The sequence below is a fragment of the Lutjanus erythropterus genome, chromosome 12 (genome assembly GCF_056507025.1).
Source record: "Lutjanus erythropterus isolate fLutEry1 chromosome 12, fLutEry1.hap2, whole genome shotgun sequence".
Taxonomy (NCBI): domain Eukaryota; kingdom Metazoa; phylum Chordata; class Actinopteri; order Lutjaniformes; family Lutjanidae; genus Lutjanus; species Lutjanus erythropterus.
In genome coordinates, this window is record NC_139328.1 from 6968540 (window position 1) to 7032578 (window position 64039).

A 64039-nucleotide genomic window follows, 5' to 3' on the forward strand; every position below is an offset into this window, starting at 1 on the left:
CTGTTGTTCTTCGGAGAAAGTAGGTTTGATTTTCATGTTTAGTCACAATGCAGTGATGCATAATGACATCTGAAATATAATGTTGATTACAGAGATGATAATGAAGGTAAACACAAAGAATCATAGCATTATCATAATCACATTCACAACTAGGCCGCTGCTGTTTGACACAACACACAGGAGGTCCTACCAGCATATTGTGTTTATTGCTAAAACATATGTATATTTATATATATATAAAAAAACAAAAACAGTGTAGAGTACAATGCTTTTTCCTGAGATGAAAAACATTTTTCTGCAAATTTACAGTGTAATTATGGTCCTTTTACAACCAATCAGCAGCAGGTGCGCCATTCATACACAGAAATCAGGGGAATTACACGTCACGTCAGAGGAAGAGCAGTTTTCTTTTTGTACAATGACAGAAGTGGTTTCATAATTCGGGAGAAAATTTGCATTTGGGAATTAAAAAAAAAAAAAAAAAAAACATTTCTCTGTGTGGCATTGTTTTAAAGTGCAACATAACAACCCAGAGAGAACTGCGTGTTTAGAAAACACAATTAAAATAAGAATAATAATATAAAATTCCCCCCAGTCATACAAAACTACGAGTCAATCAAGAATATATCCATGATAAGGATGATGATTGGGGGGTGATTTTTGTCGCGATTTTGCTGATTTAATGGTCTGAATGAATCAGAGCCGCTGCTCAGGACTCAAAATTAACTTTTTTTCCCCTCAATGTCCCACAACTCTCCTTTTTTACTGACGTTCTTCTGAAACTACTGCTCACGAAACCTTTCCTTAACAATTGCAGCAGGTTGTACACAACATGAGTGACCAAGGATGATTGAATGACCTAACAGCTCTTTACTTTCACTGCAGGAATGTTAGTCCTGTTTGTTTTGTTTTTTTCCAGGCGAAAGTGACCATTCAGAGTCAAATATGCAGTCGGTTTATCCAAATAATGTCTATTTGGAAATTTGCTTAAGCTTTTTTGTAAAGATTAGTTTCTCTGCTGTCCCAGACACTATATCCTTCTGTCCCAGCTACTACTTTTACAAAACTCCTTAATTTCGAGCACTGAACAGGTGAAAGAATATTTGCTTTCTTCACATATTGTGAGTTTATTCACTGGACACAGCGTAAGATGGCAAACTTTCTTTAGTAGCCGGTAGCCGGTTTGAATATTTTATTATATCGCACAACCCTAATAAGAAACCAAGGTGTCTTTAAAGGCTACACCTGTAGGGATGAAATCTGGAGCACACGGTTATAAATAAAGCATTTAATAAAGGTGCAGTAACCTTACACTGCTTATTAAAAGTTTTATTTATAGCCATATGCTCCAGATCTCATCTTCTTGACTTTTCTGTTTAAGACTGGATGTCCAGATGATATGCAAAATTGTTTGAGTTAAGAAAACTTTCTCAATCAAACATCCACCCAATGCAGCGGCGTGTTCTTACCCTGGACACGCTCATTTCACAAATTTTGCTTAATGAGGTCCACTTCCAGCTGTGGAGTCAGTTTCATATCAGAGTTAATTGTGGCTGTGAGGGGAGTGTAAGAGATCTGGGATTAAGAAACCCTCTACAGTACTAGAAGAATCTTTGAGGGCAGAAGATGAGAGGAGTGTCTGTCCTCTGTGGGTCTGATCAAACCGAGCACCTCAGTTTTAAAGTTTGTTTCAGGACGGAGAAAAAAATAACACCTAAGGCTATTTCTCTTCGTTTAACTCCTCTGGGCGGTCTGCTCTCTCCCTCTTCACCGAAACCGCCTCCTCCTTAACGCTCCCATCGTCTGTTATTGCTGTCGCTTCTCTTTTCCTCTCCTCCTTAACGAGCTCCGTCTTCACCTTCTTTTCCTTCGCACGTGGTCGTTTGACATCGTCGGTGGACTCGGAGGCGGCTGTCGAGCTCTCGCAGACGGTCGGACCCTCCCACTTCGGGATGTCCAATCCCAGCGAGTCCATCAGCTGTTTCATGACCTCATCCACGTAACCATGGATACGCAAGTGCGCATGCTTGTCCTGTGAGACAGCAATTTACAAATATTTTAACCACAAGTGCCCGAATTTATTCACAGTGTTCCGTGTGTTAGGCGGCGGCGTGTGAATGAGACTCACGTGTTTCGTGGGCTGCAGGTTGACAATGGCCACTTTGCCGCCTTTACGCTTGGTGAGGAGAGGAAGGTCTCCGCTGGGTTTGATCTGCATGGACGTGCCGAGCGTCAGTGCCAGGTCTGCTCGTCTGGGCGCAGACAGGACAGAAATATAACACAGATAACAGTCACAGTCATGTGCAGCTGCTGGTGACTGTCTGGTACAGACTGTTCTCTCACATCTGACTCACGGCACTCAGGGTCTGTTTCTTTGAAAAATGATTACTTGGTGATTATTGAAAAACCCAGAGGATCATTTAAGAACACTTACGGCTGTGCTGACGGCAGCCACAGACTCCACACAGACTCTTCTGATGAACAAAATATGCCTTTGTTACACTGCATAACTTTCAGAGTTGTCAGATTGCTGTACTGTTCACAACACGCAACTTTCTGCCTTGTACACAGGAATCTTGAGGTTTGCACACTACTGTGACTAATCAGTGACGGGGGGGGTCACACATCCCAAGATCTTTCACCTGAGACCATGATCTGTCTGCTCTTCAAACTCTATTTTGTCACAAAAATACACTAGAAGTGATTTAGATGATTAATTAAGAATGAGTGCAGCGGTTCAATATATATTCAGGCTTTTCTGGCTGCTGTTTCGGTGCTCTTCTGTCTCTATCTCTCTGTTATTCCTTCTCAACTCCTCTCCTCCCACAGCTGATGTCTCCTCTAATTGGCTGCAGCTCCGTCCCCAACACAATCAGATAATAAACCTCCTTGATAGCTTTCAGGTGTGTGAGAGGCATCGGTGAGCTCTGTACGGTTCACACAGAGCAATCATCACCAACGGGAGCGTGCACCTGTTTGCTTCTGATCTCGAGGCTTTTGACAACAATCTCCAAAACCTGACGGCCGAGAGCGAGGAGGGCTCAGACCCTGTCGTGTCAACTGAAAAAGTTCAAGATAATAAAATACTACATTAGAAGCCAGCCCAGTTTGAAATCTGAAAATCTTCTGTGGCCCACCAAAATCTTTAATTACAACTCTGATCAACACACAAGATTAATCGTACAAATGAGGAGATATAAGAATCTTTCCACTGTTAACGTGACTCGTCACCGAATACGATGTAACATCTGTCAAACAAGGTCACAAAAATTAAGAACAACATATAATTTAAATGCCATTGTTTTGTCTCTGTTCTGATTACTTTTTAAATAAAATAATCAGAAATATTTCATGGCAATTTCAAACTTAATTGAAACTTTAAATCATTTTATTTATTTCTGTTTTATGACCTCTAAAGGACCACACTTTGAGAATCACTGTTCTAAGCTGTATACAGAGGAAAAATAACAGAACACTTCTGTCTGTAGTGTCTGAAACACTACAGTTCAATCATCCACACTGTGTACATTTGCAGTATGGACTATTTTGTAGAAGAATGCTTTTAGCCCTGGGCTAAGTGCAGAGTGAAAAGCCCTTTATGTTGAGTTGAGAAAAGTGGTGCAACTTGGGGAAAAAGGTAAAAAAAAAAAATCTCTTCTTATTTTCAACAAACACAATTTATTTATCCAGATGGATGGAAAAGTCTTTGCGGATTCTGGACCTTCAGAAGAGCCACAAGTGTTATAAACGCCCTGCTGGGTTTTCCAAAGACTGAAGATTTTTATTATTTTTTTATTTTTTCCATGAAACGCACGTTTACTGCCGTCACTCAAATGTAATGTTTATACATGAGAAGCACAAACTGTCCTCAGCTGCTTTTCAGTAACATACATCAAACAAAGTCATCTCCACTTCAAACCATCCAATCGCTGCGTCCCGCCGTAATGAATGAACGAGCGGAAACACAGCGATTCTGCTGGAATAGCCTCCTGTTCGGTTACGAGACAAGGCGAAATTGAAGTTTTCTGAATGTAAAATTAGTCCTGCAACTCCCTGCACAGGCCACCATCTCTCCCTATCCATACAAATAGGGCAAATGAGTCGTCTTGTACATTTGTTTCAACATAAATATGTCTTTTAAGAGATCTAAATATCTACAAATTATAAAATAAACAAAGAAAATAATACACGCTGTAAAACTTCATTGTCATGTCAACTTAATTTGTCGATGTTTGGTGTTGGTTAGCCGGCACCAACCCAAGAGTCTTAATGTTCATGTTCACAATCTCAAATTTCTGTTTTGTTTTTCTTTTTAACGATTCGATTAATATTTGTTGACTATCGCAATTCAGATTTTTGCTGCAACAAATAAACCCTCTTGCCATCAAACTCAAACAAATAACTCAAGTGTTCAGTGGTCTGACCTTCAAATCTTTGTGACTGAAATTATGATTATGTATCATTTATGGTCACTGACAGAAGCCACCAAGGTGGAAACATCCCATTCATCCTGCTGCTCTGTAAAATACACAATAAAATCTTTTTGTGGCTGAACGGAAACGCCGACACACATGAGCCGAATGGAAACATTAGAGCAGACTGTGGTGCCCTCAAAACCCTAAAAAGCTTTTCAAATGGAGGCTTATTTACATAACAGGACGCTGATCTAACATAATTTCAGTTTCCAGTTCACAGGACTCATTTGATCACCCACAGATATTATCTTTTTGCATTTTTCATTAGTTTTTCATTTCTGTTTTCAATTTGGTTTCCAGAGTGGGTGTGCTCATTTTAGTTTAGTTTGTTTTAAAAGTTTCACTTTTGTTGAATTTTTAGTTGTTTTAGTTTTTAGTTTAGCTTCAGTTAAGAATAATAACCTTGGTTTTGAGCTAGTGTGTGCCATTTTGTACTATTTTTGCCAGAGACGAAATAAGTACGTTAATTCTAAATAGACAGATGTGTGTACTGTGTGTGCTGAATCAAAAACTGAATAGCCAATAGTTTAGCCAATAGAAAAACGAAACAATGGAGCACAAACTGCTGCAGTTTTGTCTCACTTACCTGCTGGCATCGTCTGCTTTGTTCAGGTCCCGGTCAGGGAGAGCGTCCTCCCAGTCCAGTATCGTGCTGATCAGCTTCCCTCTGTTTGAGTAAAGAATCCACAGTCACACTCAAGAACGAATCGTGACAGTTTACTTCAAATTGTGGTGAGAGCGTGTCTTCACCTGCAGGCTCTGAGTCCTCTGGATCGAACCACCTCGCAGTAACGTCCTGTCGGCTTCAGCCCCATCACGCCGATCACTTTGTCTCTCACGTACTGCCTGGAAAAACAAAGACTCCTTGGTCTCCGTCCAAATACATCAGCTTTTGTTTAATTAAAGAGCTGCTTACAAGCTAATAAGTTCCTTTTATACACATGAATTAATGCACAAAACGTGATAACACAGACTCTGTGGCCACTTCTTTAGATAAACTTGACAACTTTTACCTCCAGACAGCCAATTTTTCCAAGACATGGACTCTACAAGATAGTGGAAAATCCTCTTTAAAGATATCAGGGACCCATGTAGCTGCTGCACACTTGCTTAAACATATATTTATGCCTTTGGTCGACTTCATCCCAAAGGTAATCTGCTTGGATGAGATCCGGAGACTGTGCAGGTGTCTGGAGTTAAATGAAGTTAGTGACATGCTGGTGGAACATTTTGAGATAATGAGCGCTTCGTGAAAGAGTACATTATCCTGCAGGAATAAAGAAAGAGGACCCACAGTTTGCATTTAAGTGCATACTCGACCTTTGACACAAGGCAGGATGCATCAGGGATTCACACTGTTTTCTTTGGTCCAAATTCTGCCTCAGATGATTGTGGAAAAACTTGTTTCAAATGTACAGATCACATCTGTTGTACCTTCATCCTCTTGTCCTTATGGGATGGAAGACAGCATGTTTCTTTCCTGCTGCAGCCAGTCGTTTATGTCAATACGTGTACGAGTTTTCTGTGGGTTTTTTTTTTCTGGATGTCTGAGCCATTACTTGCAGACTTCTGGCTTTACTGTGAACTTGAGGTCTGGTAAAATGGGTCAAGTCTGGCCTTTTTCTTCTGACCTCTGCTACTGCTACCACTGACTGCCTATTTTTCACCGTCTGTAGAATCTGCAGCTTGAAATTAACAATTTTCCTCAGTGTGCTGCAACAGTCCTGGATTCTGCTTTCATCTGTTTCTGACTTTACAAACTTTGTCCCAAATCAAAGTTCTTTTTTTCTCCATTCATTGCTGCTTATTGAACCTTAATAGGTTTCACATAATTACATGTATCTTAACAATGCAATTAATATTTACACACTTAACACATTAGATGACATGTAAGTGAACACATGTACTGACAGTGACCAATATGGTGCAGCACATGTAACTTTTCTGGCACTGATATAAGTATAAAACAACCTTGAATAACCCTGCATATTAACATTTTTACCGTGTTCAGTGTTTGTGGCCATTTACACATTGAGCCAAATGTTACACACCTCACTCTGCTTAACCGAGGGTGCAACGTGTGCGGAAAATACTAATCTCTATAAACAGATATCTGCATATGAATGTAGAATCTGTCAACATATGGGGATGCATATGAATGCTAAATTGTCGTGAGAAAAAAGCCGACAGGAAAACACAGACTCAGATCCTGTCAGGTCTACTGCTGCTAGGTTGATGGATGTACCTCTGAGCTAAAAAAAAAAAAACCCCACAGAGGTGTAAAGAAATGCATCACTGAACATTTTTCAATAACTTAATACTAATGCAGACATGTACACATGCAGCCTGAGCAACTAACATTACATTTATTCACCATATGATGTTAACTTACATGTTACACAGATGTTTTGCGAGACGAGCGCTCTGAATTTTATGAAAAAAAGAAATCAGTAGGTGGTAGAGCTTTCTCTTACCAAGCCCCTTGTCTTTGAAACAGCGTTCCTTTTCAAATCAGAGACTCCAGCAGTCAACTCATTCAAAAGCAAACTCAAAACACATCTTTTCCATCAACTTTCAACCTCTTCCAGTCTGCCTTAAACACTGAACTACGGTTAGTCTTGCTACATTTTCGTGTGTTTATTGGTGTTTGTAATATGTACAGCCATATGAAGCATGTTTTATGATATCATTTTATAATAAACTTTGATATGAGTCATATGTTCAGCTATACAGTTTCCCACCACCGCATCAGAACAATACCTCTACATGAGCGACTGACAATGAATGACTGAATGAGCAGGCGGTCATCTGCACTCGCTGTACGACTGTTAATATGTCCCTTTATTAAGTTTTTAACCTCTAACACCATTTGCATTATATTTGATACAGGAGTTTTTGAGACCTTTACATCATCAACATGATCAATACTATGAAATCTGAGACGTGTCGACCAAGCTGTTTTTGCTTACCAAAAAGCAAAACAAAAATGTTCCTGTTTGAAAAAATTGTGATCAAGGAAATTTCATAAATGCCTGATGTATCAAATAGAATTCAAACAACACATCCTATATGTAAATGATATATATTTTTTTTATTTTGATAAAAGGTACAAAATGCTTTTCAATTAAAAAAAAAAGAAGAATTTTCTGGCAATTATTTCAGGCGTGAGGCTTTACAGGGTTAATATTTTTTCAGGTGAGAAAGTATTTCCTAATATGTCGTCAATTTATCCAAATGACGCCTATTTAGAAATTTGCTCTGATATTTTTATAGTAAGTGCCTCTAATGCCCCAGAATTATCCCAGGCTTTGTGTCCTGGGTAGAGATGTCAAGATACCAGAGTTTTAAACTTTGATATTAGTATGAGACGATTTAAAATGATACTCATTCAGTACCACGGCAAAAAGAACGTCCTGGGAAATTATTCTCTGTTTCCCGCCCAGGGACTACAGATGAAAATTAGCTTAAAGTTAACTCTGGTGTGGCTAAGTAGCTGTGGACTGTCCCTGTTAAATAAATACATAAATACAAAGCAGGATTTTTTTTTCAGTGGCAACCTGCACACTCTGCTTTACATTTGATACTATTAAATATTAGAATTGTATTGTTTTTAAATGTGTGACATCGGAACAAAGGAACACTTTGAACACAAGTTGCAAAAGGACTAACGCACGATGCCTAACTTGCAATATAACATTTATTTGTGACGTTTCGGTACTGGATCTTCATCAGACAAACACGTGACATTGAAAAAGACTCGACACTTCCGATAGTTTTGACAACCTTCATCCCTGGTGCTCTTTTTATTGTCCCTGGGACAACCTAAAATTTTAAATGCCGTCTGCAGTGTGTGAAAATCCCAGGAGGGCGCCAGTTTCCGAGATGCTAGAAAGACAACAACAACAACATCTGGTGCACATCTGATACTGTGCATGCTAATGTTAGGTCGACAGTTTACCGAACCTCCTGTCATGGATGTTTTTTTTCATATCGTGTTGCCACATGATTCTCTGTCTGGTTTTACCAAACAGGTGCACCTCATAAAATGGCCTGACAGTGATTCGCTTTTAGAGATGAGAATTATTTTCTGAAAGCTTTTCAAGATGAAAATGTGTGTGTTTGGTGCTTGTGTGTGTGTGTGAACATACCTGCCACACTTCTCACATTCCTCCACAAACATGTTTCCATGCAGCTCTGATAGCAGATCCCTAATAGAGCAAGAGGGAGGAAAGTCAACGCAGGCACAAAGATCATAAAGATGATATTCACTTAGATCAACGTCTCTAAAGTTAATGTCAGGACTCTTTAACACAACTTTTTCCTCAGTCCTTCTTTGCAGCTCGCACCCTGATAAACACTCTGATAAATATTCTGAGGGCAGATTCACGTCTGAGCTCCAGCTGGCACCTGAGCAGATTAGTACCAACTGGTTTACTTTACCAGTTCGTCTGCTGTCCCACTGATTTCCTCAGAGAACCACCACTTCGCTATCTACCCTCGTCTGGAAAAAAAAAAAAGGACCTGACTGATGGAGAGTGGAGGGAGAGCTAAGACATGGCTTCCAGGGAGAGCAAGTCTTCCAATATGCGTAAAAGCTGGATGTACATACTGAATGAAAAATTGGATTCGTGGCCCTGGGTTAGTCCAATATGATTGGATAATCCAGAGTCAGACTAAACATTTTCCATTCCACTGAACATTATTTGAAGTTATTTGAGCCGTATTTAAAGAGTGGCTCATTTCTGGCGCCGTTACAGCTGTTATCACAAAGCGGCAGATTCATACTTTAAAACAATGAGTCACAACCCAACAAGTAACAAACTGGCGTGACACAATATGGTCTCAGAGCTTAAACTGCTGCAAGACTTGTGTTTGTAAAATATCAGAAATGATGAAAAATATATAAAACTATAAAGTGTGTTTGTTTTATCATAAGGAATTCACTGCGGTGCCTGAACAAGTTAACTTTTCCTCTAAGTAAGAGCCTCACGTCCACTTCTCACTTATTCATTCCCTCTCCTCACCTCGCTTTGCTTCGAGCAGAGCAACGTCCCTAAAATGTTCTCTGATTAGCATACGGAGAACATTTTCATCTACATTTGGATCATTTGGCGAAAACGAGGCTGTAATTGGTCAAACAGTATCTGATGATACATCTTTAAAGCTGCACTAATAAAACCTAGAGCTGCAACAAGTAATTGATTATTAAACTAATCGCCTACTATTTCGATAATAGAAAGGTCAAAATTCTTTTAATCAAGCTTCTTAAATGTGAATATATTCTGTTTTCTTTGCCTTGCTTGCTTGTAAAATGCATATTTTTGGGTTGTGGAGAATACAAGACATTTTAGGATGTCATGTTGGGCTTTGGGAAACACTCACTGTCATTTTTCACCATTTTCTGACATTTTATAGACAATATAAATAAAAATAAAATATTTTTAGATAAATAATAGGTGAACTGACTACATGCAATTCAAAGGTTGGGACTCACAGTGACGAACCCACAGAGAATTATCAACCGACTCTGCAGTTCACCCTCAACTCCATTAAGTGTTTTAGCATCTTTCAGCTTATCATTGTAGTTTTATGACAACTTTAATGTTTTGGTTCACTCTCAACACACTTATAAACTTTGTTTCCACCAACAGCAAGCAGCTGTTTTCAGAAAAAAAAATGAGACAATGAGCAACAACCCTAATTCCCAAAACTTTGGGATGCTGTGTACGGTGTAAATAAAAACAGAATGCAATAGTTTGCCACCCAACTGTGTTTACAGACAGTAGGTTTACAAAGTGTTCCTGAGCTCGTGTAGTAATATCCCCATCCTCGCTTGCGACGCCTTTAGAAGATGCCCTTAAAGACCCAATCATGATGCTGTCACCTCTTATCGTTTTCTTTTAACTTGTAATTTTTTTGAAGATTATTTAACATATGCAGAGACCAAAAAAGATAAGGTAAAAAGTTGGAGGATACATTACATAACAACTGGCTAGATCATAGGTACACAAGAATATATACACACACACACGATACCCACATACCTATTTGTGTGTTCGCACGCATGAGTGTTTGTGTCACCTCTCATCAGTTAACCTGTTTACCTTTTGAATGCTTCAAACAGCTGCTTTTGATCATTCTTCAACTTTCTCACTCATTTGTCGTCCCGTTGCAACTTGGTTGTTGGCATTAAATTCAAAATTAGCATAAAATTACAGTCTGTTTTATGTTTTCCACAATGTCTCAGCTTTTTTTTGGAATCAGGGTTGTACCTCGTCAGCACCGAATGGCACAAAGTTAGTGACTAGCTGGTGAACACAGTGGAGCATTTAGCAGCTAAAGAGCAAAACACTTCCCTGAGGAGTTGTTAAAGACCAAAAACAGAGCTAAAGGAGAATGAATATTGGATTTAAATTCATCAGGTGCACACAAACATGACTCAAACTGAATGCTAATGTTGCTCTTTGTCTGCTGGGTGTGTAAAGTGTTTAATATGCTCATCATAACAACTTCCTGGGTGATAATACGTCAGTGTTGTAGGTGATTAATCAAATAGTCAATCAAAATAGGCAACTATTTTGACAATGAATTAATCATTTAAGTTTTTTTTTTTTCAAATAAATGTGATAAAATTTGACTGTTGTGGGTTCTTTTCTTGTCTTAACATGACAGTAAAGTTTGTTTTGGACTGTTACAGAAAACAAGACGTGATGACAGCTTGCATAGGACACTGTGATGGGCAATTTCACTGCTTTCTGAAGTTTTATGAAAACAAAATTATTCATTGCTGAAAGGAAAAAATATTCAGCAGATTAATCGATAGTGCAAATAATTGTTGCAGCCCTTCAGTGTTGTATTTGCAGCCTGTTCCACTGCACCCATGCGGAACAAAAAACAAACAAAACAACTCAGATTTAAGTTAAGTTAGCCACTGAGTGCTTAAAATGCTTAAAAGGCAGGGCAGAGTTTACCTGGGGAAGCCTGATCGGACATGCAGGCCGTCCACATTCTGACTGATGAGATACTTGAGGTACCCGGCCCTCTGCAGTCCCAGGAGGGCCATGTGAGTCAAGCTGGGTTTGGCATCTTCAAATGTCGTGTCAAAGTGAGGTGACTCACCCTTTTCCTCTAACGTCCACACACCCTTTGGACCCCTGAAAGAGAAGATAATGATGAATGAACTGGTAGCAGTTGTAATCAGGTACGGACAGGTTGTGATACCATTTTATGCCATTACAGGACAGCTGAATATTCGACAGGAAAGCGGGAGACAGAGCTGGGGACTGACATGCAGCAAAGGGCCTTAGATGGGAGCTGAACTCATGGCTGCTGCTGCAGCGGACTCAAGGCCACAAGACATGGGGCTATCGTTCGACCAACTGATCTACAAAGGACTGTGAAAAATTATGCAGCCCTAAAAGAAACCAGAAAACATCCACATTTAGGAAGCTGGGAAGATTTCTGCAAAGGAGGTCTGCAAAGTTTGTGAACCAAATTTACAATACGTTGTCAAATGCTGCAAGTCTGAGCCCACAGAAAATAATAAAAGATTGTTCCACAACTGAAATCTACATATAAAAAAAATTATGAGCATTTCACAAAAACAAACTGTCCAATCTGGCAGAAATATTTCTGTACAGTCAGTGACTAAAATGCATAAAAATCTGTTGCCCAGTCTGGGCTCATTCTGTCTATGTCTCTTTGATTAGCCAGTCAGTTTTTGGGTGTCTGAATGAGGGATGAACACAGCTGTCTTGTCAGCACTGGCGCAGTCTAACATCCTCACAGTTGCCGAGTTACTTCAGGGACGTGCGACTTATCTTTATGCATTCAATGAGGGGCCACATCTTGTGAATCCTCAAACGCAGCCACAACAGTCTCATCTTTCTATTTGAACTTGAACAGCCGAATCTCTCACCATCAACATGATTCACAGCCTGCTCAGCCAAGACCAGTTCAAAGACGCAGCAGCATTAAAGGGGAGGTGTTTACGTCACTTATTAAATGCTTACAGCACCCTGAGAAAGATGCTGCAGGACATGAAAGCCACACAGGATTTGTAAAGCTGGTGTGTTCACATGTGTCGGTGACGTCAATAACACACAATCAATCTGAGCGGCTGAGTTTGTTGCTCTGAGCTGCAGCGTTTCGTGAGTGTGTGTGTGTGTGTGCGGGGCATCACTGAGAATATAAACTATGTTAGTGGGCCTGATGTGTAGCCTATATACAAGCCACGGTTTTAATGATATTTCCGTCCAAGGTCGACTCTACATGACTGACAGGCAGGGCAATCAAATATTAACTGACCAGGTTTCCAGAGCTAAAGCCTCCAGACATGTATATATGAATCACACAGGCAAACATCTGTCATTCAAACCAGAATGAACTCTCCCTGAGAAAAAAAACATAGGCTAAATTCTTTATCTCATGTGCCACCGCTCAGCTATTAGGGCCAAATATATCTCTGTATGTCTCAGTATCAAATGAAAACAAAAGGAACCGGGATTGATTTCAGTGTGGGTTATTGATTTACAAAGGGCTCGATCTGACAGATAATGAGCGAGTAGTGCCCTCCTCTGCTCATACAGTGATACTACAAGAGAAAGCAGGAGGCTAAGCCAAGAAGCCGTCATTATGTCGACCAGAAATATATATTAAAAAAAGTTTTTTTTAAAGCAAAATGGTAATTCATGGTCTGCATTCACTGATTATGCAGCTTATCTACTAACAGTATTAGCATTTTGTACAGTGGCATAAAGTTACTGTCCACAAATGTAATCCCTCACAATGCTATAAAGTCCATTTGCCAGCTAATCCATTCAGAAAAAAAATTCATTTTAATTTAAAAAAAAGATGTTGTTAAAGAGTTAGGACTCATCAGTTGACTCACTACAATCTGTTCAGTAACTTTTCTGAGTGAAGCAATTCAAGAACTCCCACAATCAACACTTCCCTTATTATTATAATATACTCTGATTTGTTCAAGCCTGTTTACAAACTGTACAAATGGTTTTTATCCTGATTCAATGTAAAGTTAAAGGCAGGATTTTACCAAATGGCAACGCATAGATCAGTGGTTCTCAAACTGTGGGGCACAGAGTGACTGCAGGTGAATGACCAGGGGAAGAAATGGCGTGAAACTAAGTTTAACGAATATGATTTAGGTAGGAAAAATTCTTCTTCTTCTGACGCTATCATGCTAACCTTCATTTCAGTAAAATTCAAATCGTATCTTTTTTGGGGCTCTGATGTGGGGCATGCCAGAAAAAGTCTGACAACTACTGGCATAGACTTGTTCAGAAATAATCACCCTCAACCCACCAGAAATGTGTTGCGGTGCCCGCTGAGATTGTGCCCTCTTATTTTCTCATTATTTTGCTGTGGTTGGGACACTTTATCAACACAAAACATCAGTATCTGCCGTCCCGGGGAGACTGGAGACTCAGCAATCAGATATCTTACAAACAACAATGGACAATTCTACTTATTCTAATTTTACCTTCTTTGGGACCTGTAAAGATATGAGCTCTCAGGAGAAGCAACATCTTGTGACAAATGGATAGTTCAACAAGTGAAAATAGTATATCCACTCTAACACAATTTATCATATGATCGTTACATAAACTGTTAAAGTGACATGTAAGGCTTTGAACTGTAGTACTGAAGTTTTTGATGAAACATCCAAACATCAAATCCTTTTTTTCAGTTGGTTCCTGAAATACTGGTAATGACTGCTAATAATTGTGTATTTGCTTCAGAAGGGGGGCAAGGAAAAAAGGGGTGCAAGGAAAGGCAGGTTTGAAGAGTAACTTTTCAGATTTTTTTTTCTTCCCAAATTTCTGATTAGTCTTCAGCCTCAGCTTTTACAGCGACAGGACTATTTCCAGAATTGCTGCAATAATCTTCAACTGTCTGCCCTGCAGACTGTCAATTTCATCAGTTTACCCTGCTGACTCACCACCACTGTGCCAATCAAACAACTCTGAGATTTCAGATTTGCACAAACAATTAACATTGAATTATGTGGAACACAAACAATAAAATTCATGCTTGGAATACTACATTAAGTTCATTTGAAATCAATCAAAACAGGTGACAATATATACACACATAATATAATATACACAAAAACAAATCACTTCTGGTTTCCCAAGACAGTGTTGTAAAAGTTACCGAGGAGTATTTTTGAAAATAGAATATATTAGTTATGGATTAAATACAAATCAATCTGCCTCCTGGAGGTTTTTAATAGTGTGTAACGGTCAGACTGTATATGTTTGGGGTGCCAGTTAGATCAGCGCCTAGCAATACCTCGTCAGGGTGTGAGTCAGTATTACTATTTTTTTTTAGTTGTCAACCGCACATAAGGTCAAGAAAATAAGAGCAGAAACTCTTTTTCTGGTGGTAGCACTAGCTGATCGCTACAAGTGAAGACTCACAGGTCTGGTGAGAGCACTGTCTATTTGGCTCACCTTTAAACAGACTTTAATTTCAAAGCTTAGGTCACTGTAGGAAAAGGACATGATAATTCAGTTTCCTGTGCACCGTTTAAACTTTAACATCTTGTAAATGGGCAACAATCAGGAGATGCTGAAACAAGCTAAGCTGTGTTTTTGACGAGTGTACTTGAAATCTTAATTGTAATTTGCCCAACAATGTCTTAAGTTTTAGTTCCATAGCAAATTTTGTTTTTTAATTAGTTAAGATATATTGCTTCTTTCCCCATCATTATATTGCTCTTGATATCATTCTCTTTATCTTCACATGGGGCAGAAATTTGAGAAGTCAGTGTTGTCTCGCTAATCATGTTCATGACCATTAATGGTGGGGAGAGAGAGAAAAGCAGCTTATGTTGAAAGAGAAAAGTTATAGTTGTACTTGTGTTTTACCTGAAGTCTGGGATGCCGGCTGAGGTGCTGATTCCTGCTCCGGAGTGAACGACCAAGTACTGAGACTCTTTTATCAACTGAGCGAGAGTCTCCACCTTCGCCTTTAGCTCCTCAGGACCATCAAACTTCTGCAAAAAAACCCCAGAAAATATCAGGTTTAAAAACAGCTGGCCAGTGCTGGTACAATCAAATATCAATTTTAAATTTTCAAATTTTAATGGTCTTTCTTGTGCACACCTCACACATTCTGCTTTTGTTTTTTTAATGTTGCATATTTATTACTATTGTAACAGAACAGAGCTTTTGCTGAACATATTACAGCTAGAATTGCAACGGTATGAGATTTTCATGGTATGATGACCATCTCAGAAAATATCACAGCTTCCCGGGATATGATATTACACAATTATTAGTATTCCTATCAATTAGAATAATTGGTTGAACAAACGCTTTGTCCTAATTTAACAAAATATTATGTCCTCACAGACATGAAATTTAATATGAACTTGAAACAATATATTTTTTTAAATAACACTAATATGGTAGGAGACTCTCACATAGCTGAGCAAATGTACATGTTATAACTGACAGTTTTCATACCAAAAAAAAAATCAAGTTGCAAGTTTGGGGGCAGAACTGTAAAGTCTCTAACAAAGCCTTGTCAGAGATGGTGACATTATAGTTATCATATCTCAACAGAGATGGAAAGTAAAGTATATTCACTCCATCAGTGTTGATGTACTGGTACTTTTCCATTTCATGCAACTTAATACTTGTGCCTTTTTTTTTTTTTACATTTAAAAGTAATACATGGTACTTGTTATCTCTTTATTTTTTCTCCTTTATTGGATTTCTGGAGTTACTGGTTTTAGCCCTGGTTTGTGCTTCTCATGTAGTCTAATTATCAATTTAAGTTCTACATGTAAAACCTGTAATTAAAACACAAACTGAAGACAGTGACAGACAGACAGATTAAATACAGATGTAAAATTAATGTACAACTCTGAATGGAGCCATTCTAAACAAAGACTTATAACGTTACTTCAGTACTTTCTGTTGTTAGCTAACATTTCAGCACTTTTTCTTCAATGCGTTTTAGAGAGCAGAATATTTACTTGTCATGGAGTATTTTTAAACTGAAGCATTTAGGCTCATTTTCCACCAAAACATCATTATGACCGAACATAATCCAGCCAACCTCGGCTAACATGCTAGCAACTGATGAGATGCTAACTACCTACAACCCACAGTAGCTTATCTTTTACCTCAGGAAGTCCACAAACACCTTTGTCTGCGTACGGAGAGAGACCGGCTGCATAATTTACAGACATGCCTGTTGTTGGTCTCGTATCTTTATTATTTCTGTTTAGAAAGCTGTTCGTGTTTGTTGTAAAGCAGAAAGATCTCCCAGGCGGGTTTTTAACTGTGTTGTTTGAATGACGTCATCTCTTGGAGACGAGTCGACGGATGCTGCATTCAGAGACGGGAGGAAATGGAATGCCCACAAATATTGTTTGTTTCGGTGACGAGTGTCTATGTTTTTACATACATTTAGACTTACAAATAAAAGGTTAATGTGCCCAGCAAATTGTAGGGTATCTTTTTTTCTGGAAAAACCTACACTTGTTAATTTCTAATCAAACATACCAAATGAATGTTATTTTGCAGGATTTTACAGACCTTATTAACTTCTAAACGTTTGATATTGTGTGACTAAAACGTAAATGAACTGATATTACCTTCTCAATTTATTAATAAGTGGTGTAGAGCTTCTACACGTTAACAAGGCCGCCCCACTCCTCATGCAATGCGTCACTCTTTCTGCTTTTGAACCCTCTTAGTGAACTCGATTAAAGTCTGTGAAGCGTCTGTACTTATGGTGGATATTTATATTAAGCAAAATAACCAAAATGTATTAAAGATTTTGGTCCTGACGTCTTCAGGACGTGAAAAATGGCTGTTCAGCTGTGATGATTCCCAAAATTCCTGCATTAAGTGAATGCAGCACAGTCTCAATTAATTAAATCTTTTCCTCTGCATTATCAGTGGTTTCCTACATTATAAATACAAATAACAACAAATGACAGGACAAATAGTTATATCTAAGATCAGACAGATATAGTAATACTAATACAGACAAAAGGGTCCATTATCATATATAGTCATGCACTGAAAATAATGACTTCCATATTAGAGAAGCAACATTGCTGTAAAACATGGACTTTGTAGGGTAAATAATTTTAAAGACAAAGGAACAGAACAGATCTATGTGCACAGTTGAATATATTTTAAGACTTTTTTAATATGCATCTTCTACCTGTAAATATTAAAAGTGCAGCCTTTTATACCATGTCATAGCTAAGAGGCAAATTAAGAGAAAGTGTGAAATAAATTAGTCCAGGCATTTTTTCCCCCAATAAATCTTTATTTTTAAGTTTTAAATAGCCGAAAATAAAAAATAACAACAGGTGAATAGAACAACACGGTGATCATCCATACAGCTACATGTGCATATCAGTTATGGTTCCTGTTAAAGCTGTAAACCAACGCTGAAGACCACCTAAAAGAGGAAAATAGTTGCTTGTCTTAATTGTTTTGTCATATGTAATTCATAATCCTGAGAATATCTGTATGAAGTGCCAATTTGAGTAACTGAAACAATCAATATTGCTGATGTCAAAAATACACAAAGAGGACACCCATGCACTCTAAAAATTATATCAAAACCCCTCCAAATGAAAATTAAACACGGCGGCCTTGTTCTCTTTCTTCTCCATAATCCTGGCTGATACTGCAACAACACCTTTTGACAGACACTTGTCCTACAGAAGCTTTTTTTCACCAATCAAACCTAATAATCTCATCACATAAGTCATTCTCAAGCAAATATTGCAGGCAGGTCTAACCAAATAAAGAGTCTAAAATAACAAAGCTCGCAAGGGAGCAAACAAAGACAAGAATACAACAAACAGTCATAAAATATTTTGGGCTTTCTTTTACACCATTTCAGGTCTTAGGCTCCGTTCGGCCTCTCAGAGAGAAAACCTGTGGAGAAACACAAATCTGACCTTTAATTAGTTCTGCCTCCTTCCGTCCCTCCCCGAAAAAACTTACACGAGTCTTTAAATCTGAGCTACTTCAAATATAACACAAGCCCCACGCTCGAAATGACAGAGAAACACATCCAACAGTAACCAGAAGAAACACAGCAAAGATCAATTTCATGTTAAAAATGTCCACATGAGGGTTTGACCCACTGACTCAGCTCGCCAGCCGAGACGGTCCTCCAGACGCAAAGTTCTCTAAGGTCTCCATCCACGCGAGTCTTTCTTATCAAACAGATCATGATGAAGGTAAACAGCCCACCAGTAAAAGAGACAAAAAGCTTCCGATGATGCTCTGGCATGCACAAAAACATCGTCCTGTGACATCCCATTCTATCAAAGCGAGACAGCAAACTTGGAAATGTCTGATGTATTTGCGGTAGACTGTTCGACACTAACAGGCTGCTTGAAGTCCTCAATCTTCTGTCAGTCACTGGTGAGCAACACCCAGGTACAATTAGGGAAATAAAGATACTGTATGCAAGAGAGATGCTGAGCAAAGTCTGGAAGTGTTTGCACCAGTGCAAATGTTGCTATTGTTAACAGTGGTATTAACCCCACAATACCTTATACTGTACAGGGAACTCAGTAGGATAAAGTAATAGTTGACATTATTCTCTCAAAGTAAGGTTTTATGTGATAATGAAGAATTAAATAACTGGTGACTTTTGTGCTGGTGCAAATCTTACCAGGTCTGACCTTTCTTTCCAAATCGGCGCATCGATTTTGCCTCTGAAAAAGAATTTCAGGAAAAACAGCTCATTTCATCGGTTTAGAAGTGTGAAGCTTCGAATCTTTCTTGGTTGTCGACCTTGAATTTCTGGCGACCCAGACGGAAAAAGAGGGGTAGCATGTGTCAGCTAGATAGGAGTTGAAAAGCACGTCACGACTCCTCGTTGCCTGAGTCGTCCTCGTCGTAGCAGCAGTCGCCGTCACCGTCCTCCACATCGTCGTCGTCATAGTAGTAGTCGTAGAAGAGGTCGGAGACTTCGTCGGGGGCTGGGGCGCGTGTGCGGACGCAGTACTCGGCCAGCGTGGTGGGCACCTTCACGCCGTCGCGCTCGGCTTCTGCCTTGGTGGCCAACACTTGCTTCCTGAAGGAGATATGACAAAATAATTTCTTACAACTTATAAACATTCAGCATTAATTTGAACTCTAATTAAAGTGAAACGTGCAAAAAGAAGTTATTCTGATAATAAAGCGTGCTTGCTTACCTGATGATTTCTACATATTCCCGGTCCTTGCCCTTGCTGTCCCTCCATTTGCGGTACATGACGGAGGCGTCCACATTGGCAGGAGAGAAGGTGTTGGGCTCATTCAGCAGCGAGATCACACTCAACAAAATGGTCCTGGAAGCAAACATGAAGGTGAGCGGCAAGTGTTGAACCTAACGTCACAAAAATATCCTCCAAAAATTAAATAAACGGGATATAAACACATAAACACTGATCAACAAATGTGCCATATTAAATCTACCCTCTCATGTCGATTTAGCTGCCAATTATTTGCCCAATTAATTTCATCAGTTGTTAGTCTGTAACAGTGATTACAAAAGTGTGGGCTGCAGCCTGCTGTGAAGGGCTGCAACAAAACAAAACAAATCCTTGATAATTTTGTTCATAAAATGCAAACTTATTCCACTGTTCCTCACACTATAGGCTGCTAGATATTATAATAGAATACATTTTTAAATTTAAATTCCCATTTCAACATTAGCTTATAAAGATTAGCTTTCTTTGTGACTGAGTATTAAGTAGCTTCAGTTAAGGTGAGGCTTTTATTTTTAGCACTAGAGGAGAACTTCCTAATGTAGTGGCCCTTAATAAATTATGGCTTAATAAATTATATATTTGGAAGAAAAAAAAATCAACAATAAAGCACTTACGTTTAAGATAAAACAGTTGAAATATTTTACTTTTTACAGTGAGTGGTATAGTCTTTACATTGTGTAGGTCTATAACCACAGCACTGGCCTATAAACAGATCGAGTTACACATCTGGTGCTGATGTTTCTGGGAACTTCTGAAGGGAGTCCGGTGAAGACAAACGTCATGTGATAAGGGTTCGAGTCAGGTCAGTTGCTGAAAGGGTTAAGAGGAGACAAAGAAAGGAGAGGTAATGATGGAGGGGGTACTGACCGGACGTTCTGGGTGGGATTCCATCTCTCTGAAGGCAGCTCTCCACTCTGCGGGTCGTCCACTGGTGGGTGCAAAATAGAAATACACACGTCTCCATTCTGAAAACAAGAGGAAATAAACTCATGTTACTACAGTATGGGATGCTTCATACAACAACCAAAACATGTCTAAATAAATATAATGATCAGACAGAAAAAGTTTAATATTATAAAATAGAGTGACAGTGTGATACTTCACCTCATAGATATTGGGGTGCCACATCTTGGTGAGGAACCTGAAGGCAGGTGGGGAGTATGGGTAGTCTATAGGGAACTTGATCCGAGCCTGGGGCAAGAAAAAAAAAAAAAAAAAACAGGTCATGTTTACATTTACGTTTGGCTGTGGACTATGTTCTCTTCAATATACTGTATGACATATTTTTACCCGTTTCTCACGTTATGTTTTTAAGAAACAGATGCAATGCTTCCATCTGTTCAAAAAGCTTAGTAGCTTTAAAGTAACCACACAAGTACAATCAGGTATGTACAATCATACGATATCACTGTATGGTGCAGGCCAGGGCAATATATCAAATTATAATGATATTATGTTATTGGATATTGTGATTTGATGTGTTATCACAGCTATAACGGTGCATATGGATATCGGTATATATGCTGTCAGATATGCATTGATATGAAAACTTTATTTTTACAGAACATAATGCAGATTGTTTTATTTTTTAGCTTTACAGGCAGCATTCTGTGTATATCTGATCCTTAAAGGAGTTTCTAACTGGTTATGAAACCTGCTAAAGCTTAATTCTGTTGCCTCCATATGACCTACACATAAGCAAACAAGACCACTGGCTTCAGGCAGCAGACTGGCTAGATCTATATAGGTGTTCTTTATGCCTGCCATCAGGTCAGATTCTCCTTCAAATCACTTGAGAAAAAGCCTGTTTTGCATTTTACCAGCCAATGTTTACAGTGAATAGTGCGTTAGCAAGTGAAACAGAAGAAAGAGGAGATTTTTATGTAGAGAAATTTATTTTTGGCATAATATTTTGTGGCTATGGAGGAGGAAAGACTAGCACTTTTGTCCTCGGGGCCTCAAAAATCAACACAATGTGAAGCTCCTTGTAGCAGTTTTATTTAGCCTATATTTTGTTTGATTTTTTTTTTTTTTGTTTTTTATAATTATTGTCATTTATAACAATTAAAAACTACCAGTGACAGTTTTCTGTTCAGTGCCCTGATATCATTTTTGGACAACAATAACAAGCATTTGCAAAAAAAAAAAAAAATCTGTGGTTGGGTATGTGTCCTACATTCTGTGTAATTAATACTGGCTGATATATTGACACTGGGAAATTTTTACTCCCTAATATCAGCATGGACCACAAAAATCAAGTTTTGGTCAGAAGAAAAGACAATTATCACCCGGATGGATCTACTTCTTACTAGGGCCCTGCCAATATATCATCTGGCCATTATTTTCAGTTCAGTTCAGTCCTATCACAGCTATATTGTCTATTGTTTTTTATCATTTTTATTTTTAAGGCAGTTATGCACTTTAATATATACATTTTTTTTTCTATTTGTGTGTGTTTTTTTATTTATAGTAATTTAGAATGATTTAAAATGTCAGTGTCATTTTCTTTATACAGTGAAATATCCTGTCTCCAGCATGTATATTTGGCACAAGTGTTTGACAAATACATTTGAGGGATAACTGATCGTCAATATTTTACTCCCCAATGTCGTTATCAGCATCATCCCCACAAGCAAACAGATTAGGTGCTAGTTTTGTCATAAAAATCACTGTTTAATGTATTGTATTTTATTATTTGAAGAATTCATAATGTCAGTGTTGTTATGATGTGGTGTGTGTGTGTGTGTGTGTTTGAATGATCTGCCGTGTGTGCTTAATACAATTTTCTACTTTGATGGTTCTATTCTATTCTTACCTTAAAATACCCTCCTTCATAGTGAGTGTTTGGGGGTCCGAAAATGGCCACTTCCCAGTTGTACATATCAGCCTCGTCCACCAGTGTTATTTTGAACCCCTCGACTGGCTGCTCCTGGAGGCTCTTCATCTCCAACATGAGTGCTTTCTGTGAACTGGCTACGTGAGAGTGGTCGTGCTGCGCCATACTGATACTGGACCAGGTAGCTTTAAGATTATCTGAGACCGACAGCTGAGCCTCACCAGCCAAACAACCTTACTGACAGTGAAAAACAACTTGTGTGTTTTCGATGTTCGGAGACAATGAAACAGGCCAAACCAGCCAGGCTGCGCACCAGTCAGACAAAGGTTGCGTTGAATTGTCCCCAAATTAGATGAATAATTCACCAATGTCAACACTCATAAACTGGTCAACTGACACAACCATAGTGGCTGAGCAGCGCCTCGGGCTTTAGTTGATCTACCTGCCAGGGCAGACACGGATATAACCCGTAATCTACTGATAGCTGCTGCTGGCTAAAGTAAGCTAGCTAACAAGCTCTACCTTACCGACCTGAAGCCGAGCTCACCGCGCCGCGAATAGTTTCTGTTTCCGTACAGGAGCCAGATTAGGCAAGAAATTAAAACTGTTGGTCTGAGAAACTGTCAAACGGACACTCTAACGATATTAGTCAGGAACGCAGCTGATATCGCCCTAACTGAAAACTGGGTAAAGAAGAATGTTGGTGAAAGGAGTCCCCTCTCCCCTCAACACAGGCAATGGCGACTTGTGGTGTCTGGGATTTGTAGTCCTATTTTCACCTGTAAACATTACGTTTAACCTTGAAAATAACAACGACGCCCCACAATAACACACAGAATTACTTTGCTATATAGAAGCGCAACACACAAAAGAAAATTTGTGGAGCGGTGTCGTTATTTAATAAAACTATTTATTTAAAAGTGAATTCAGCCAACTACATTTGCCGCTTGCCTGACGTCACGAAACCACGAATGTTGTTTGTGTTTCTCAGAAGCGACTCTGACCTATTTTCACTCTCAAATTATTTGAACACAATAACAAATCTCTACGATGTTAATTTGATTTAGGCTGTTCTGTGTACTATAAAAACGGGAGTTAAACAAAAGGTATTTATTTGTATTTTTCTCAATCATAATGTAGACGTAGGGAATATGCGCCATTTTATCTAGAAAGCCCCTTCAAGCTGACTTTCTGCTGCCTGAACAATTTCGAAACCAGACGTCTTTTGATAAGGGCAAACTTTTTATATATACTAGATATTATTTGTAAATCTTTATTTCAAAAAACAAACAATATCATTTATTTCAAACGCGTCTGAAGTCCAAGCAGCATAAAGAAAAGCACAAAAGGGAAATACAAATTCTAAACAACAACAATTGATCAATCGAACAATCAAATATGAAAATAATTAGATACAAAAATGAACAAATCATAAGGACGAAAAAGGACGACAAACAGCTTTCTTCGTTACGTCGTATTTACGCGACAGAGTGCACTTCGGACCCCGCAGTGACAGAGAGTTCGTCATGGGTTCGAAATCACGACGGCGGTCCCGTTCCAAGTCCAGAAGTCGGAGCCGGGACCGGCGGAATAGGTCCAGAGTGAGCAGGTCTCGGTCCCCGGAGGACAGGAGAGGCCGCAGTCGGTCTGCGGACAAGAAAAGAGCCGCCCGTGGACGGGGACGGTCGGGAAGCAGGGACTCCAGCGATGGGTCTCCTGGCCGCCGTCGGAATCAACACGGGGACCGCTCGGGCTCCAGGAGCGGCTCAGAGGACAGGAGGCGAGGACCACAGCGTCCCAGGAGCAAGTCGAGGGGTCGATCATCAAGGTAACTGTCTCTGCTGTCCTCTGCTAACTGGCTGGTGCGGGTGTTAAAATGTTGCACAAGTTTAACGGCTCGATTCGGCCTTGTATAATGTCATAAGTAAACCATGAGTTTGTATACAGAAAAGTATCCGGTGCATTTAATTGTCCACGTGGCAATTAAAATAAACCTGACCACATGTGTTTCACTGTTGTCTTGGAACAAACAGTTGCTGTCTCTGTATCTTTCGTATGCTCTCTGTCTGTGAGAGCTGCGGAAAGAGTTTTACAAACACATACAGGCAGAGCAGACTGAGGCTCTCACCCTGTCTCTGTTAGCTGAGGAGAGACCAACTTTGAATGGTGCGTTTACAAACATTACCGCATATTTTACCTTTAAGAAGACATTTTTTTGTCTGCAAGGATATCCAGGAGATGTGGCTCCCACTGCCACAGCTTTTCACAACACAGTAGTGTGAAGACTCAGGCTGTTCCACAGTAATCCACATGAGTAAGGAGAAAAGCATCATACACAGTCATCATTAGAGATGTTCAAATACCATTTTACAATTGCCAATACCAAAAACAAAACAATAAAAACAAAAAAAACAAAAACAAAAATAAAATAGGGATAAATGATGTGGATTTTTTTAACCAATACGAATAACGGCTCATCACTAGGGGTGTAAATCACAAGTCTCATCTTGATATGATATTATATTGATTATTTGAATTGTGATACGATATTTTCTGATATCACAAAGTCTGCCATGGTTGGATTTTGATTCGATTTAGTTCAGAGGCCTGCAATCAATATCAGATGACATCAAAAATCAGTTGAACACATTCAGTAACATTTAAGTTATAGTTTTAAAAAGCAACTAAGTTATACTTCAATCACTTTTATGATTGAACTCTTCTAGACATTTGTGACACAAACATGCAATGGGAATTTCAAAATAAAGGCGTATCTCAATGTAGAAGAGGCCTGATGACATATGGAGGCTGGGCGCTCCTCTGTTTAAAGGACTTGTGATTTGTGGCTGTGTTTGTTTGTTTGATATTTGTTAGGTGTATATTTTTACGTTGTTTGGGCAGGGTTTTCACAGATCCTGAAATGTCTTAAAAAGTCTAAAGTCAAATAATCAGGGCTTTAAGATTTTTAAAGGTCTTAAAAACAGTAAAGTTAAGTAATAGACGTGTATTTGATTTTGTTCATATCCACCAGCCCTACTTTATAAACTGTTGGGTTGTTTAATCCACAGCAGTTTGTTATATTCTATAAGATTATCACTGTTTGAGAATTTATGGTATGTTATTTTAGAGAAAATGTGTATATTGATATATATATTGTATTATCGTGGCATAGCATAAGTCACATTGCCGAGCCCTAACATGAAATAGGTTTCAAATTGCATTTATAATGGTCTAAAAAATTAAAGTCTTAAATTTAACTTGTTGAAACCTGTGGAAACCCCACTGTAAGTCCCAAAACCAAGACATTTTTCTATTACTATGTGACAGTACCTGCTTGTTGGTATTAACCCTATTAATAATTGAGGTTTTTCTGGTGTATCTGGATTTAGGTTTTAGAGGGTGGATGGATGTATGGAAAATCTTCCCCATTACAGTCTGTTGATGCTGAAGAGGAAAGAATAATATATATTTGGTGATGGTTGCCTATCCAGGAGCAAAAGTGTACTGAATCACCTTTTCTGTCTCAGTTCTGATTCAGATGATGGCAAAATGAGGAGGAGGAGAAAGGAGACGGAAAACCGGCAAGGAACATCCCGAGAGTGGAGAAGGGGACGGTCCCATCACAGCTCTGACTCCCGTGATGGAAGCAGTGACAGAGAGAGGAGAAGGCAGAGAAGTCCTGACAGAGGGAGTCCAGTCAGAGACAGACAGAGGAGGGAACGAGACAGGGACAGAGACAGGGACAGAGACAGAGACAGAGACAGGTGGAGGAGCAACAGCAGAGACAGGGAAAGAAAAAGGGACAAAAGCCGGGAACGACAGAAGAGGAGCGAAGACAGGGGCAGAGACAGAGGGAGGCAGCGCTCCAGCTCCGCAGAGTCGTCCGACAGCTCCGGGTCTGATCATGTGGTCCACGCAGCCAAAGAAAAGGAGGACAAGAAGAAACAGAAAGACATGATGAAAGCTCTGGAGACGCCAGAGGAGAAGAGGGCCAGGAGGCTGGCAAAGAAGGAAGCGAAGGAGAAGAAAAGGAGAGAGAAGATGGGCTGGAGTGACGAGTACATGGGATACACCAACGCAGACAATCCATTTGGTGACAACAACTTATTAGGCACATTCAAATGGCAGAAGGTGAGTTGGAAAGCAGTATTTGATGAGTTTTTATTAAAGACCATATTCACAATTTGTTTTTTGGAAAGTTGCCCGGCCTTAAATATCATAAATCATCCAAAATTCCTTTTGACTGTGTATTTTTTCAGGCATTGGATAAGAAAGGCATTGGCCATCTTGGAGAAAAGGAGCTCAAAGAACGGAACAAACGTATTCAGGAGGAGAACCGCAGAGAGCTGCAGAAGGTATGAGCTGTGGGATAGGTTTTCTTTGTCGCTGCACAATGTTTGTGTTAGCAGCGACAGCCTCTTCATTAATCATACTAACTTTGTGTATGAAGGTCAAACAGCTGCGTCTGGAGAGGGAGCGAGAGAAGGCGATGAGAGAGACGGAGCTGGAGATGCTGCAGAGGGAGAAAGAGGCGGAGCATTTCAAGACCTGGGCTGAACAGGAGGACAACTTCCATCTGCATCAGGCCAAACTAAGGCGAGTGAAAAGTGCTTTACGAACAGATTGGTTCTTAAGTGGTGTGTACGAGTGATTTAAGAGAACTTCTAGCATTCACCAGTTTTTTCGTATTTTAAGTTTTCTTTCAGATGCACATGACTGGTCCAGACCTGTCACAGAGTCGTGTAGTCAATCTGCTGTTATCCACACCGATTTTTTTCACTAATGACTGTATATTTCATTCATTTGAAAACATTATGAGTTTGAAAACTAAATTACACTTCATAATTATGTCACCATTATCCTGTTTGACTGTATTTGAAATTAAAACATAATTGTAAATTTATACATAAAGTCTATCATCATTCATTCAGTGATCTATTATTACCTGCTGTCAGGTGTATTGGCCTTATATCATGCAGGTTTGTGATGTCTCTGTCTAGGTGAACATCCTCACTTATTTTGTCATCTCCTGATGAAAACTTCCCCTAAACTCTCTCCTCCTGCTGCAGTCTTAGATCGTCCCTTAGTGTGGCGAGTCGTTTTTTTTTTCTCTTAAGTAATTTTCATATCGAGACATTTCTTCTTTATTTCAGTGACAGTCCAAACCTCCGGTAACAGCATTAACAGCATTCGCTTTTTCCGTTTCTTTGCTTTAGCAGGTCTTTTGATTCCACTGCTGACACTGTTAAAATGACATAACTTCTTTTATGGATTTCTTAAAGCAGAACGTCAAACTCCAAACTCGTAACATTCTTTTTTTTTTTGCTCTTTGATGCCATTTTCATGAATGAACACTTTCTGACATATGGAGCAGAAAGCGTTATTATCAGGGCGTTAATTATGTTGATTTACAAGTCTCATGCCCTTGCAGTCAAATATGCACAGGTGGATAATTTACACGGTTTTCTTAAAATATGAGCGTTTGTTGAATCTGACATGGCGTGTTTGTATGAACCCTTCATATGAAAAAGAGTTAGAGAAATTTGAGACAAGAATACGAAAATGTTCTTGCATGAGGCCCATTGTCTTTTTCAGAATAAGAGCAAAAATTTGTGTATGTTTTTTGCATGTAGTCAGTTACTGCACATGTCCATTAGCAGCTTCCCCTTTTCGTGTCACAGAGGATTTCTCTTGCTGTTTTATTTCATCTGTTTGTTTGCACATTTGCAGTTACGCTCGAGGCTCCTACATCTGCTCCTTAATATGTCTATGCCCTGTCTGACAATAATGTGTGTGCTGTGTGTGCAGATCTAAGATTAGAATACGTGATGGTCGTGCCAAGCCTATTGACCTGTTGGCCAAGTACATCAGTGCAGAAGATGACGATCTCGCTGTGGAGATGCATGAGCCGTATACGTTTCTCAACGGGCTAACGGTCACCGACATGGACGACCTGCTGGAGGACATTAAGGTGTGTGGCTCTGTTCCATTCAGATGTAAAATTAGAACAGCTCAAATCACACATGGCTATAAGAACTGCTATAAACACTGCAGCCTCTTTTAACTCTTGTAAAATATCCAGTAAATATGCTTCCACACTGTAAAAGCCGCACCACCAACATATGTATTTACTTAACGCCTATGTTGTTACCACAGCAACCCATGCAGATAGGTAGGTGACGTCGGGACACACAAATCAGATCTGATCATGTTCAATTAACAGTGGAGACAGTCTGTCTTAAAGACCTGACGTAGAGAAAAATCTGATTTCCCTCAAGTCTGAACAAAGCCTCTGTGTCTGAGTCACATCTGTCTGCCATTGTCTTTTTCTGTCACTGAGGGGCGCCAAATCTCAAAACTAAGATGTGTACAATATAACTTGGACATGAAACCTGTGAACAGTGATGCCTCAAGCCCAAAATGTAAACTGATTATAAATGTTTTATCTCCTGCAGATTGATCCTAAACATGAGTGAGGCCTTGTGTTAAAATGAACTCCATCTGTTTATGGTTTACTGTATGAGTGTTGTTGTGCTGGCAGGTGTACATGGAGCTGGAGCAAGGGAAGAACGTGGACTTCTGGAGAGACATGACGACCATCACCGAGGACGAGATCAGCAAACTGAGAAAACTGGAGGCCTCTGGGAAAGGACCAGGTACGGAATTTTCCTGTTAAACAGTTTGTGTTGACGTTTTTTTTTTGTTTTTTTTTTACATACGAGTCATGCAACAATTTGTCTCACACTTATCTCTGTACATGCAAACTTTTTAATTCTCAGGTGATCGCCGTGAGGGCATCAACACAGCCGTGAGCACTGATGTACAGACGGTGTTCAAAGGAAAGACATACAGCCAGTTGCAGGCGCTACACGTGAACATCGAGTCGAAGATTCGGGCCGGAGGGTCCAATCTGGACATCGGTTACTGGGAGAGTTTGTTGCAGCAAGTCAGAGTCTACATGGCCAGAGCAAGGTATTAAAGTGGGAACCCTTACTGTGTTTCTGCTGTTGTAATAATATAAAGGGATAGTTCCTACAGTAGATGGCTGTTGAAACAGTCCCAGTTTGGAGAAGAAGAGCATGGAAGCTGAGCAATAAACTGCTGTGGACAGGGTCAGCAACAAAATATATTTTAGCCACTTAAAATATTCCACCTAAAAAAAAAAAAACACAATTAATATCAGTATCAGTCAGTTATCAGCACTATATTTAGAATACTTTGACGGGAGACTGCTGTTATAAAAGCCAAATATCACTCTCTTCAAATCAACCAAACTCCATAGGCAGAATCGGTCATTTTACCTCGCAGAACACAGGAGCTGCCTGTCTGCTTCTGCCTTGATTGGTTTGTTTGTTTCTGTTATTGAGTGACTGTGATGTTGTAAAATGATAGTTTGGATTAACTGAAGTCACACAATAACACAAATGAAGTGATTGTGGACCAGAAACTCTGGTGTTCTGCGACGTAAAATTATTTATTTCGCCTATAGAGTTTGGTTGGTTGGAGGCTGATATTTTGCTTTGATAACCGCAGTTTTGCATCAGAAAAGGCTGTCTGACAGCAAAGTAAAGCAGTGAAAATATAAATGTAGCGTACACTTCCACTGATATTGTTTCTTAGGTGGCTAAAACACCTTTTGTTGCTGAACCTGTCCACAGCAGGACATTGCTTAGCTTCTGTGCTGAAGGCCATCTACTGTAGCTAATACTCTATGAATAAAATACCTCATACAATCACACATTAAATAATCCAAATTATCCCTTTAAATTCCATAAATATAAAGTTTGAAGTTACATGGATAGACACTAGAAATGTGTGTTAAACTACAATTTTCTGTTCCAGGCTGAGAGAGCGACACCAGGACGTGCTGCGTCAGAAGCTGTTTAAGCTGAAACAGGAACAAGGAGTCCCAAATGACCCCTTGTTCCCCATCATCAAAGAGGAGCAAACAAGTGACGAAGATGTGTAAGTTACCTAGAAACCACATACATCCTGAAAATGTGGGGAAATGGTGGCTCAGTCTGTTTACATCCATATTTTCAGTAGCAGTGACTTGGGGTTCAAATTTCACATCACACTATGTCAATTCTCACTTCTGTGTTTCTTTTGAGGATGTGTATTATAGTACAGTGGGTCAATATTTGCATCAGCTTGTCCCTCCAAGAAAATTTTAACCCAAATGTTTCTGCACCATCAGGGAGAGAGCAGAAGAGCAAACGAGGGCGACAGTAACCGAAGAGCCTGGTCCATCTTCATCCTTCTCCGCAAAACAGAAGAGCAGAGAAACAGAAGAGGACGAAGAGGAGGCCGGTCCGTCAACATCAGCAGCAGGAGACCAAGATGAGCATGGAGGAGAAGAGGGTGATAAGAAGGATGAGGAGGAGAAGGGCGAGGTGGTGGAAGCTGTGTTGACGGAGGAGGACTTGATCCAGCAGAGCCAGGCGGAGTACGACTCCGGTCGCTACAGCCCCACGTTGCTCACGTCCTCCGAGCTGCCGCTGGACTCGCACACGATCACGCCGGAGGAGGACCTGCACAGGCTGCAGTTAGCACGCAGACAGCTACAAGTCACCGGTAAGAGACCACACACAGACACGAGGAGCCTCTCGATCAGAATCACAAAATTATCAGGAAAAATAACCTGTAATAGTTACAGTTTGGTTACATTTAGCCAGCAAAATGACACAAAAATATTTTGGTAGGTTTGTTTAGTGTTTGGAACCAAGAAATACTGGAATAGGGTTAGGAGCAAGAAATACTTGGGTAGATTTAGGTTCAAATACATACATTAATCCATTAAGGTGGGTGTATCTTATACATTGAGGACAGATAGACCCTTCTCCACTTTTCCACGTACTTTAACTCTACATGTTGTTACAACCATACATAATGTAGCCTATACTACTAATTTCTGACACCTAGCTTACTTTACTCACTCCAAAACAGCTGACTGAAACATGTCTATTTTGCTTTTTTTGACATTTCAAAAATTTGCTTCAAACTCACCAATGAGATGAAAACATGGCGTATGATGTATGAAATATGTTGATTTATACATATGTGTATTTTTCCTCAAGACGCTCACTCTTGCTTCTTTGACATCTGTGTCAGGTGATGCCAACGAGAGCGCCGAGGATGCTTTCGTTCGTCGTGCCAGAGAGGGCATGGGCAACGACGAGGCCCAGTTCAGCGTGGAGTTTCCCGTCACGGGGAAGATGTACTTGTGGGCGGACAAATACCGTCCCAGGAAGCCCCGCTTCTTCAACAGGGTCCACACAGGATTCGAGTGGAACAAGTACAACCAGACGCATTACGACTTCGACAACCCTCCGCCCAAGATCGTCCAGGGTTACAAGTTCAACATCTTTTATCCAGACCTGATCGACAAGCGCTCCACCCCGCAGTACTTCCTCGAGCCCAGTCCCGACAACAAGGACTTTGGGATTTTAAGGTTCCACGCGGGCCCTCCGTACGAGGACATCGCCTTTAAGATTGTGAACAGGGAGTGGGAGTACTCGCACCGACACGGCTTCCGCTGTCAGTTCGCCAACGGAATCTTCCAGCTGTGGTTCCACTTCAAGAGGTACCGCTACAGGAGATAGAGGCCACATACCAGGATGGACCAAGAGCCCAGTCACTGGGTTTTAACCATATACAGCATATTAGACATGCGGTCAGTGTGCTTGTTGCATTATTTTTAGCTGCTCTCACAGCAAAAAACTGTTTCTTAAAGCTACAAATCACTCTGTACTGTTGTCTGAAAAAGTAAATTGTAATTTAGTTTGAAAATTACACATTAAAGGTTTTTGTCCCATTTTTACTATTTGCCTCTGGTTGATGTTTTTCTGTTGTCAACTCCTATTTAAAACATGTAATTTTAGAGTTTAAACACTGAAAATCTGAAACTTAGTCTGCAGAAAGAGACGATAAGACACAAGAGACAGTATCTTCAAAACCTGGGCTGTCAAATGCAAAGAACAAAGCTGATTCATAACGGCACCTGACTTCCACATTTGTTCTTCACATTCTTTGCAAGTCCAATCTTGCTGAAAAGTAGTAAACCCTGTTCGATGTATTTGGAAACCTCTGAAAATGAAGACAGGCACGAAGACCAAGATTATCTTTGTGGTGGTTTAATAGAGCTTTGCAAAGGATCAGTACACAGTAACACAGAAAGCATAAAAGGAGCTAATGATGAGTCAAGAATGTAACTCTGTCTTATAGGGTTAGGAGACGAAGGAGGTTGGGTCAGGATGGACCTGAAGTGCTTATTGGGAGAGTCAGGATTTGATTGTGTTATCAGAAGTTGTTGCTCCAAAGGGAGAACAGCTGTGTGTTCAAGGACAAGTAACCAGTTAGTGCCTGACAATACATGAGAAGTAACTGTGAGGAACAACAGTGACCAGTTCAGGATATAATTTTCCCACTACAGTCCCCCCTTTTGATCATACGTGATCACATAAAAAGGAAAGTAAAGGAAAATTATAAAAGACCATAAAAGATCACACCTTCACTACAAATAATAATCCTCACATTTGATAACATAATAGTAAAGTATAAGAGAGTGAAAAAAAGAACATCTGCAACGCTACGTCAATTCTGATTTTAAAACATTACTTCATAAAATACTACCCCTGGAAAAAGCAAGATGCTGTTGTTACAGGTGGGAGAATTCAGTATAACAAATGCAAGCAACTTAGGTAGGAAAGTTACATATATATTAACACATAAATGTCAAAATCCGGATTGTCAACAGGATCAGGAGTGTCTTCAACATTCCCTGGTGGGAGCCAATCAGTCTGATGGAAAACAGTTTTTTTTTTCTCTGTAGGGCATGAACTCGTGAAAAGAAAACACTGAACCTCACAGGCCACACCATCCAGGGTGTCTGAATGCATGTCATGGCTGCTGTTGGAGTTCCATCTCTGATCCCACGACGGTGACACCGAGGTTCACTCAGCACGCCACTTAGTTGGAGCCGTGAAAGTTCTCGTTGGGCAGTATGCCAATACTGTTACCTCTTCTCCTTCGTCCTCGCGATGTGATGACCTGTTCTGTCATAGGTGTCTCTGGTGGAGGTGGAACCTTTTTGCAGTGGCTGGCGTGGATTCAGGTGACCCTTTCGGCAAATTTTACTGCCGTCTGTGTGGTCAGCAGCACCTGGAATGGACGCGTCCGCTGCGTCGAGCGCCAGAGTTTGGTTGGTTTAGAAGGTGAAATTTTGCTTTGATAACTGCAGTTTTGCATCAGAAAAGGCTGTCTGACAGCAAAGTAAAGCAGTGAAAATATAAATGTAGCGTACACTTCCACTGATATTGTGTTGCTGAACCTGTCCACAGCAGGACATTGCTTAGCTTCTGTGCTGAAGGCCATCTACTGTAGCTAATACACTATGAATAAAACCCCTCATACAATCACACATTAAATAATCCAAATTATCCCTTTAAATTCCTGTTTTGAACACATGTACCCAACATAAATATAAAGTTTGAAGTTACATGGATAGACACTAGAAATGTGTGTTAAACTACAATTTTCTGTTCCAGGCTGAGAGAGCGACACCAGTACGTGCTGCGTCAGAAGCTGTTTAAGCTGAAACAGGAACAGGGAGGAGCAAACAAGTGACGATGATGTGTAAGTTACCTAGAAACCACATACATCCTGAAAATGTGGGGAAATGGTGGCTCAGTCTGTTTACATCCATCTTTTCAGTAGCAGTGACCTGGGGTTCGTCCTCAACGTACTGCTGACTATCAAAAAACCAAAAGGCTTAGAATGCATAAAAATACAAGGATCTAGATCAGAAAAGTAGAGTGTCTGATCAGAAAGACAGTCAAGTACAGTTATTTTGACTGATGTTTATAGATGTGGTCTGTGTGTGTACATGGTCGTGTTTGTAAATGAAAAAAAAAAGAAATAAAGTTGTTTTTTTTAAAGTTCAGTTCCATTCTAGAACGTTGTCGCGCTGGTGCTATGACGTCATAGTGACGTCAGAGCGGCAGGGCTTTGATTGCGTCACTCCGTCTCTCTATATAAGCCTTAAAGAGCTCTAAGTACATTTTTTCGTCAAATTGTGTAGGAAACAGTACAAATTCATTTGTGAAGTCACATTAAAAACAGCAACAGACATTTTTTAATTTTTAATTTAATTTAAACTTCCAATTCAGACACTAACAGCATCATGTTTGCGTTTGGTTTCATTCTCGGAGCTGTAGTAACAAAAGGTGTTAGAAAACTCGTGGAGACATACTTGTCTTCCGAAGAAACGGCCAAAGTTGCAGATGGAGAATCCACATCAGAGTCCAGAGAGGACCAGTGCGTTGAGACAAATGAGCAAATGCTGCCAGCGCAGTGCAGTGCTGACACAGCAGATAAAAAGAGAGCAGAATATTTCAACAGAATGTGTAAATCCATTTGCAGGTTTCCCAGCGGATATAACAACTGTTGGATGAACGCAACATTGCAGGCGACGATAAAACTGAAAGCTGTGCAGGACAAACTCGCGCACCAGCCCTCAGAGTCCCTGACACAGCTGTCTGCTACACCAAGGTTTGCTGAGCTGTTTCTAACAGCCCTCAAGAACCCAGGAAGGATTTTCACACTCGCAGAAATACACGCACCTTTAGTAGAATTAAGTGAGGTAATACCATCATTACCTCTGACGCAGTGTAATGACCCAGTGGATCTACTGAAGCCTTTATTGGACTGGTTTAATGCGTGTGGAGTGAAAACGACCATGGAGATAACACGAAACTACAGATGTGAAACATGTCATGTGACCATATCTAAAACTTCAATGCATGACCTTTACTTGTTATACCAATGTGAAGACTACTACGCCAACATAAATTTGCTTCTTTGGCACTCCATCACTGAGGACGACTGCGTCGTACACGCGAGATGCGGATCCAGACTCCGGGGGGTAGAAGTGTGGAACAGTCCGGACATGTTAATTTTTCACCTGGCTCGACCTGCCGTAGATGGTCGGCTGCCCGTACGTCCGTCTGAGTTTGTGGAAATTCCGGTGGCTGAGGACAGAATGCTGTTCTACAGACTGTCCTCTGCTATTTGTCACAGTCACGGTCCAGTCGGTGGACACATCTGGTCGTACCTGTTTTTGGATAATGGCACTATCATCAGAGTGGACGGCTTGTCAGCGTCAGTCATTGAACACGTTACAGAGGAGCTATTAGAAAATGGGATCATTTACTTCTATGAGAAGGTTCAGTGCGATGAGATCAACGGTGTTAAAGAACTCGTGGAGACACACTTGTCTTCCGAAGACACGGACAAAGTTGCAGATGGAGAATCCACAACAGAGCCCGGACAGGATCAGTACGATGAGACCAAAGGTGTTAAAGAACTCGTGGAGACACACTTGTCTTCTGAAGAAATGGACAAAGTTGCAGATGGAGAATCCACAACAGGGCCCGGACAGGATCAGTACGATGAGACCAAAGGTGTTAAAGAACTTGTGGAGACACACTTGTCTTCCGAAGCAACGGACAAAGTTGCAGATGAAGAATCCACATCAGAGCCCAGAGAGGATCAGTACGATGAGACCAAAGGTGTTAAAGAACTTGTGGAGACACACTTGTCTTCCGAAGCAACGGACAAAGTTGCAGATGAAGAATCCACATCAGAGCCCAGAGAGGATCAGTATGATGAGACCAAAGGTGTTAAAGAACTTGTGGAGACACACTTGTCTTCCGAAGAAATGGACAAAGTTGCAGATGAAGAATCCACATCAGAGCCCAGAGAGGATCAGTACGATGAGACCAAAGGTGTTAAAGAACTTGTGGAGACACACTTGTCTTCCGAAGCAACGGACAAAGTTGCAGATGGAGAATCCACAACAGAGTCTGGAGAGGATCAGTGCAATGAGAAAAAAGGTGTTAAACTCGTGGAGTCATGCTGTCCTCCCAAAGACACAGACGAATGCGAACTTTCAGAAAACACTCCAAAACCTGCACAGAACAAAAACGATTGTTTTTATCCAACAAAGAGAGTCAGATTATTGATCCCCCCACGCATGACAACAGGAATGAGCGAAGAAATCGAGCAAATGCTGCCAGCGCAGTGCAGTGCTGACACAACAGACAAAATAAGAACAGAATATTTCAACAGAATGTGTAAATCCATTTGCAGGTTTCCCAGCGGATATAACAACTGTTGGATGAACGCAACATTGCAGGCGACGATAAAACTGAAAGCTGTGCGAGACAAACTCACGCACCAGCCCTCAGAGTCCCTGACACAGCTGTCTGCTACACCAAGGTTTGCTGAGCTGTTTCTAACAGCCCTCAAGAACCCAGGAAGGATTTTCACACTCGCAGAAATACACACACCTTTAGTAGAATTAAGTGAGGTAATACCATCATTACTTCTGAAGCAGTGTAATGACCCAGTGGATCTACTGAAGCCTTTATTGGACTGGTTTAATGCGTGTGGAGTGAAAACGACCATGGAGATAACACGAAACTACACTTGTGAAATATGTTATGAGTCCATGTCTACCACTTCAGTGCATGACCTTTACTTGTTATACCAATGTGAAGACTACTACGACAGCATAAATTTGCTTGTTTGGCTCTCCATCACTGAGGACCACTGCGTCATACACGCGAGATGCGGATCCAGATTCCAGAGGACAGAAGTGTGGAACAGTCCAGACGTGTTAATTTTTCACCTGGCTCGACCTGCCGTAGATGGTCGGCTGCCCGTACGTCCGTCTGAGTTTGTGGAAATTCCGGTGGCTGAGGACAGAATGCTGTTCTACAGACTGTCCTCTGCTATTTGTCACAGTCACGGTCCAGTCGGTGGACACATCTGGTCGTACCTGTTTTTGGATAATGGCACTATCATCAGAGCGGACGGCTTGTCAGCGTCAGTCATTGAACACGTTACAGAGGAGCTATTAGAAAATGGGATCATTTACTTCTATGAGAAGGTTCAGTGCGATGAGACCAACGGTGTTAAAGAACTCGTGGAGACACACTTGTCTTCCGAAGACACGGACAAAGTTGCAGATGGAGAATCCACAACAGAGCCCGGACAGGATCAGTACGATGAGACCAAAGGTGTTAAACTCGTGGAGTCATGCTGTCCTCCCCAAGATACAGACGAACGCGAACTTTCAGAAAACACTCCAGAACCTGCACAGAACAAAAACGATTGTTTTATCCAACAAAGAGAATCAGATTATTGATCCCCCCACGCATGACAACAGGAATGAGTGAAGAAATCGAGCAAATGCTGCCAGCGCAGTGCAGTGCTGACACAACAGACTCCATATTTCCTCTGAGCCACAAACACCATTAATTTCATCCAGGTATTACAGCCCAAACATTCCCTGACATGCTGATTGTGCAGCTTTCACCTGCCTCTCTTGTTCAGCATGTCCTCCCCTTTTCTAAGTGGGTTTTCTCTGGGTGCTCCAGTTTTCCCCACCGCCCCAAAAAGACAACAATAATAATCATATTATAATGTACTTAATCTACATTATAGTATACTTTTAAATGAAAACATTGTATCAACTGAAAACTGATGAAAAGATGGGATCATTTACTTCTATGAGAAGATCATCCCCTCCTTACTTGACAATCTTTAAACCCAAAAGGCCAGAGGCAGCTCCAGTCCAGAGGATGCAGCATTTCACACTCCATATTTCCTCTGAGCCACAAACACCATTAATTTCATCCAGGTATTACAGCCCAAACATTCCCTGACATGCTGATTGTGCAGCTTTCACCTGCCTCTCTTGTTCAGCATGTCCTCCCCGTTTTTAAGTGGGTTTTCTCTGAACAAAAACGATTGTTTTTATCCAACAAAGAGAATCAAAAGATTATTGACCCCCCCACGCATGACAACAGGAATGAGCGAAGAAATCGAGCAAATGCTGCCAGCGCAGTGCAGTGCTGACACAACAGACAAAATAAGAACAGAATATTTCAACAGAATGTGTAAATCCATTTGCAGGTTTCCCAGCGGATATAACAACTGTTGGATGAACGCAACATTGCAGGCGACGATAAAACTGAAAGCTGTGCGAGACAAACTCGCGCACCAGCCCTCAGAGTCTCTGACACAGCTGTCTGCTACACCAAGGTTTGCTGAGCTGTTTCTAACAGCCCTCAAGAACCCAGGAAGGATTTTCACACTTGCAGAAATACACGCACCTTTAGTAGAATTAAGTGAGGTAATACCATCATTACTTCTGAAGCAGTGTAATGACCCAGTGGATCTACTGAAGCCTTTATTGGACTGGTTTAATGCGTGTGGAGTGAAAACGACCATGGAGATAACACGAAACTACAGATGTGAAACATGTCATGTGACCATATCTAAAACTTCAATGCATGACCTTTACTTGTTATACCAATGTGAAGACATCATCATTTACTTCTATGAGAAGATCATCCCCTCCTTACTTGACAATCAATAAACCCAAAAGGCCAGAGGCAGCTCCAGTCCAGAGGATGCAGCATTTCACACTCCATATTTCCTCTGAGCCACAAACACCATTAATTTCATCCAGGTATTACAGCCCAAACATTCCCTGACATGCTGATTGTGCAGCTTTCACCTGCCTCTCTTGTTCAGCATGTCCTCCCCTTTTCTAAGTGGGTTTTCTCTGGGTGCTCCAGTTTTCCCCACCACCCCAAAAAGACAATAACAACAATAATAATCATATTATAATGTACTTAATGTACATTATAGTATACTTTTAAATGAAAACATTGTATCAACTGAAAACTGATGAAAAGATGGGATCATTTACTTCTATGAGAAGATCATCCCCTCCTTACTTGACAATCTGTAAACCCAAAAGGCCAGAGGCAGCTCCGGTCCAGAGGATGCAGCATTTCACACTCCATATTTCCTCTGAGCCACAAACACCATTAATTTCATCCAGGTATTACAGCCCAAACATTCCCTGACATGCTGATTGTGCAGCTTTCACCTGCCTCTCTTGTTCAGCATGTCCTCCTCGTTTTTAAGTGGGTTTTCTCTGAACAAAAACGATTGTTTTTATCCAACAAAGAGAATCACAAGATTATTGACCCCCCCCCCCCCCCCCCCCCCACGCATGACAACAGGAATGAGCGAAGAAATCGAGCAAATGCTGCCAGCGCAGTGCAGTGCTGACACAACAGACAAAATAAGAACAGAATATTTCAACAGAATGTGTAAATCCATTTGCAGGTTTCCCAGCGGATATAACAACTGTTGGATGAACGCAACATTGCAGGCGACGATAAAACTGAAAGCTGTGCGAGACAAACTCGCGCACCAGCCCTCAGAGTCTCTGACACAGCTGTCTGCTACACCAAGGTTTGCTGAGCTGTTTCTAACAGCCCTCAAGAACCCAGGAAGGATTTTCACACTCGCAGAAATACACGCACCTTTAGTGAATTAAGTGAGGTAATACCATCATTACTTCTGAAGCAGTGTAATGACCCAGTGGATCTACTGAAGCCTTTATTGGACTGGTTTAATGCGTGTGGAGTGAAAACGACCATGGAGATAACACAAAACTACAGATGTGAAACATGTTATGTGTCCACATCTAAAACTTCAATGCATGACCTTTACTTGTTATACCAATGTGAAGACATCATCATTTACTTCTATGAGAAGATCATCCCCTCCTTACTTGACAATCAATAAACCCAAAAGGCCAGAGGCAGCTCCAGTCCAGAGGATGCAGCATTTCACACTCCATATTTCCTCTGAGCCACAAACACCATTAATTTCATCCAGGTATTACAGCCCAAACATTCCCTGACATGCTGATTGTGCAGCTTTCACCTGCCTCTCTTGTTCAGCATGTCCTCCCCTTTTCTAAGTGGGTTTTCTCTGGGTGCTCCAGTTTTCCCCACCGCCCCAAAAAGACAACAACAATAATAATCATATTATAATGTACATATTACAGCCCAAACATTCCCTGACATGCTGATTGTGCAGCTTTCACCTGCCTCTCTTGTTCAGCATGTTCTCCCCTTTTTTAAGTGGGTTTTCTCTGGGTGCTCCAGTTTTCCCCACCGCCCCCCAAAAAAGACAACAATAATAATCTTATTATAATGTACTTAATGTACATTATAGTATATTTGTAAATAAAAACATTGAATCAACTGAAAAAATAACATTAATTTGTGTGTGTGTGTTTTTTGACAGCTTTTCTGCTTTAACTGTAAGAAATTATACTGAATGATGTGAATAAACTTCACCAGTCAAAGGTGTCCTTATCATTTTGGCTGTGGTCAAACAAACAAAACATTTGCAATTTATGAAACAAAAAGTCACAATAAATTCTGACAAAGGTAGATAGAAAAGGTTAAGTCATTGTGCAGAACGGCACAATTCAGTGTAGTGAAATATTATTCATGTATGTAAACACAAGCATAACCCTGGTGGGGGGAAAGTGATCTGTGGTGCCGACCCCTTGTGGTTATTTAATTAAACCTAAAATTAACTAGACTATACACCATTTAAACTTTGGCACAGGTAGCCAAGATGGGCAGTAATGCCTAATCTTTGTTGAACCTGAGAGCCCTTTATCTCTCTCTTTCTCTCTCTTGTGTGATTTGGGGATGCACATCCTAAAGTCTTTTGCAATTTATCAAATTACAGCTGACCAGTGGATACGCCATAAATTTCAGGCCAGAGATCCAAATTAAGTTTTGTTTTTTTTTCCTGCACAATATTAGCATTTTAAGTAAAGTATTTTATTTAAATGTTCCCTTCTATTCAATTTTTATGGCACTGCAGCGGTAACTTCAGATGTGGCCTTTGTTTTGTGCATATAAAGATGATGCAATCATTCCTGAATACTGAAAATTAAAAAAAATATATTTATATATTTTATAGATTTAAAAATGCTTTTTTTTGCTTATCCGGAGGTTATGATCAGAACTGTGTTCATATCAACAGCCTGTTATTCATGACAGTGGTCTGCTATCCAGAAATAACAGACCTTAGAATGCTTTAATTGACCAATCAGAATTGAGTATTTAATAAAGTTGTGTAATAAACAGAAATGGTCTTCACAAGTAATATAAATTACTGATGATGAAAACCTGAAAATACTGAATGATGATGATATTAACTTTTACACAGTGGAATAGTTTTGCATTGCATAAAAAAAAATTATAACTCGGTTTTGTATTCTGAGCGCGAGTCATGCACCACGTGACTCATGCACCACGTGACCACCAATAAAGATGGCGGCGCCCTGCTCTGCTGGATTCGCTACAAGATCAGGTACAGTGCTAAGACACTGCTCGGTCTCCTGTAAGCAGGTATCCTTAGCGGCTGCTCCGACCACCGGTGCTCCTGCGTAACAAACGACTTATTTAGCAAATACATTAAAACATGGCAGCAGTCTTGATATTTTCTAAATAAAGGGTCGGTGTTTTTGCTAACACATGCTAGCTGCTAGCCTCCCGGCGTTCGTTTATGGACTGATCTCACATCTAGCAGTTGGTGGTGGACAGACTCAGGTGTGATTCACAACCGTAGCTCAGTCCACTTTGACAACACGTGTGACTTAAGTTTAGTCTATTCTGAGGTCATACTAAAAGTGGTGTTGAATCGGACTACGTTCTTTTGAGGTGTTTCTATTTTTATGTCCCCCTTATTTACTGGCATAAGGGAGTCAGAAACAGCCCTGAATATAATGCAGTCCAATATAACCCCACTTACAACGACCTCGCTGCTAAAACACAACATTTAATTAGCAGCATCAACAAAAACTAAACATTATATGCATTACAAAAGTAGACTTGATGGTAGAAAAGTTGTTTTAGGTTGTACAGATGTGCTTATTAAGGTGTATGTTGCACATGACTTCACCCAAACCTTGTGAACTGGTTATGCCTCCAGTTCCCAGCGCACACAACAGACTGTGCACTGGAGATTCATTATTTACCCAGACACCGACCAGCACGCCTGTGCTGGAATAAAAATACTTTCCCCAGGTTTTATAAAATGAATTAAAGTCTTAAAACTAGATTTTATCAAGGGTTCCTTATAATCACATCACAAACATTTGAATATGTTTTCCAGTTTAAATGAGAGTAATGATGTAAAAAGTATCATTCTGTCTAATATCACAAATCATAATCATTTAGCCCGAACTGCTAGTGACACACACTGAGTCCTCTTACCAAATGCAGCTCTTCTTGGTGAAGCTTGAGCTCATCTGTAGTCTTCAATGTGGCTCACACTATACATAGAATAAAATAAAATACACATTGTTGTGAGTCATTGTTGAACAATTGTCTAAAAAGAGAGCACTGGTTAGGGGTAACAGTAAGAAGCATTGCCTCTTTGCCACTTATTCTTAATAGAAAAGCGTGTCATAGAGAGCATTTTCTTCTTCATTGTGCTGCTTTCTTTTTCCCCAGGACTGGGTGCATTCCTGCAGAGACTGTGTTGTCCAGGAAGCCGTGGCCCCCCCACAGCGCTGCCGTGTCAGCAACATCGGCACTTCTTCTGGAGGAAGTGGAAAAGTTCTCACAATGTAGTTCGCCCGGCTACTGTTCGGCCTGCGTACGCAGTACCTGAGGTACAGTACCTCATGACCCCATAATGCCTCAGTCCTGAGCAGTATTCTGATTGGAAAGGGCAGAAGATAGACATTTTATTTAAGGATACTTGTAGCTGGAAGTTTTACTTGCTTAATTGAAATTACCACTATACAGGGAACCCTGATATAATAGAAAACTGCCTAAAATGACCCTCAAATTACTTGAAGCAACAAAGGTTTAAGGTATATAATTTAGTTTTTTAAGGCTAATTTAGATAAGAATTATTAGTACTTTACTGTAAGATGAAAATGTTTAAAATGGAAAATTGTGATGAGATTAGCTACCATAATTGGAAGTTAATCTTCTACCATTATAATTGTGTTTTGTTGAAGAAAATTCTTAAAGTAATAGTTTGAATTGTTTGAAGTGGTTTTGTATGATGTACTTATTGGTCATCATTATAGATAGTAGACACATCCCCAGTTTGGAGAAGCAGAGACGGCTACCAGAACAGAAGCTAAATAATGTACTGATGTTAATGAGGTGAGCAACAAAAAGCATATTAGCCACCTAAAAAAATAAACATCAGTGTGCGGTATATTTAGAATATTTTCACTGCTTTACCCTGCTGCCAGACCAGCTTTTCTGATGGGAAACTGCCGTTATATAGGCCAAATGTCGCTGTCTCTCCAAAGCCACCAGGCGGCTTTGGAAAAATGTTTGTGTTATTGTGTGATTGAGTGAATCTGAACTAATCTTTGTTTTTGGCAGTAGACTTTGGTTGGTTTGGTGAGAGCAATATCTTATATATAATGTTGGTCTCCTGTCAGAAAAGGCTGCCTGACAGCAAGGTAAAGTGGTGAAAATATTCTAAATATAGCGTACACTGATATTTTTAAGAGCCCCTTTTAAGTGGCTAAAGTACATTTTGTTGCTGATCCTGTCCACAGCAGTTTATTGTTTAGCTTTCTGCAGCAGCACCCCTGCTGCTTCCCTGAACTGGGGGCGTGGCAACTGCCATCTACTGTCGGTAAAACACTGATTATGGATAAGTCTGTCATAGAACCCCGCTTTAAAGCATTGCGACTGACTCAAGTCTTCCATTCTTTACTATCACACTCTATCACACAACTGAGAGATACGCACTTTAAAATTTCATAACCCATCTTTCCTCTCCTCCCTGACTGTAGCACATTGTGCGGCCTGATTATGTAAAGTCTAGACTGGTCCCAGAATGGCCAGACTACATAGAGATCAAAGACCAAGAGCAGATCGAAGGCCTGGCCAGAGCGTGTCAGCTAGCCAGACATGTACTGCTTCTAGCTGGACGCAGCCTGAAGGTGAACGCTTACTCACTACAAGTAATATCTCCATTTCTATGTCATGAAAAACAACAAAAACAACTTAACAATTTTGACCTATGGCTTCCAGGTGGGTATGACAACAGATGAGATCGACTTCATCGTGCACCAGGAGACAATCAAGCACAACGCCTACCCATCCCCTCTCAGATACGGGGGCTTCCCCAAGTCAGTGTGTACATCTGTGAACAATGTGGTCTGTCATGGTATACCTGACAGGTAAATGGGCAGGATATTCATTCACAACATGAATTAGAGAATATCACTCCTATGGGAAACAGTGATGCTGAGAAAGTCTGCCACAGAGAGAGCACTGAGGCGATCAGTACATGTAGTGACACCCAGTGTCCACAATCGAAACTGCATTTTATTATCCACAGCAGGCCAAATGCAATTTTTAAATATATTTTTGGCCATAGGACAGCTGAAGCTATGACAGGAAAGGGGGAGAGAGAGTTGGAGGGGCAGCAATGGGCTGTAGGCTGGAGCTGAACCCACGACTGCTGCAGGGGACTCGCAGTAAATGAGGCAGATGCTCCACCAACTGAGCTACCAGGCCACCAACCAAATACAATTTCAACTTTAAAATTACTCTCGAACCATATGAAATCAGGTGTCCAAATGACAGGCGCCCAGTGACACAAAAACTGCATTGTTGTGAAAATGTTCATGGTATTCAGAACTCATGATTGGACAGTTGGTTCTCTTTTAGACAAGTGTAATAAATACAAATTATAGATATACAGTAGATTTAGAAGATGATGCACTATGAAAACATCTGGTAGAATCATATTGTGATTATTCTAACATATTGCAATATGATTTATTCATTAATGGGAATGATCATTTTTGCATCACAGTTTTTATTTTCACTGAAAAATTTATCATGATGAGACATTTGTTGGAGTCTGTACCAAACAAAGATGTTTCCTTTCATCTGGAGAGCAAGATTTGTAGGTCTGGTCTTCTCTGCGGCACTATGGTACTTCATGATCGTGCTTTTTTGTCACTTCTTCAATTTGGATATTGCACTTGGCTATATTACGATTTTGATAATATTTGATTAATTGTGCAGCTCTAGTTGGACATCATAAAAAATGTTAAGAATTCCCTCTATGCCTGTTTGCACCATTCATTTTTTTTTTATATCCCCGTTTCCTGCAGTCGACAACTTCAGGGTGGAGATATCATCAACATTGACGTCACTGTGAGTTGATGCCTTAACAGACACGCACTCAAACTCAAACACCGTACTCATCACGCCAGAGCAACACTGATCCCATCGATGACCTATTCGTGACAGGTGTATTTGGATGGTTACCACGGTGACACCTCAGAAACCTTCCTGATTGGCGAGGTGGATGAGGTTGGGCGGCAACTGGTGGAAACCGCCAGGCGTTGCCGAGATGAGGCCATCGCTGCCTGCAAGCCGGGTGCACAGCTCTGCGTTATAGGAAACACTATCAGGTACACACACATACACACACAACATACACACACAGTGAATATATACATACTGTAGAGTCACATTTATTTTTTTCTAATATGCCAACTAATTCTTCTTTTTGCTTTGCCGGCAGTGAAATCGCCCACGCTAGTGGATTCCAAGTGTGTCCTTATTTCATTGGTCATGGAATAGGCTCGTACTTTCACTGCCATCCTGAGATCTGGCACCATGGTGAGTTCACCAGGATGTGTGTGTTTGTGTGTGTATGTATACTATGTGTTTGTTGAAAATGACGTCTGAAGGATTGGATGGTTTCTTATACAGTGATTAAGTCTTTTTTTAAGTTTGTTAGGTAAGGATTTTGAAAATTGTAAAGGGAAAACAAAAAGTAATATTGAAACTGATTTGTTCATCAGCTTTTATTTCCTATTGTGGTTAATGCTGATACTAGAACACCTCTGAAACACCTGAGATGGTGCATCTCAGGGGGTTTATCTTTTCCATTTTGAAAGGAAATAAATGAAAACCTTCCCATGTTGCCAGAAGGTCTTTGTAATTGATAAAGAATCTTCTTTTTCTCCTTATTTTCAGCTAATGACAATGACATGACAATGGATGAAGGGATGGCTTTCACGATAGGCAAGTTACCTTTTACAGTTTTTGCATGCACATTAAAGGGACAGTTCACCCCAGATTCAGAGAAAACACATTTTACATCCAGCCTGTAGTGCTATTTATCCATGTAGATGGTTTTGGTGTGAGTTGCCGAGCATTAGAGAAGAGATATCAGCTGTAGAGATGTCTGCCCTCTCTCGCTTAAAGTGCTAAAAATACATTTGAAAAACTCAACAGCAGTGTCTCTTTCCAGAAATCATGACCCAGTTTCTTAAGACAATCCACACAACTTGTTATGAGCAGTTTCATGTAGGAACTACTTTCTTTCTACCAAGCTACTGGGATGTACCGGGACATGAACATTAATGGTGTCCTCCTCGTTTCATTATATTAGAGAGAAGGCAGACATCTCCAAAACTCACACCAAAACACTCTATGTGGATAAACAGCGCTACAAGTAAGAGGAAAAAAATATTTATGATTGATATTGGGTTGTCCTGCTCCTTTAAGATGTGACCGTGTTTGAGTGAGCTGATATTGTCTGTTGATTTGTAGAGCCCATATTGATGGAGGGGTCTGTAGAGTTTAAAATACTGAAGGACAAGTGGACAGCAGTGTCTGCAGATGATAAAAGGTAGGTGATGGAAAACCAGAACTATCTTGGCTCTCTGTTTGTAGCTGTGATGTTAGAAAAACACTTTTCATAACTGGCATAATTAAAATCATGTTAAAATATATACATACAAGTGTTTTTAAAAAATACTGTTTGTGTAGATTTTAGCCAAATGCGATAAGTGTGTTAATTAGTGAGCTTTAGATGTGCTAAGAGTCCTGTTTTTAAACTTTAGAAAGACCTAAGCTAGCGGTTTCCCCCTGCTGCCAGTCTTTATGCTAAGCTAAGCTAATCACCTCCTAGCTCCAGCTCCATACTTACACCCAGACACGAGGGGAGCATCAATTTTCTCATCTCACTCTCAGAAAACTCTTTCAAAAAAGCACATTTCCCCAAATGTTAAACTATTCCTTTAGAATCACATGTGCATCGTGTGTGTGCGTGGGTGTTTTTAAATTGCCATTCCTGCAGGTCAGCTCAGTTTGAACACACGGTGGTCGTCACATCTGACGGAGTGGATATTCTCACCAAACTGCCAGAGGAGGGCAGTCTGTGACCTGGAGGAGGGATCAAACTGCTGACTGCACATCGACTGTTAGAGATCTTGTTACATCAGACAGATGTAAACTGTAAAATGACTAAACTACCTTTGTGATAATAAAACACTGCTAAAATAGATTTATTTTAAATGAGCGTTCCCTTTCTACCTGTAAGGTGTATAAAAATAAACAACGTCAACTTTTACTATTTTGCTTTTTATTATTAATCAAAGATTGCACACACAGTAGCTTTATTCTATTTGAGTAAGGTGTTCTTTTTAACCTTGACTGGACCATACACTATGCTGGCGCATCTCATTACTGAAGTTGAGATTTATATGTGTCTGAGTGTTTATCGTCAGTTCCCAGAGATCCCAGTCTTTTTCCAAATTTCGGTCTGATCTTTTGCCAGCCCATTAGCAGCTGAACAGTTAAGCCCTGTTTGATTTGTATGCCTCTGTTCTGGCTGCAGTCCTGGCATGATGACAGCACTACGTTTTCGGGTTGTCCATCCATCCTGCTCTCTAAGAAGGCGTTGTCTCAGGAATGCTTGGAGGGAACTTCTTCAAGTTTGGCAGAAACATTGACTAATTTAAGGACGAACCAATCAGAAGCTGGTAGTCAGAGGTCGCCGTGACCTGTGACTCAAGAATTCATATGCCAATTATGACAACATTACACACAAACCTATAATAGGATAAAATGATGACATTTTGCATCCCTAAGGTCAACTTCATTGTGACATCATAATGTTCAGATCTCTAAATAGTCTCCAAGTGAAGACAGCATGTTTGTCACTGGAATAAGACATGTACTTGTTATTAACACTCATTTTAAAGAAGCTACTCGTACTTTGAGGTCGAAAAAGCTGCCAAACTCAGTGTGCTTGAGTTTGGTTCACTTAAACAAACCAAGTTATGCTTTTTTCAGTGTTGAGATGTAACTAAGTACATTACTCTTGTACTTAAGTATCCCACAAATTAGAGGCACTTTACATAAGTGAGAATGAAAAATGCCTCTAAATCAAATTGTCTCAAACCATCCAGTTACTGAAAGTAAAAAACAGACTCATCTGGTCTCTGTAGAGCCTGTTAGTCTTCATTTAGATCAGGGCTGCTCAAACTGGGGCGCCCGGACCAAAATTGTCTCACTATAATGTTTGATTCGGCCCACCAGACGTTTCTAGCCTTAATTAAGAATGAATATATAAATTGTTATTTATGCTGTTTTATTTTTGTCTTTCGTCTCCTTTGTCTCCCTCACCTTTCCAGTCTTCCTTCATCTGTCTTGTTCAAGAGGCAAAAGTCCCCAAAATAATATAAAAAATTCAACAGGATCCTTTATTATTAATTATTTTTCATAATCAGAGCAGACGGACAGAGCGACTCTTTGCACAGGAAGTTAATGGAACTTGGGATCTTAGTATCATTTTGTATCTGTACAACACATCGGGTTTGTGCTTTTGGCTCATGGGCCAACAGTAAGTTTAAGTTTTGGCTCTTGAAGGGAAAAAGTTTGTCCACTCCTGATTTAGATTTTACAAACAGTCCATGTTCCCTCACAAACAGCAGTGAGCTCAAGTTAAAGCTGCCTGTTGGACGTCCTGGAGCAGCTTAAATCCTCCATCATAAAATAAAACTGTGCGAGTCATTTTGAATTAAAACAGTGTTTTAGTTTAGAACTAGTTATGGGCCTTTTAATGTTTATCTTGTGCAAAGCATTGTTTATTCATAGAAAATGTGTTTTTCCTTTTAACTCAAAGTGCTTCTGATTTCCTTCTTCAATAAAATAAAATAAAAGAAGCCAGTCATAACCCAAGCATGTGCTAAAAAACAAAAAGGCATGAATTATATTCGTGCAATTGCCAAACAAAACATATGCAGCAGCCTTTTTATGAAATAAAATAATTAACCATGTAATATCCCAGTAGATAATATTGCAGTTCAGTACAGTATTGAGACATTTTATTTTTGCGATATTTGATATATTGTTACATCCTTAATTAAATGGGAGCAACACAAGCAGGGCCTTTTGTACCACCACCAACCAAACACTGTAAATTTTTCTGATTATTAAATAAAATCACAAAACTTCACATTTTAATGTATCTATTTGCCTGTTTAGTGATATTTCCATTAATATTTACCTCACTTTGCCACTGGCTAAGTGTTATTTCAAAGCTTTCTCTACACTGCAAAGGAAAGCCTTTTTATTTTCATTATTTTTTGCTTTTATTTTATGTTTTTATTTTAATTTTAAAATGTTAGTCTAAAATAATATCAGCTTCAACCTTTAAAACCCAAGAACTAATATTAATGTAATTTAAGAATGTAATCTTCTTTGTGTCATTAACTCCCCACATTTTAAGAAATGTCACAGAGGACTCAGCTTGACCTCAGTGAGAGTTACAGTGATGTGATCAAGACATTTTGTGCACCTTTCTGAATCATCATCAAACATAAAACTGCATGTCAGATGTCACAGCCAGCAGGTGGCAGCACACACTGTAATAAATTGTACTTGCAGTACAGCACAGGCTTCTCATCCTCCTCCTGTTCACTCAAATAACCCTGAATTTGTTTGCGGCACATGACTAAAAAACCTCAGTATTTTTAAGCCTCTGACAATAAGATTAATCTAAATTAAGTGTCAATAATTAATTGTTGTTGAAAGTCTGTTCTCAGGGACTTGCATATGTTTAAAAGCTACACAACATGACGTGTTTTTTTAAGTATGACCACACTTAGTTTCTGAAGTCTGAATGATTGATTGAACATGTCAAAGAAAAAAATCTGGGCACAAAAGCTGCTTGGTGGTTTTTAAATTCCAGGCATAGCAACACCCCTTTGTGCTATTTTTCCAGTTCCCATCTACTATCTATATCTTTTTTTTTTATTTTTCCTACAGGTGGATTTAATAAAGTAAAGCTCAAGAAATCAAATATCTCACAAGGCCCTGTTCTCTCTTCATCCATTTAAGCTCTTTTTATGGGAACCCTGGCATGAAATCTCTCACACTTCTCACTGTGATTAGAGCACAAATTACAGGTTTGTTAATTTACACAGAAGCTGCAGTTTGCGAGTGATTAAAAGCTTCTCCTACAACCTCATCAAGTTCTCAAAGAGTCTGTCTGGATCATTCAAATTGGATGTTTTTGTAGTGACACTTAGATATGGCGAAGTGAAGATGCTTCAGACCAAAAAACATAGGAGAAGAAATTGGATTCTAGCCCACTGGGTGTGTTTTCACTTCCTGCCAATGTTCTCTGCAGTGTGTGTGTGTAACTGTGTGTGTGTGTGTGTGTTCATGTGCTCATGCCAGTGCCAGTTTGTGGGTGCGGCAGGAAGGATTAGACAAATAAGGTGGGTCAGCTAATCAGGAGTCTGGTCATGTCCAGCCAGGAAATGATTCACATATTATAATTTTATTTGATGCAAGACATATGATTATAAAGATTGCACGTGTATATTTATTTAGCTTTTGCTAAACTGTGGTGAGAAAATCAGAATCTCAAACCTGAAATATCCTCCTGAAACGCACTTTCTTTATTGCGTCTTTGGTTATTTGTTGAAGCAGACCTCTACTCATTAGAATTTTTTTTTTTTTAGGGCAGGGTGTGTTGCTTGTGAGTGTGAGCTTCCTGTGAATCGAATCAGGACAGGAGTCAACAATCCTCAATGGCCTCCCACCAGCACATGATTCATGAGGTTAAAGCATCTGATAAAAAAGAAATAAGAGCTGTGACAGCAAGAATGAGAGAAAGTGAAGGCAACAGAGCCAGAGGTTGAAATTAGGGGAGGAGGAGGGGGAGTGGAGGAGGTGGGTAAGAGGGTAGGATTTAGGGAGGAGCAGGGAGTGTCGGGGTGAGGTGTGGTCATGAATTCTGTCTCCTGTTTCTCATTCTTTTCCTGCATGTTGGGACTCATTCCTCTCCTCCCCGCTCGCTCTGCAGACCTCCTCGCCTGTTTGTGTGAAGGATCCTCCTTGGCGTTAAAATATTGCGTTGCTTACAAGTGAAACATTGCGAGTCATCATCACCTCTGCAGAGATTATGATTTCTTTCTTGTTCCTAATCTTAAAATCTATTCCAGTGAAGTTTGGTGCAAGTTAGGTCATGAGCTGAGGGAAAACATGGAAAAACAGTTTTATGGCACAGAAAGTGTCATAATGTGGCCACCTATTAAGTACTTTTCATATCCACACAGGGTTTTTTTTTTATGTTTTTAGGTATTTTTAAAATTTTTCTTACAATTTCAATATAATCGGAACTGGATTTGGTTTGGATGAGCCCAGAAAAGCTTCTTTTTTTATACCCTTTACTGTGTTTCCACGATTGGATGCCAAATTCTTGTGTGCATAATGTGATGTAGCCACAGTTTAAAGTTTGTGTGAAATAATTGAGTCTGACACAAAATAAATCTTCCTAAAGAGATTCAAGTCATTATCTACTCACTCTCCTACCAACTGGAGATCAGGTTTAGTTTTTCAGTCCACAAAACACTGCTGGAGTTTCACAGAAAAACAGTGTTGCAGAGTCTCACGAACAATTTAAGTGGACGGTGACCAGTTTTCAAACCTAAAAAAATATTATCTGGTTGCTTTTTTCCTTTTTTTTAAAGGTCATGGTCATGAGTCTCACACAGATTTAGTGAAGTTCATGACTGACAGACATGGATGTAAACTGCAACTGATTTAATAAAGTCAAGGTCAAGAATATTGTACAAAGTAAATATTTCCCAGCAGGACTTAGGCATCCTCTTAAACTTCATCATCAGCAGCCAATCAGCAGCGGTGTCTGTCACGACGTGTATTTTTAATGCTCATGCAGATTAAAGACTTCTGAACATTTTCTTTTATTCAAATTGTTCAACGAGTGGCGCAACATCCTCTGAAATGGCAAATATCTTGTTTTTCAAAAGTGGAATCCTGCATCAAACTCGATTTTCTTTTAAATTAAATTTAAATTTTTGACTTGATTTTCCGCTTTGATCTTGAGGGAGTGTTGGTTCCTCTCAGATCAGCCGTTTCTTCGGCCTGCATCTCCTCCAGATGTTGTTTCTGGTTTGTTACTGCTGACCAGTTGTGCAGCCTTGGTACAGGTGTTTGTTTCGTTAGTGCTAAGTACAGATATTACTGCATTCACAGTGGATGCCATTAATCATTATAAACACTTATGCAGAAGACACGGACACGTGAGAACACCTCTCTGTGTTAACGTAGTAACATCTTCTGTGCTAAGTTGTTCTGTACCTACTGCATGAGTACACTAATGTGTTATGTTTCTCCCCTCTTCTCACATTCCAGGTGTGCATGCCTACATCCCTGTATGTGAGTGAGACTCAGACTGTGATATATCACACTGACCTGGGATCTCGCCGAGGAGCACCGCAGGAATTCTTGGTTTCCTTGGCGACCTGTAAAACTGTGGCATTAACAAAGTGAGTTATCATTTTCAGACTTGTGGAAGCAGATCTCTCTGACACATGCACAGATGGCACATACTCAGTTTGACTAACCCTCTCGGTGGGGGGGGGGGTTTAGTCAGAGCACCTGAAGGCCGAGCGAAAAACAGCTGAGTCTGTTCGTTGGAATCGAATCTGCTCTGTGCCAGGACATGCAGCGACAGGGCGAGGCCGAGTGAGTTAACGCCTTTGGTGTGACGGGGTTTCTTAGCTCTGAGACTGTAGGACAGTTGGGGGGAAAAAAAGAAAAGAACAGTTTTACTCTACACACCATTTCTGATTTGGTTGAGACAGGAATCTGAACCCAGCTTGGAGGTGTTAAATTCACAGAGCCACACCTTCTCCTTGCTCACTGTGTCTTAAGTTATGCAATCAGGCTGTTATTTAACATCTTTGTTGTGGGCTTTTAGTCTCATCGCCTTTATTTGTTGTAACTTATGTCCCGTACCTTTTCCCCTTCATGTTGTGTGTTATTTCATCCTCCACCTCTTTTTGGATTTGTCAAACTGTGAGTGTCTGCAAACAGGCACATCTCCGAGGCTGTAGGAGCCAAGGTTATTACAGTTAACTGAGACTAAAACATTTTGCTTTATTGAAATTAAAATATAAATGGGACTTTATACAAAAAGAAAAGAAAACTAACTACGGATACTATGTATTTACAAAACAAAACTAAAATAAAGATATACAGAAAATGTCTTAAGTTTTATTCTTTGCCAATTTGGTCAAATTTCTTGAGACTGAGATGTCTACATGACTGTCAGTTAGACTCACAAAGCATTTTTGACAAATTCTGACAAATACCCCCCATATTCATGGTGCAATTATCCATCATAGACAAGTGTACAGTGTATATCTTATATTTTATATTATCTGTAAAATGAGTTGCTGTAACAAGTAACTTTCAGCAATGTGGCATCAGTAAAGTTTATCTTATGTTGGCATATTTAAGTGCAGGACCAGCCGACCATCTACCGGATGTTGCCATCTCTAGTAGAGCCACTCTGCTTTGCATGGCCACAAATAATCTGATCTCATGCAGTATGAGAATATGAGTCCCCTGAGAGACTGGATTCATTCTTTCAGATGGACAATGTGGTACCAAGAATGACCTGGAGCAGACGACACTGATGATGAGACTGTAATCAACCCACGAGTTTATGATCTGAGTCTAAGACGCCAAGCACGTTTATGTGAGGAGAGTTTTTGGAGTCAAATGAGGCAATGCAGAATATATGTGTGTCACAAGTTATAGTTAATCTGCAAGAATTGCATTTGTGTGTGTGTGTGTGTGTGTGTGTGTGTGTGTGTGTGTGTGTGTGTGTGTGACAGAGGAAGATGGTTGTAAACTCAAGTCACCGGACTGGCGCAGGGAGGGTCCTCTCTTGATTGACACTTACAAGGTGGAAAACTTTCTCTTTTGACCTCTTGACTCTTTCTCTTTTTTGTCTTTTACGCGCTGTGGAAATATTTTTGGAGGAGTGATCTGGATGCTCCCAGACCACAGATAAGAGTCCACACATCCCAGTGTGAATGGCCTTGATTCCTGGGTGTATCTGTTTGGCTTCTGTTTGTCTCTTTGTTCCTCTGACACCCTTCCTGTGTCTAAACAACCAAAGCAGACTGTCAAAATAAGAGTGTGAGTGCAGCTTGTGTGTGTGTGTGTGCGTGTGTTTGTGTAGATGGTATGCATGGCCTGAGGCAGCCCTGAAAGGTCTCTGATAAATGGTAACTGTCTGCCTCTGTTGTTTTCTGAGATTCACACTCACACACACACACACACACACACACACACACACACACACACACACACACACACACACACACACTCACACACACACACACACACACACACACACACACACACACACACACACATTCTCATAAACACACGCTGGAGCTCACTGCCCTGCACAATGGCCTCTCTTGATGTCTTTGGACCACAGGAAAACCGGTTTTGCAGCTCAGAGCAATACCCTTTTAGCTGTGTGTGTGTGTGTGTGTGTGTGTGTGTGTGTGTGTGTGTGTGTGTGTGTGCGCATGGGCCTCGCTGGGAGGTGTGGAGACATTTGGGTGGGATCAGATAAGCTTGAAAGGAGAACAAGTGTTTTATTTCTTTATTCCTCAGAAAAAGTCCCCTTTGTTTTCTTTGATCTGTTTCAAAGAATTTTCACCAAGACAAAGACCCACTGAGACACACGGTACCAATAATACTGATATCACTGGGCGAAATGTGTCAAAATACCATTTTGAATGAAGTATCGTCACGGTGCAGAGATGCTCTGGCCGACACTTTGTATTCTACAGACCTGAGAAAACGTCTTTGGTGGCAGAAAGCTGTCTGACTAAAGATTTCATCCTGAAGCCAAACTTCTTCCCCGTGTGATGAGCGACAGACAGTAAGACATTTAGATTTCCTGCTTTGACTGTGCTCCTTCCTACAGTCCATAGATATTTTCAACAATAGTAACTGAGCTGCGTGTGTTTGAACACAGAGCAGTGGACAAATACAGAAGGAAGGAAGTTCTCTCTGAGGTGCCAAAAGAAATAATGGAATGGTGGATTTTCCTAAACAATCCTCACAAGTTCGAAGGTCCTCACCAGAATCCTCAAACTGCCATTAAAACAGCTCAGAGCGGGTGTGTGTGTGTGTGTGTGTGTGTGTGTGTGTGTACATGGGTGTCTTGTGTGTGGTTCTGAATTAACAAGTTGTTCCACCCAATAATGTATAGCTCTCTCCCAGAGCGAGGCATTCATTATGGTGGAAACTCTTTTGTCGTGCTGTCAGCTTTGAGTTATGGGCAATTTGGATGCGCTGGTGTGTCAGAGTGTGTGTGTGTGTGTGTGTGTCAGTGTGTGTGCGTGTATGTGTGTGTGTGTCTATGGTTGAAGCGGTAGATTTACAGCAAGGAACATTTTTCCTTGTATCATAGACATAATGATATGATTTTTGGGTTTATTTTAATGATAATATTCTGCATATTTTATGTTTGATTCACTCTATTATTTTATGAAATAACTAGTGCTGCAAAATACAGTAAAAACAAACTCATATTGTCATTATTTTTGACAGATATTGTGATTGCGATGTGCGATGAAAACACAACCACTCTCAGGTGATTATACATTAATGAAAACATACTTATGAATATTAGATTTTCTGTTTGCCATATTCTGACAATCAAACCATGTGAATTTTGCGCACTGGACCTTTAAGTGGTGGACACAGCTATTATGAGATTATAAAATAAATAAAAACACTGAAACACTGAAATACTTCTTGTATTTGTTGGCATTCCGGTTGTTTCAGCTCCTCCTTGTTTTATTTTCCAGCTCTACACCCACACAGTACAGTCAATCTTTCACTGTTTACCACTGAGCCGCTTTACTGGAGCAATTTGGATTTAACTGTCTTTATGAAATGGGGTGTCTTTATGGGGAGGGTGATATTTACAACCCTAACCATATTTTCCCAGCCAGTCCAGGGATCATGCCCTCAACTTTTGTTTTTTATTGCCTGGCCAACGTTCGACCAGGCAATGAAAACATTTTTGAAACATCTGTCATCAAATATACTTTATAATCTTACTGTCAGAGAAAGATAACGAGGTCGTGTGAGGTGGAAGTTATGACTTTCTTTTGTTACAGAGTATGACAGATTAAGGGTTGAAGACACAAAAATCCAAAATGCACACAGCGCATCTGAGTCCACTGGAACTCTAAACATAATCTTATCAGCGGCAGACAGTGACTAGAATGATGATTCATAAGCTGAGACAGGCTCCCGCCGCCAACCTGAATCTGTCAGGAGAAAACTGAACTCTTCTCGCTCTGCACCTCCCTCGGGTGAGCTGACATCTTTTTGAAGCACACCTGCACGCACAGACACCGGGACCCCTTTGTACGACTCATATTACATCCTCTGGCCATGCAGGGCTGGGACACACACCCACACACACACACAAAGGAGGAGGGGTTGCAATTGTCCCGAGGGTGTTACAGCACTGCCAGACAACAAGAGACATCAATTACTCCTTATTGACTGTAATCAATACACTCATCAATGAGAATAAAGGATCTGTTACAGCCTGCACTGTGTGTCTTTATGTTTTAACCATGAGTTCTACTACGAAATAGGATCAATAACTGTGAATAAGAGATACCACATGGGGGAATGTAAATTAGACGTTTGTCCCCACAATGTCACTTAATGCTAACTGATAGCTTTGCTAGCTTCACTTACTGTATGTTCTCAGTGTCAGCAACCTCTGAGCTGGAGCCTCGTGTCTCATAAAGGACTGTTCTTCTCAAATAAAACCATTAAAATCACAATTTTTATATATACAGGTATTAGATTTTCTTGTGGTGTTAAAAATGCATTAAAATGCGTTAGATCAGGACAGTTCTTTGTTTGAATTATGATGTAATTGATATGCAGAACTTTCTATTTAATTGAGAAAAAATGCTCAAATATGAATGCTTTATAGTTGTTATAATTTAATTTATTTAGAAAATAACTCAATGGACAAAGAGATCATCTTTTTAGTCCAACTGTTTATGATTTTTTTGGCAAGTTTCATACACATAAAGTGAAATGGATCAACAGAAGACCAAATTTTATCTTACATCTAACTGGTACAACAAACAAAGACCCAAACAATATTTTAAACAAACAAAATTGTCAACCAATGTAACTCATGTATTAATCTGCTTTCTGTTATTTATTTTTTTTCTCCTAATATGTATTATTTTACTTTTACTGAATTTCAATCCCTTTACTGTTTTTTTATGTCATAAATGATTTCCCTCCTTTTATTCCTTAAAAATGTTTATATGTTACTGTTGGTAACAATAAAGTTGGAGGGGAAAAGATTCAGTTGCCTTGTCATGAGCACTTCGGCTTTAGTAATTAGAAAAGTACTTTCTGTCAGCTCTGAGTTCAGGTATGTAATGCTATATAATTTACTGGCCTGATAAAAAAAAATCCTCTGACCAGCACCTCTAAAGCTCAATAATTAACGCGTTTTGTTTCATTTGTTTGATCTGAACAAACCTTAATGTGAAACAACCTGGGGATTAAAAGATTAGGGAGCTGTAGAGTGTCTGGTAGGTGGATATTTTAAGCTTTGGACAGAACCAGGCCAGTTGTTTCCTCCTGTTTCCAGTCTTTGTGCTAAACTGAGCTAATTACTGTAGTGTACGGATGTGAGAGTGGTTTCAGTCTTTTCGTCTAAACTCCTTGCAAAAAAAGAAAACGTCAGTAGACGCGTGACGCGCCCTCAGTTTGGAGAAGCAGACAGGAGTACGGCTCTGGGACAGGATCAGCAGCAAAAACGTTTTTTTTACCCATCTGAAAAAAGATCTACCTAAAAAATCAACATCAGTTCATGTGTAAGCTATACTTAGAATATTTTCTCTTCTTAATGTTGCAGTCAGACTGCTGTTATATAAACCAAATACCACTCTTCCCAAAGAAACCAGACTCCTTAGCAGACTCTCCCTCTCCTGTCTGCTCTTCAGGTGTCACTGTCAAATAAGGGCGAAAAAGAACATGGTCGTTGTTGGTCTATCGCTGCCTCAGTGTAGTTTGTTTGTGTCTTTATGCAACTTCTAATAATCTGATCTTTTAAAATGCTAAAGCCACACAATAAGACAAACTGACCAACTGATCAAGGCAGCGGTAGATCAGCAACTTTGGTGGCTTTGGAGAGAGCGATGTTTGTCTTATATAACAGCTGCTTCCTGTCAGAACCTTTAACCTTCAGTCTGTCCCGTGTTTTTGTTAAAGGTATTCTGAGTTTACACCTGACAAAATGTTTCCTCCATGTCTCTGATCTCGAATCAGAACCAGCCATAAATCCACTGTGAGATAATCTGCTGTCAACATATTTACTGGCTCACATCATCGGTGCTGCTCAGAGAAAGTGCGTTAATGTGTTGCAGTTGTGAAAGACCTCGGGTTTGGAGTTCACTGTGATTGTGAAACTGTGTGTGTGTGTGTGTGCGTGTATCAGTATCCCAGGGCTACGTGTTTCTACAGTGTCATAAAGTCACACCCAGACCACTCAGCTCGCCGCGCCCCACCCTCAGGTGAGTGTGCGTTTGTTTTCCCTGAGTGTACCTGGAGCTGCAGCTTTAAGAACAAATACAGGGCTGCGGCTCGGGCGAGTCGAGGCGCTGCATTTTTACTGTGTGTGTATGTGTGTGTGTGTGTATGTGTGTGTGGGTGTGTGTGTGTATGTGTCAGAGAACATTGCTCTACTTTAGCACCCAAGGCAACGTTTCTTCCCCTCTGCTGTCGTAATACTGAACAAGCTGTACACAGAGCACACACACATGACTCAGGAGATAATTAAAATAATGTGTTTATCAGGATTTTTTTTTTTCCTGAATATTGAGTTAAATCAATAAATTAAACAGTATAGTTAACATTTATTTTAAAGAGTATTTATGCAACTAATGATTAATTGTGGTTAGGTGTCATTTGGCTCCTGACTCAGAGTTATTCAGAGATGATTGATTCAAAAATTAAGTGATCAGGAAGTCAACTCAGAGATATTAATCACTTGATACGGCTTCAGTCTGTTCTCAAGTATCTTATTAATATTTTAAACTTCTCTGTGTGTGGGAACTACTTATTTACTTTTTGTTATTCACCGTTAATTCATATGAAAGCCCATTTCTGCCAGTTCTGCCAATGCAAGTCATTATGAGAAACTTATTACTTACTTCATTGACTTTGAAAGTTTCTCAAAATAATGACAAGTCATTATTTTGAGAAACTTTCTCATTATTTTGAAAAACTTTGAGAACGTTTCTCATTATTTTGTATATTAACTAATTATTTTCAGATATTAAGTCATTATTTTGAAAATGTGTCTCATTATTTTTAGGTAATAAGTCATTATCTTGAAATAATAAGTCATTATTTTGAGAAACTTTCTCATTATTTGTATATTAACTCATTATTTTAAGGTAAAAAGTCATTATTTTGAGATCATAAGTCATTATTTTAAGAAAGTTTCTCATTATTTTGAGGTGATAGGCCATTAGTTTTAGAAAGGTTCTCATCATAATGACAGGATAATCTTTTCTTCTCACATTGACAGAAATGGGTTTCCATGAATTCCCGATCTGTGTCTTGGTAACTACTGAGGATTTTGTGTGGCTTTTCTTATTACGTGTCACCCTGAATGTCAATAGATCAATGCTCAGCTGTAGCCACAGTGGCCTTTCAGTCTGTTCATGTGTTGACAAGATGTGTGACCTTTATTTCCCCGGAGGAGAATAGAGGAGAAGAAGAACGGGGAGGAGGAGGGGGATAATGATGTTGACAGGCTGCGGTATGTTCAGGTTAGACAGTTACAGTGAAGAATATTTTTTCGCAGGAAAGGAGAACACCAGAGAAAGAATTGGTTTCCTTCTGTTGTCACTGACACACACACACACACACACACACACACACACACACACACACACGCACGCACGCACACACACGCACACACACACACACACACTTTGGACAGGGAGGTTTACTGTGAAAGGCCTCCATGAGCCAAGGTCGATCCAAGCGAACTCACCTCAGCTCACTTCACACGCTGCTCTTCTGTTCTTATCAGTGATAAGACTGATTCCTGTTTCTGACTTTCTGCAGACAGACCGTAAATCACTGCCGATCATCAACGCCGGACCAAACCGCACAGGAAAAACAACAACAGCGATGCAAAACACAGAGTCAACAGGCAGACGGTCACATGATTCATGGATTCCACTTCTTTCAAGAAGGGAGGTTTGTATAAAATAGAGTGATTATCAGGACAGAAAAAGAAAGTTTTGAAACTCTGATTCAAGGAGACTGTTTAAATAAAATTAACCCCCACTATAAAAATAAGTTTGTTTTGTGTCCAGGCTGCCTTAAAATTTTAAGTTGACTGAATTTTAAAAAGACATGTTGAGATAATTCAAAACAAATTTTTAGTAGCTTTTTTAGTACAATAAACTTCACATTAACTCAGCTGTACTTGAGAAAACGTTCAATACACTGAACATTGCAAACAAATTTGATTATGTCTGATTGTGAAAACAAACAACTATGAATTCTCCATCATATATGACAATGCATGATGGGACATCTCTTAATATGTTGATCTTGTTTCCTTAGAAACTTAATTTAATGAGTTCAAGTTGGAAGAACTCATGTTTATGTTTAAGTTCTGACATGTTTTGAAAATTCTTAAGTTTTATTAACTAAATAAATTAATAAATCAAACTTGTATATTAATGTTGAGTTAATGAGAAAAAGATTAGTTGATTCCACCAGATTCCTGTATGATTTTCTGCGGTGTTATTTTCCTTTCTGTTAAAAGTTAAACATCTATTGAAACCTGGAACAAACTTTTGTTTTTATCCAGATCCAAGTCTTGTTGAATCACAGAACTGATCCTCATGAACACTTCAGTAGATACCAGACCTGCACAGGGGCCACATTCCTCCTCTGCCCTTTTCCCCGTCCTCGCTCCCCTCTTCCACCATTATTTGTGCCTTTTATACTGTATGTGGGCAGTTTCTTTCTTTCTCCCTCTCCCTCTCTGTCTGCCCTCTTTCTCAACGTGCAGACAAAGCCCGCGTTGTCTGCCGAAATGCTGCGTTGCGAGGACAGGCTTTGGGTCAGCGTCTCGTGGAATGCCTTGAAAACCATCTAGTGAGGGAGTGCGTTAATGCGCCGGCTCGTGCCCAGTCTGGTCTCCGGCTCCTTCGGGCCCTGTGACTCATCTAATGAGTCATTACAGAAGACACGGGCCGCTGTGGTGATAACATGAAATGATCTGAGGGAGAGTGCAGAAAGGATTGTAGCTCTAAATTCTGACTAATTTCTGGCTTTGGATTTCTAGGCTGTGGTTTGTAGAGACCAGCTACTGTCCAAAGTCCAAGTTAAGATTTTATTTCAAATAAAATCACCCTTATCTCTTCCCCTTAAAGTTTCCTTAAATGTTTACTTGAAGCTACAACAAGGAACTTTGATATTGTGTTTACTTTGGAGGACAAATCTGCAGTTTTTCATCTGCAACCTCAGGTACCTCTGTCTCTACCTTAACTGCAACATGGCCGAGTTTAAATGACGTCTTTAATAGTCAAAATGAGAAGGCTAGTCATTAAGCCTGCATCATGTTAACTAGCTAGGCTGTAACATTACTTAAAGTTGCCGTCACTGTCCAGATTATAGCTATAACTGCAATACTATAATAATTAAGAAGATGTCCCAGGAAGTCTGGTTTGGTGTAGCCCTGTTGTCTGCGTGGAAACAAGACTTTTAAAGTTGCATGGCTTATATAGGCTGCACAGTGTCAGTCAGAAACTAATGAAAAGGACAAAAGGTGTGAAAATTTCTCCGAAACTGGGAGAAACACAGAAGAATTGTGATCCCAGGAGGAATGAAAAGCAGGAGTCTCCTGCAGGTTGGTAAACATGAGTCATGTACTGCTATGGACTGGATCAGCAGCAAAACATATTTTAGCCACCTGAGGAAGCGCCACCAAATAAAAATCAATATAAATGTAAGTGTACACTATATTTGGAATATTTAACTGCTTTATTATAAAGAACTTCTGCACAGAGATTTCTTTCACTGTCAGCTACCAAACAGGCCAGTAGTTACTCTGACCTCAACAGTTTCTTCAAGTATAATATGCCTTAACTTAAAGTTATTCTTACTAGTCTTGTTGGATTGCTTCTTTTTTGGCCACAGCAGACCAGGTATCGTAGTTCTTTAGGACCTCGTGGATGGAGGCAATAACAGGTTTTGACCCGTATTAAATCCTGCCCCTTTTAAACTCTGTGCTCCAAAAACATTTGAGCAAACTTGGTGCCTTCGTCAAACTTTTTCCTTTCCTGTAAAAGTGACATATGTTCACGTGATGCTTGCTAGTGAGCTAGCTAAAAATAGATGTGGTTTGGCTAGGTAGTTAGCGAGCGTTTTACTAACATTGGCTAACTTAAGATGTGAGCATATCACTTTTGCTGGTCCCCCAGAAAAGTCTACAAAGTTTGGTTTTCTTTTCAACATAGACAAGATAGCACATAGTATAACTACATACAGGAAACAGGAAAGGAGAAAGTTGACCGAGGTTTGGTCAACTGTCATTGGAGCACAGAGCGAAAAGGGGCGGGACTTAGGAAGGGTTAATTACAAGCACCATTGCAAGTAACAACAACAACAAAACAGTCTCCATGAAAACTCTAGAATTTTAAAACCACATGTAAAATCACTTTCACTGCAGTAAATGCCTTAAAGTTTCTCCTTAAGTGAGAAAACCTTTTAAGGGAATCTGTGCAACACCTGAAATAAAATTCTGAGCTAAGGAGCAGAAATTAAGCCTTAAGTTCCTTATTTACAGATAAAACCGGCCGGCTGCAGGTCTTTATCTCAGTCTATGTTTTTCCGTTTCCATCTGTCTCTCTCACCAAAAGCGAATATTGTTATTTTGTGCAATTTTTGTGCCATCATTCCTCTCTCCCTCTTCTCTCTCCCAGCCCATTGTCTCTGCTCCGCCTTGTTAACTGCAAGGATGTCAGTAAACACAATTTACTGTGTGTGTGCAGATTGCGCTCTCATGTCACTGGGTATTTTGCCAATATTTTCCCTCTTGTGGTGCTCAGGATATGTTTGTTTATGCCTGTTTCCAAGGGAGTTGAACTAAAGTCTTTATTATAGTGTTTGTGCTGAGAGATCTACTGTCAGGAGCTGCCAGTGTCGCCTGAAGCACCACTTTATTGCTGCTAATGTGTTTTAACAAGGCCTCCGGCGTCTCGACACTGAGCTGCTTAGATTACAGAATTGATCTGCTGCAAACTAGCAACAGACTAACAAGGTATTGATCTGTTATAATTAAAATCAA

General features: G+C 40.0%; 4 protein-coding genes across 5 annotated transcripts; 2 read left to right on the forward strand and 2 right to left on the reverse strand.

Moving 5' to 3' along the window:
• Positions 1 to 935: 935 nt before the first annotated feature.
• Positions 936 to 16800, reverse strand: sirt6 (sirtuin 6). The gene is made up of 8 exons (XM_084732893.1): positions 16630 to 16800; positions 15365 to 15492; positions 11447 to 11629; positions 8624 to 8683; positions 5226 to 5321; positions 5062 to 5142; positions 2129 to 2252; positions 936 to 2032 (listed from the first exon to the last, which is right to left on the reverse strand). The coding sequence occupies exons 1-8, from the start codon at positions 16693 to 16695 to the stop codon at positions 1721 to 1723; spliced, it is 1050 nt and encodes a 349-aa protein (XP_084589019.1). The 5' UTR covers positions 16696 to 16800; the 3' UTR covers positions 936 to 1720.
• A 968-nt stretch (positions 16801 to 17768) lies between these two features.
• On the reverse strand, positions 17769 to 23332 carry LOC146317501 (ubiquitin-conjugating enzyme E2 R1-like). The gene is made up of 5 exons (XM_084731331.1): positions 22556 to 23332; positions 20845 to 20931; positions 20608 to 20705; positions 19684 to 19818; positions 17769 to 19562 (listed from the first exon to the last, which is right to left on the reverse strand). The coding sequence occupies exons 1-5, from the start codon at positions 22739 to 22741 to the stop codon at positions 19352 to 19354; spliced, it is 717 nt and encodes a 238-aa protein (XP_084587457.1). The 5' UTR covers positions 22742 to 23332; the 3' UTR covers positions 17769 to 19351.
• A 734-nt stretch (positions 23333 to 24066) lies between these two features.
• cactin lies at positions 24067 to 32396 on the forward strand. 2 transcript variants are annotated; one of them, XM_084731330.1, is made up of 10 exons: positions 24067 to 24404; positions 26104 to 26707; positions 26836 to 26931; positions 27027 to 27172; positions 28385 to 28547; positions 29118 to 29232; positions 29356 to 29548; positions 30419 to 30541; positions 30774 to 31150; positions 31688 to 32396. In XM_084731330.1, exons 1-10 carry the CDS (start codon positions 24103 to 24105, stop codon positions 32176 to 32178), a joined length of 2610 nt encoding a protein of 869 aa, XP_084587456.1. In that variant the 5' UTR covers positions 24067 to 24102; the 3' UTR covers positions 32179 to 32396. The 2 variants fall into 2 exon arrangements, with proteins under 2 accessions (XP_084587456.1, XP_084587455.1); XM_084731329.1 differs by lacking the exons at positions 26836 to 26931; positions 27027 to 27172; positions 28385 to 28547.
• Positions 32397 to 41799: 9403 nt separating this feature from the next.
• Positions 41800 to 47817, forward strand: metap1d (methionyl aminopeptidase type 1D (mitochondrial)). The gene is made up of 10 exons (XM_084732461.1): positions 41800 to 41839; positions 42898 to 43145; positions 44298 to 44447; positions 44539 to 44687; positions 45633 to 45675; positions 45772 to 45935; positions 46049 to 46146; positions 46507 to 46554; positions 47086 to 47164; positions 47615 to 47817. The coding sequence occupies exons 1-10, from the start codon at positions 41800 to 41802 to the stop codon at positions 47697 to 47699; spliced, it is 1104 nt and encodes a 367-aa protein (XP_084588587.1). The 3' UTR covers positions 47700 to 47817.
• The last annotated feature ends 16222 nt before the right edge of the window (positions 47818 to 64039 follow it).

Coding starts and splice junctions, on each gene's coding strand:
- metap1d (XM_084732461.1), top strand. CDS start 41,800: ATGGCGGCGCCCTGCTCTGCTGGATTCGCTACAAGATCAG. Junction 41,840..42,897: donor TGGATTCGCTACAAGATCAG/GTACAGTGCTAA, acceptor AACAGTAAGAAG/CATTGCCTCTTTGCCACTTA. Junction 46,555..47,085: donor AGGGATGGCTTTCACGATAG/GCAAGTTACCTT, acceptor GTTGATTTGTAG/AGCCCATATTGATGGAGGGG.
- cactin (XM_084731330.1), top strand. CDS start 24,103: ATGGGTTCGAAATCACGACGGCGGTCCCGTTCCAAGTCCAGAAGTCGG. Junction 26,708..26,835: donor GCACATTCAAATGGCAGAAG/GTGAGTTGGAAA, acceptor GTATTTTTTCAG/GCATTGGATAAGAAAGGCAT. Junction 26,932..27,026: donor ACCGCAGAGAGCTGCAGAAG/GTATGAGCTGTG, acceptor TTGTGTATGAAG/GTCAAACAGCTGCGTCTGGA.
- LOC146317501 (XM_084731331.1), bottom strand. CDS start 22,741: ATGGCGCAGCACGACCACTCTCACGTAGCCAGTTCACAGAAAGCACTC. Junction 20,932..22,555: donor ATGAAGGAGGGTATTTTAAG/GTAAGAATAGAA, acceptor TTCTTGCCCCAG/GCTCGGATCAAGTTCCCTAT. Junction 19,819..20,607: donor AATCCCACCCAGAACGTCCG/GTCAGTACCCCC, acceptor GTTTGCTTCCAG/GACCATTTTGTTGAGTGTGA.
- sirt6 (XM_084732893.1), bottom strand. CDS start 16,695: ATGTCTGTAAATTATGCAGCCGGTCTCTCTCCGTACGCAGACAAAGGT. Junction 8,684..11,446: donor GTCCGATCAGGCTTCCCCAG/GTAAACTCTGCC, acceptor TTGCTCTATTAG/GGATCTGCTATCAGAGCTGC. Junction 2,033..2,128: donor ACCTGCAGCCCACGAAACAC/GTGAGTCTCATT, acceptor GCTGTCTCACAG/GACAAGCATGCGCACTTGCG.